This window comes from Rhipicephalus microplus, chromosome 6, assembly GCF_043290135.1.
Source record: "Rhipicephalus microplus isolate Deutch F79 chromosome 6, USDA_Rmic, whole genome shotgun sequence".
Classification (NCBI taxonomy): Eukaryota; Metazoa; Arthropoda; class Arachnida; order Ixodida; family Ixodidae; genus Rhipicephalus; species Rhipicephalus microplus.
Window position 1 is genome coordinate 141037860 of NC_134705.1, and position 71776 is coordinate 141109635.

A 71776-nucleotide genomic window follows, 5' to 3' on the forward strand; every position below is an offset into this window, starting at 1 on the left:
GACCCCTAATCCAGTTCTTATTCTTTTATACAAGTTTTTACATGTTTACTCCATCTCTGCTTCCAACAGTCTTCACCGAAACTAGTACGATTGGGCATATGGCACTATAAATCGCCACTGTGTATGCAAGAATTGACAACTAGGGCTGTCAGTTCTCTGTAAGGCCTATCGTGACATCGTATTAGTGCGTGTGTGCTGCCCCTACATATCACCAGTGTCTATGAAGATATATCTCTCAGTGGCTGGGAGACTTAGTCCTGTTTTGAAATTATTATTGGCCTGAGGAGTGTCGCCGAGTGGCACATTTTTTAATATTCTAGACCACCTTATCAAGTGCCAGGTGGAGTTGTCCAAAAGCCTTGATAAAAATAGAGCTATCTGTAAAATATTGAGAATTGGTTCAGCTATAGGTCGTATGTATATTCTAACGTGTACTTTAAAGTATGATATAAACTGAAGCTGGAGTTGTATAGATTGTTTGTAAAAATTTGTACAAAGAACAATTGTATTTTGAAGAACCATCAGGTCAGGCTTATTGTGCATGCCGGCTCACAAACTGAATTTCAACCACGTATTTCTATCTGTGTTGCCAAACGAAAACTGCCGTAAGGAATACACCAGGACACACGAATGCCAAAAATGCATGTTAGAGGAATGTAATAGGTTAAGCCTATGGTTCTATGTGATGGAGGGGACGTTATGGTATGCCGTTAACTAAGAATATGCTATAGGACCATGAACATCTGGCATGTAAAAGTTCCGTTTGCACCTGATGCTTAGCGAAAACGTCATGTTGACATAAGCAGTTCCTTGTTTGGTGGTTGTTGGCTTCGCACGCTTTTATAACATACATTTATTTATAACATAGTGTAACAACACTCTGTAATAACATTCTGTATTATAGCATACAGAGATGGTGGCCATCAAGATTTATTTGGATCTACTAAAGTTTGTCTAACGTTAACATATGTTGTACTTTGCCCAAATTCTTTTTCCAAACTTTATCAGCAGTGATTTTATGCCTGACATTTATTTTTATTGCCAAATTTAGCAAGTCATTACAGCTAAAGTTCGCACAATATAATGGCTTGTCATCACGTCACAATTGCAATAACGTTTTATTGCGATAGCAATTATATGTACGCGGGATTTTGCCGCCAGCGTCGGCCGTCATTCGCCGTATTTGTATACGTATCTGTATTTGTAGAAATGCAAAGAAGAAAAATAATCCAGAAAAAGACTCCGGCGCGCGGAATCGAACGCCCGGCTTCCTGCTTGCGAGTGCATCGCGTTCACCATTGAGCCGCGAAGGAGCACCTCCTTCAACGCTGAAACGGCAAGGTATTTATATCTACCGCTTACCGCTGGCAATGCTGATCTTAGTGGAGCTATCGTATTTTAAGCCTTCCCAACAAAATGGCGCAATGAGTGCGCGTCGCCATATTGTCAAGACGCGGCGACGCGCGTCTATGCGTTGATGTCCCACGCGTACTTTGCCCCACAGGGGGGGGGGGGGCAGGCCCTCACGCGTGCGTGCGCTTTTCTCGTCTCCTGGTAAGGATATTCGTATGCCCTGGGCTTTCATCGGAACGATTCTGTTGTAGCTACTGGGCGCCCAAAGGTCACTCCACTCGCTGCAGTCTCTTTTTGGGAAAAGGGAGCGCTTTTCAGACACAGCGAAGTAACAAATGAGGCCCTTAATCGCGTTCGTTTGTACGTGTGAGTACGTTTAGTGTGTCACTTGTGCGCGAACAACGCGGGGCACGTTTCGATCTGATTGCAATTCTTCGCGTAACATTTCAATTCGTTGCTATCGCATTCCTTGCCTCGCCTTTGCAGCAAAGCTGTGACTTTTTTTGTTTTTTTTAAACTGTTGATGTACGCTTTGCTCACTATCCTTCATTTATGAGGGAGGAGATCAAGAAGCTTGCTCTTCTCCGCTAATACATCACCTTCATATGCCACTCCCAGGTGAGGCGTGGGTTATCAAATTTTAATCCGGAATAGCAAGCGCGAAACGTCGCTCTGGGAAGTTAGATTAATCTGCAACAGCTGGGGTTTGTCGTGCCTCCGCGCAAATGTGCTACGTCATCGACCTTTGAGTGACGACTGATACTGAGGTCCTCCCGCCCTTCTTGGCGACTGAGGGCAACATTTCTGAGCGGGGTGGAAGGGAGAAACAATAGCGCGCCGCGTATCTCTCGGCTCGCTGACGCTGTGCAGAGGCCAAGTGTGTTGCCTAAAATCACTCTATTTTCCTTTTTTATCGAAGTACTGCCAACTGCCAGCTCTCCCGGCCCCCTCTCAAGTGCAGCCGGCGTCTACCGCTATTTTCTTCTCAACTTGGAAGGTTTACCAAGCAACATACGTTTAAATGGACGCTAAAATCAAAGAACAATTGATCTCCGAGTGAAAGTCAATCTATGACAGCATCTGAAATGGCAATATTATGAACAGCAATGGCATACTTACCGATAAATATTGTAAATGCACGAGATCACATGCGTCACGAGCAGGACATTCGCAAAATGACCCCGATGACGTCAGAGTTACCGCCTACCATTCATCACTAGTAATCTAACTAGGTGCATCAAATAAAAATCCTTCCGGGCATTGAGAGACTTAGTCAAATACTGCTTGTTCGTTTGTTTGATTCATAGAAAAAAGAACCGCCGGACGTTACCATGGGAAATGGCGTGAGTGCTTCAAAAGCTTGATTTTTCGCCTGGTTAAATTGGACACTAGCCAGAAGGTAGCTCGTATGTAAGTTTCAGCGCATGCAAGTGATCCGTATACAAACCTAGAAGTCTAGGGACAACTTCGAAATTGGCATTCGAAAAAATAAACAAATATTGTGAAATCATCCAGAAACCTAAGAACTTGGATAACGATAGAGAACTCAAGATCTTTTTGAAGTTGTCCCTAGTCTTCTAGGTATGTTTAAAAATTTCCCAGGACTTCGACAACAAAAGACAAGTGAAGATATTTTTGTAGTTGTCTTTAGTCTTCTAGGTTTGTTTAAATATTACTTGCATTGCGCGCCCTTGAACTCAGTTTCCTAGACCTAACACTTCTACCTTTTTACCTTTACACTCGGCTCATTCAAAACTGGTGAAAAAGGGTGTCATTAATGTTCGCCTTGTTAACGCTCTGAGGAGGTCATGTCCGCACTCGATGCAACGCAGCCAGTGCAGTGCCAAAGCACAAGTTCGCCCTGATTTTTGCTGTTGCGGAAAAGCTTTTGAAGGAAATAAAACATCAAATGAGGGCAATCTCAGCCTCTAAATGAGTCGGATCTCAAGAACTGTCTTGCAGTCCCTTATCTGCACAACGATAGCATAGCCCGAAAAAAAAAATCGGGAAACGCGCTGGCATCACTGTTGTCTTTCAAGCCGTGGAAAACCTATTAATGCGCTGTAATTTGAATCATCTAGCTGCAAATACAGTAAGATGCTCTGTGAAACACAGAACGCGCTCTGTTTTTTGTGCTACTGGTGTCATGTATCTTCTTCGCATATATCTTGCAGTATGAAGCAGATAAACCAAACCTAAAGGTGCTTGAATGACCGTGGCATTATGATAATGTGCACAATGTGGTTCAACGACACTTCGGATTTCACTGCCATGACTGTGGCTGCGTGCACCTCTTTGAGCGTAGCGAGGTAATGTAAGCATCACTCGCTGGCCACGCGTGAGATAATTGAGGCCTATCACAAAAGTAAGCTTGACTGTATACGTGTAAGTTCCCCATCAATTGCGCTATTGCGTGTGACGAGTTCTGGTGCCAATGTACCCCAATCCCTCATACGCAGAACCATTTTTCAGCTATATATTTACAACTCTGCGCTATTAAACCATTGTTGAAAGTCGGGTGTCCTTTCCTCATTGTTTTTTTGCTTCCTTAGTTACGCCGTAACTATACTACTTGGTTGCGCTGTTTGTATGTTCCTATATTCAGTCACTTTAATGATTTTGATCACAACAGCTGCTGAAAATTTCAGCCACACATTTTCTGATTCACGCAACAACTCAAGCGCGTAGACAAAATTTTTTTCCGGGTGGGGCAGGGGGGAAGCACCTTTTTCATTTTGGGTTGGGCACATCCTTGAAATGGTCTTTATTTTTTTTTTTGGGGGGGGGGGGGGGGCTGGTGTGTCATCTACTGGCTACGCCCTTGCAACAACTGCGCAAAATATTGCGCCGTTAGAAAATGGCACGCAACTGTATGCGCAACGTGCATGCAATAACATAGGCATGAGAATTGGCAGTCGGAAGAAAAAAAAATATGGAACGAATTAGCCATGCAATTCAGGAGCGTCACAGTCTTAAAAACCTGCGTAGCGTGAAATAGCACATTTTGTCCAAGAACGCTATGAATCGCGATACTGCGTGCTTGGCAGACTTGACGTTGGCCACGAAATCAATAAGAAGTGTCGCGAAATCGGTCGTAATACGAGCACTTCTTTTTCGGGTTCATCTTCGAACCCGCGGGACAACTGAAGGCCTCGGCAAACGGTGCAAAGTTCATGACGGCCTTGTTGCAGTCGCCGCCGAAAAGGTTGTCGGACGGCGTCCTGGCACAAGTAGAGAGGCAGGCCGTAATGAAGAACACTTTCTCTTCTGTCAAATCCTGCAATGCAAAACAAGAGCGTTTATCCTATAGCATTTTTTTTTCGTCCTCAACTTTTTTAACTGCCAGCAAATATTCGCAGCGACAAATGAACTGGCGAAGCGTTCAGAACTCACGTTTTAGGACCATTAAGACAATATTTTTTACATGCGAAATTCAAAGCGCAGAAGTTGGGCAAAGTTTCTGCCCTGAGGATGTGTCCGCCAGAGAAATGGCGCTATTAAAATCACAAATCAAACATTCAGTAAAGTGCTGTCCTAAGCAGACTGAATTATCACCATGCAAAAAGTTTACTAGTGCAGCTTTGTGTTCCAATCACCATCTTTGCGGCGTGACAAGCCATGCCGGGTAAAGCGAGAATAAAAAAAAAAAGAGCGCGTTATGTGTAGCTATGTGATGTCAGTAGACGTTGCCGCTATTCTATCGCACCAAAAGCTCTATCAACTGAGTTTAAGTGCTATGTAATGAGACAACACAAGTTCTGTTTTTACATCCCAAAAATAAAAAATACGCTCTGCCGAGTGCCAATCCTAAATAAACATTACTGAATTTTAACCCTTGTATTGCTCAAATATGTGGCGAACTAAGGCGCCATTCAATATTTGGTTAATTTGACAGCGGAGAATGAAATTAATCGCACTTTCATTTCTAAATTTATGAAAATACGCGAAACTCTAAAACTATACTAGATCAAATATTTCAATTAAAAATATTTTGCAGAATGTCAAAACGAATAAAATATACCCAATTCCTTTTTTCAGCTGTTCGAATGGGAAGGCTCTTGTTTCTTCAATCAAGAAAGAAATAGCGTGCCGTCATTCACATAAAAAAAATGTGTAGGTAACGTCTCTCCAGAAAAATTTTGCGCACGCTTTTGGAATACTTATTTTGTAATTCGTTTTACTTCTAATGCTGGATCTTCTAAATATGCCGGTTGCTGGAGCATGCACAGTCTAAAAAAAATCAAGTTCTGACGGCCCGGACCATTTCTTGCTGCATTTGTTATGCAGATTTTGAAGAAACACAGTAAAACCAGGACGCAGAACATCCAGTATATAGGCATAGATGGTACTTCTAAATTTGAGAAAACAGTCGGTCACATAGAACTTGGAGGATGACTGCGGTTGGCCTTTAGGAGCGCAACGTGACAGCGTAATCAAGCCCAGTGCACATCGCCTCCTCAGTGGCTAATCCATGGCTTCGGTTTTGTTCCCAGTGGATGCCTCAACCGTGCCGCAATGAAACTAACTTCTTTGAGCGTAGCGTTTCCACACGCCATAACTTCTTTCGCGAATTGGCGATAAGCCCGCTTGTCGTCCCTGAGGTGATTCAGGAATCTACGTAGCTGCTCTCTCTGTTGATGCGTTACTGGTGACGATGGTTTAACATGTCTTCACGGTTTGTGATGGGTGGGCATTGAAAACACACATTTTTCGCAAGTCGCATGGTCACGCCTCCGCGCAATTGCGTGTTTCTTCCGCGCAATATAGCCGCAAAGAATCTTTATGCCTTTTTTTTGCATGCTGGTCGGTAACCTTATTTCCGTATGCGATACCAGGAGGCATTGAGGATACGGTACATGTCGCTATTTATCTGCCATAGTCGCGGCCCCATGCGTGCAGCTGTTTCGGAGGGCGTATCTCGAATGGTCGACCCTGTCTTGCAATTGAGCGGGCATTCTGCTCCCCGACGGTCGCATGTTCACCACCACCGAAGCCGAGGTGTACAGTTTTCCTTAGTGGCGCAAGTTCGCCTAATAAATGGTCTCTCGTTCATTCTTGAGACCACCCCGGTCTTCCATTTTCTGGGCCACCATCACTACGTGACATCTGTTGGGGGTGTGGTGTTTCCACAAGAGCAATGCCCCAACAGCCACCGCAGTGAACAAGGGCATGCACTGAGGGCATGATTACTTGAAGCAGCTGCCGCCTCAGAAACTTGCCACCTGAGCTGGGACTGCTACAGGATCCCACGCAATCACGATTAGAGGCTCCCACGTCCGCCATCAGCGACGCACAGACGACCACTCCCGTCTTTTTGCAAACAGCACCGCGTGCCTTCAACTTCCCATGGTTACGCCACTGAAGACACGGAAGAATGGCTGGACCAATTCGAGCGGGTGGCTACCATCAACAGGTGGGATGAAGAAATGAAGTTGCAATACGTTTACATTTCCATGAATGGCCCCGCCTAAACATAGTACGGAAACCACGAAACCACATTGACCACCTGAGAATTTCCAAGGAATGAGGTGCTCGGGATTTTCATCATGATGCGAAAAGAAAGGGCTTAGCTTGTCCTTGAGTGAATGACTCAACAACCCAATGAAGCTGTCAACATGTACGTCGTAGAAACGCAACGTCCTTTTCGGCGCGCAGACATAAATGACACAAGACAAAGAGGTGCTGTGCATAATGCGAGGAGTGAAAGGGTCGCTTTCGCCGGCTCAGTAAGAAATTCCTCCCAAAACCGTTACTGAATTTGCCTAAAAATCACATACCACTGGAAGGGCCCTGGAGGCCAAAGCTCGGCAAACCAACTGTTCATTTCAACTTACTGTACTTGGAACTTATGCTAGGTGGGCCACCCACTTGCGCGCCAACCACTCGCGAGTTCCGGGTAGTTATTCGTGAAGTAGTTCGAGAGTAACTACGTCGACTACCTTCAGTCGGAGGATGTAGCTGCTCTACGGCAGAGAAGTGTTTTGCGATAGTCTGGGCCACGTCGAAATTCCGTCCGTACTTGTAGGGCATACCCTTAAAGGACTGACCATCACGCTTTATGGTGGCTGGCTAATCTGAAAGGGCCATCCGGCTGGCTAGCTCGTTGGAGCGTATGCGGCTTCAGGAGTTTGACGTCAGGGTGGTTGGTACGTTGAGCTGTAACCACTCCGGCGCAGATTGCCTGTCGCGAGCTGCGTCAACCAACTTCTAAAGCACGACGATGACGATGACTATCTAGGGCATATCAGCATCAGAGCTTTCACAGAACAGCAGCTTTCAAACCCAACCTGCAAGAACTCGTCGAGTACCTGGGCGGCAAATCCACCACTTCTTCGGCAACATTCAGACGTGACTTTTCAGTGTGCGAAACAAAGTGGTCGTGAAAATGAGATTTGCACCCAGTAAGACCACCTAACTTTCTACTCATCCCAAGTAGCCTTTGAGAAAAAAATAGTAGAAGCCCTGCACGATGAACCCACCACAGGCCATCTCGGTTTTTCTCGTACCCGCAGCAGAATACAACAGAAGTACTACTGGAGCCGTTTTTCCGCCGATGTTGCGCGCTACGTAAAGAGTTGCCGGGAATTTCAGTGCCAGAAAACACCGCCAACGATACCGCCTGGATTCCTACAGCCGATTCAACCGCCTTTGTGGCCAATTCAATAGATAGGCATATACCTGCTTGGTCCCTTTCCCAGGTAAACATCAGGCAACAAGTTGGTCATAGTGGCAACAGATTATCTCACATGATACGCCGAAGCGAAGCCCTTACCGAATGGTGTAGCGTTAGAAGTCGCGAAAGTTTTCGTCGAATCTATTGTCCTGTGACACGTTGCCTCAAAAGTACTCGTTACAGACAGGGGAACAGCTTCTGCAGTGGACCTGACTCAATCCATCCTACATTATAGTCGTACAAATCACTGGAGAAGAACGTATCATTATCAGACAAGTGGTCTCACAGAACATCTCAAGAAGACCATTGCTGATATGATGGTCATCTACGTGAGCCAACGCACAGGACCTAGGACTTGATTCTACCCTACGTGGTCTTCGCCTACAACATCGCAGTGCAGCAGGAGACCATCAAAATGACGCCTTTCAAACTTGTCCAAGGGAGGCACGCCACGACCACTTTGGACGCCATGCTACCTAATGTCACCGACGACAACAGCCTAGACGTCACCGCCTCATTCCGGCGCACAGAAGCCCGGCATTTTGCGCGGCTACTTATAGAAGGTCAGCAGCGCACTGACACCCAACGACACAAGAAGTGACATTCAAGCGATGCGACAGAGTGTGGATTTGGACACCCATTCGGTGCCACACTGTTAAGTCAAATACTCTTGTGCCGTTACTTTGGCTCATACAAGGTTATCCGTCATGTCGGTAAACTGTATACTACGAAGGTGTTCCTGATGGTATCAGCGCATCTCAAGGACGCCGCGCAGTGTGCGCGACCAGAAGTGGTGCCCGTCGTCCGTCTAAAGCCCTATCATGCTAAAAGACGTTCTATATTTGCACTTATAGTTACCTTTTTTTTCAAGCGTGTGCGATAAGTGTTTAGTTTCGTCTTTAGTTTTGCGCAAGCAGTCTTTTACGCATCTGGACGATGCTTTGTTTTCTTTTTTTTTGAGGGGAGAGTAATACCGCGCAGAATTTTCATGTCTTTTTGTACTTGCCGGCACCGACACGCAGCCTTTCATCTATTTGTGATACGGAATATGTCGCAATTTATCTGGAACGATCGTGACCCCGCGCGTGCAGCTGTTTCGGGGGGGAGGTGGGTTGGCGTATCTCGAATTGTCGACGCTGCTTCTCGATTCAGCGAGCATTCTCTTCCCCGACGTCCGCAGAGCTTAAGCCGATGTGTACATAATTAAGGGAGAAGCTGCTTACAAGCTTCACATGGTCGGTCGTCCTTCAATCCTGCGTAGTCAGCATTGTAACAAATAACCGGTGCGCAGACGTTAGATGGAGACGACCCGTTTATTCGTCATAGAACCCAAGCTGTCCATGTTGCGCGTGCCTGTCCCCCACTTCGTCCTTTTCGATTGTCTGGCCCACTCCAAGAGAATATTCTGCAACATCCTCCCAGGGGGGGGGGGGGCAAGATGACTTGCACGTTTCGATGAAGTCTGGACCCCTCCAGGCTGCTCCGATCCGGATTATTATTCAACATCATCCCAAGGGGCCAAGGAGAATCGTAATCACCGAGAACGCAGTTTGTGTTGAAATTAGAATGTACTACAACAGGGATGGTGCTTGTTTGACGTTCGTGAAGACACTTTGTCGCTCCTGATGGCACCAAAACGCCACATCGAAGATATGTCTGTGTGCGTCGCAGAAGGATTGGGGCTCAGCGCAAACAGTGTGCTAGACGGGCGCTGGGTGCTGTTAGAAGACAAGTGTCCCTGCACCATCCAGCCAAACATTGTCTCTATCGCTGTTCGTGTTTCAGTTACGCGGTAGATTTTGCCAGTGGTGACCTTCCAATAGGCGTCGGATCCTATGGTGACACTGATCTTGTCCGGTTGCCACGTACTCGGTTGAAAGTGGTCAGGTACGTTGTACTGCCGTTCGAGAAGTAGGTGCGAAATGTTGGAATCGAGTGGTGGGCTTGTGACAGAGCAAATTTCAGGAATCGTTAACGCCTCTAAGGTAATCGCTGAATCTTTGAATTGGCTTCGAAGTTGCACGTTGGCACGCTCAGTGCAGAGTCACCTTCGTGACTTGGATTCTCCAAAAGTGACAAGGGGGAGCTCTTCTCTTCCCACGATGGAGCACTGAAGCGTCCTTGCCAGGTCTGCACGAATGTAGGTGCGCTGACTGCCGCTGTCCAGCAGTACCCGCACGAGAAGTCGGTGGTCTCCGGACTCTTCGCAAATTCGACCTGTCTGTAACAATACGCGAGTGGACTCAACGTGACTTTGGGCGGTGGTGACCGTTCGCGTGGTTAATAGGGGTGATTGAGAGAATGCTTGAGATCCTGCGTTGGGGTGTGTATCTTCGGCTGGGCGTAATAACTCGCAGAGGATGGTCAGGTGGCGTCACTGGCAGGTATGACACCTAAGATTGAATGACTTCCTGCACATTCTAGCGATGTGGTTTCGTGTTCCACAGTGGAAGCAACAATTGGTGTCCTGTAGCTTTGCCCGCTTCTTTTCAGTCGATAGGTTGGCATTGCAAGCAGCGATCATTTGATCATTGCTGCGGAGGAGGGGTCACGCCAGTCTAATTGGAAAGGTAGAGCCCGTTATGGCGGACGCTCACGGTATGATTTCTGTGCCGTACGTTTCTTCGGATATGTGGGTTCTGGCTTCGTCTTGCGCCACACGACGAGTGTAACCGGCCCTTCTCACGGATTTCCATTTGAATGCGGAGAAACGTTAGTAAATCCTTGGCTAGCCGCGTTTGATCTTCAGGCGTTTAGGCGATGCTGGAGGTGCAGTTTGATCCTTTGGCGAGATCCTCCATAATGGCGAGATCCTCCGGCGAACATCGCATTGGGACATGGTGTAAGACCACAGTGCACTGGTCGGGCGCAACTCCTATAAACCTTCCAAGGCACTAACGCGGAACTGCACACTATCGTGCAGCAGACAAAGCCTTCGAACTTCTGACGACCTTTTCACAGGGCTTAGCGCAAGGAGATTATCAACGTGCTCGTTCAAAAGGAGATCCTGGCGTCCAACGCGATCTGTGAGGGTCTTGATTGCAAAGTCATAATTTTGCTCTGCTAAACGGTTGCCTTCGACAGCTCACTTTACGCTCCCAATTAAGTAAGTGAGGAGGTACCTGAACTTTTCGATGCGTCGTAGCTCGGTATTTTTGTGTATGGTAGCGTCAAAATGGTTCCAAAATGACTGCCATCCACAAAGACTACCATCAAAAGTTTGTATCTGGAGTTTGGGCAGTTGACCCGCAAGCGGACCCTGCCTTCTCACTTGCCATGCTGCTTTGCCTGATCACGGAGGTTCTAGGTGTCCTGGCGTGGGTCCAGTGGCTCGTTACTGCCCTGTGGCTCAGTCACATTCCTGTAGCCAGAACTTAGCTCGTGACACGGTGTAAAGAATCTTTGCGTTGCACTCGTCTGCTGTTTCCACTTTATAGTTCAGATTTTCTTCATCCGTGGCTGCCAGGATGACGTCGTCGAGTCTCGAAAGTTCTGCTTCTTTATCCTTCAAAAAATCCTTGTGGTCGGTAATCTGGGAGGCATCAGGATCCGGTTGCTGCAGCAGGTCCGATAACGTTGCTAGGGCTCGGGTGACACCAGCTCAGATCGAGCCGTGCTTCTTCCGAAAATGCTCAGTGGTCGCCATGGTCGTGGCGTTCAGGGAAGTCTCCCAAGGGGCAGATCGCGGGTTTTGTGCACCAAAAGTAACAAATAACCAGTCCGCAGACGTTAGATGGAGACGACCCGTTTATTCGTTATGAAGCCCAAGCTGTTCATGTCGCGCGCGCCTGTCCCCATTTCGTCCTCATCGATAGTCTGGCCCCCTCCAAGAAAATATTCTGCAACAAGAGTATCCACGGAGTGAACGATGATGAGTGGGGCAAAGTCTCTGTCCGTGCAATGCGTGCTACAGTGTGATAAGAGTGGATGGAAGGACATGCAGCGTCTTCTAGCGAGTTTGCGTTTACAAAAATTATCACAGATGGTGGACATCCATTACATTTCAACGGAACATTTTCTTGATAAAGATACGTTAACGAGGATTACAAAAAATACTTCGTTCTCATGGCTATAAATTACGAAATGACTCGGAAGCAATGTAGATATTTGTTTGAAAAAAAAAACCCACTGCTCGCACTGAACAACCGTCGCCGGCCAACCGTAATAAATGGCATGCAATGAATCTTGAGCTATTACCGGTGGCAGATTGTCTGCGCGTAGTCGGACAATAAAGATTCGCTTCGAGCGTGTTACTAAAAGCGGACTGCGGGTCTCTGTGTGTAATCGTAGCCCGCAGCATAACAGGCTAAGCCCCTTAGGGTGTCGCCTTGTTTCGTCTGCTGTACGGCTCGTGTCATCTGTAGTGACGGTCCATCTGCTTGATTCACACTGGCTCAACGGAAGAGAAAGTGTCATGGCTTCTGTGTTCTGGGGAACCTCATTAAGACCAGGAGCATGAAGACAAGAAAAACGATTGGATGGATGGTAAAACTTTATTTCCTGCCCGGAGAGATGTGACTGTAGAGTACAGTTGCTAGTGGGCTTCACAAAGAGGCTAAGCTTGACCGCTGCCTTGTGAGGTGTATGGATGGCCCAAAGCTGATGTGTCTTGGGGTTCCTCATGGCGGAGCCCTACTTGGCCGGGTTCGCTTGACCATTGCCCAATAACGAGGGACAGCATCTCTCATAATCTTATTGTGGTTTTGGGACGTTAAACCCCACATATCAATCAATCAATAACGAGGGACATCGACAGGGCATATGCTTTAAATTAGCTACTTCCCCAGAACGGGGGCATAAACTGCTAATTTAAGAATCTGGGAAACTTTTATGAAAAAAAGGACAGATTTGGATATGAATTCATTTGTAAGGGTATAAGCGTCATTGCCTTGCTGATTCTAAATAAAAATGTACAATTGCGTATAGCTGAAACAAACTCTGTCTTCTGTCTCTCATTCCCCTTATATAGCAGCGATTGACATGTTCCATTGGGAAACAACGGCCCATTACTGCGCGCTTTGACCCTCCACAGCTTTCACGTTAGTGACGCTGTCTTAAGTGAAGCATGACCCCAAGCAGCGATATAAACTTCACTCTGGGCCCCCGGAATTTTCTACAATTAAAAGAAACAGCAGTGTTCTTAAGTTTCATGAATGGGTAAATTTTATCGTTACGTGTAATTGCGGGCTTGGGCGCAGTGGAAGCGCCATTACTTCAGCACTTTTCGTGGTTTCAGGAAAACATTCTACACATTACAGCAAATACTGGCAAAAACTTTCTATTGCAATAGCAATTATATGAAAACTCTCGATGGTTTTTTTTTATTTGTGCATCTCTCTCAATTTTTCGCTCATAGACAGCGCTGCTTTCTTAGTCCACGTCAACGACGCCGACGCCGATATTTCTACCAAACGAACTCTTTAGCACTAATACGGTAATAAATGTGTTCTTCAGACAAACCAAGGAATTAAAGTACACGCTTTATGATGGTCGTGCAAATAACTCAATGTTAGCATCTTTGACAACAAATGCAAGTTTGCTAACGTACAATACAGCGTCTTTGTGATAGATGTATAGGGCAGCGAGTAGGCTATATGTGCTGATATATTACAACAGAGAAACAAAAATGCCTTATATAGGTTTCCAGCTTCAAATTTTTTTGGCGGAAAACTACGAAGTAATTTCACCATATATGTATGTTAAATTTTGAAAGCGTTGGAGCTGACATATTGATGGGTCTCTGCACATATCGCCCATGTATGGTTTCACGCAATATCACCATGACCTGCAGTGCGATTTTCTATATTACGTTGGAGTAAAACACGCCTAATATATGAAGATATCATAATAAACAACTAAATACTCAAAAAATGGTCGACACATTGGTTTCGCAAGGTACTAGGTGTAGTATGTTCACCTTGCACAGTTTGCATCTATATTGCATGCCACTCACCTCTGATAGCTGGGTATTGTTTTTGTCGATGCGTCGCTTGAAGGCCTCGTACGCCACTTCCATCGCCGGAACTTCGGGAAATACGCTGACGCCGCCAGGCAGACAATGAAGTGCACGTAGGCTGAATGCTTTCTGGACTTCCTTGCTCAACCAACTTGAGGTGACCTCGGCTTCTGCGTTGACCTGAGAAAAGGCAAACGGACTTACGCTTTATTCGAGAAGTACAGTATAATAGCTCTAACCATATATCATTAATCTATGGGTTATTGTAAAGGACTTGCGCTTGAGAGAGGAAAACAACTTTTATTGAAAACAGCCAGACTGAGAGGCCTCCTATATAGGTGGCAGCCAGAAGTGCTTATGCTATGGTGGCATCTTTGGCTCGCCAATAGACTTGGAGTTGAACTTGAGATTACGGGCTTGTTAGAGCGATCTGCCATTGTTCTGCGTTAATGAATTTTCTGTTTTGCACTGTGGCTCTGTCACAAGCCCACAAATATATGATATAGGTCCACCCTTTGCTGACAAAAGCTACACAGATCTTGGAATAGCTTCGGGTAGAAGTAGTGTTAGGCAACCGGGTTCGGGAACGTTTTAATACCTGTGAAAGGTTCCATGCCATCGCCTGCTGCTTGCTTAGCGAGATATGTACCGGGAGAAAGCTGGCCCTTCCAAGTCTGAACTGTTTTCTAATGTCCTCATAACTAACCATGCATGCTGTTTCTGCCCGTCCCCGGGTTTCGCGCTGTGCCTGTTTGGCCGGTCATTCCTCGAGCCAGGTCGCGCGCAATTTAGTTACCAGGTTGGGAAAACTGAGCTGGCGCCAAAATAATAGTAACAAACTTTCCTTGAAAGTTACCTAGATTTTTTAGTGCTTGCGGCAAGATTCCGCCCTTAGCGTAATTTTCAATAGCTGTTCTAGATTCACTGATTATGATTCCGGCTTGTGTGGAGGCTTACAATCGTTCTATAGTCACCTCAAATTTTTGCACTGCAGTCAAGAAATAAAACGTCGCACGCTGTGAATGCAAGGCGTTTCCATGCATCTTAAATATGTGAACGCCTGAATACATGGTTAAAGTGGATGCTTGAGTGTATTTCTTGTACCATAGTTTTACTGGTTGCGTTCATTTTACGCTATCGATCTCATGTTATATATGTGGGTTATGGAACAAAAAACGGTATGGTTCTCACTATTGCTTACTTTTTTGTTGTCAGCACATAAATGGAACGTAATTTTTAGTGTATCCATAGGTCGGAAAACTCATCAGTCGATTAATTCAGACTCCTTCAGGGGCAAATCGAGCTGTGGGTGAGACTGAACGAGTCTGGCTGGGAAAAATTTTCCTGAGCCTGAGTCCGAGTGAGTCCGGCTGGAAAAAAAGATTTTAGTGACTCTGAGTCCGGTTGAAGAACGTTTTGATGAATCTAAGTCCAGAGTGAGTCCCAACGGTAAAATACATTTCATGTGTGAGTCTGAGCTACCTCCACGTGTTTTGCCGACCTACAGACGCATCGCCTAAATTTGGTGAAAAATCGAAGCCATGCTCCAGCGCATTGCCTCAAAGCTTTTAGCGCACTGTGTTCAATATGAAGAGTTATGTACAGAAATTTTTCCCTAAGGTTTCTGTGACATCTCGTGAAATACGAGTGGTTATCGTCGTACTCAGTGCTACAGTTATCTAGGCAGTCATACGTATTGTATTTGGCCCGAAGCGTCTGGCCAGTATACCTAACACGCGTCCGAGCTCCGTGGTGGGCGCTTCATAAGTGCTTCTGAAGTTGAAGCTCCAAGTGGCATTGATAGAGGTGTGACTGAACACAAGTTGCTGAACCGTCTACAGTGAATACTTGGCTCTAAAGAGCACGTACCTTGCTGGACGTGCTAATTTGACCATTCCGCATAGCCGAACTCAAATGCTTAGGTTGAAAGCCACAACACCACCCGAGGACGACGGTGGAGTAAATATATCGCGCTCTCAAATAGTATAAATGCCTTTCACTGCTGAAATATCCTTCGTAGAAGCGTGCCAATTGTGAATCATTACATTTCATTGCAGGGCCATCTACAAGAAATCGCTTGGCCACGCAGCGCAAGCACTACCAACTACTTCACCTTGTGGACTCACTACCCATGTGTGAAGCAAATGGTTCTTTATAGTTTGTTGCACTTGAATGAAAGCATGCTGTTCTCTGCTAAGCACTTAGGTCAAATGAAAATGGGCTGAAGTGGTAAGTTTTGGTACAACACGCATTATAATCATTCTAAGCTAGAATCGCATTGTGTACACACGAGTGCTAAAAACGGCAGATAAGGGCACAATGCCACGAAACTGCGCGGGTAGCTAACCGTATTACTTTATGGGATAAATATTTTTAGAGCTTTCCAAGTACTTGAGAGAGACGCTGCTCTCGTCGGAGCGAGTGGACGCGCGTCGTGTCGGCTCCGGTTTCAACGAATGTTTTGCAGCGGAAGTCACCTAGAAGCCCACAAGACTTTGGTACCCGCGTATTCAGCTTGTCATCAGGAATCGCCCGGCACCAAGTTCCAGGTCGGGACTTAAGTTTTGACACCTTTACCGACGCATTTTTGTCAACCACGCTAGCGAGAGAGATAGGCCTAACGCCTGCCAAGCCACCGACAGCGCAGCTGCAAGAGACGCTGCTGCCTAGGCCGGCCTAGCTCTGCGGGCACCAAGAAACGCCGGTCGGCGCGTTTGACGCGTCCGACTTTTTGAGAAGACATGGAGGTCACTGTGGAGGGAGAACCCATTTCTCGTGAAGAATTCGAAGAAAGTACAGGATGGAGCACCGTAGGATCAAAGAAGTCGACCCGCGGGCAATCACTAGAACCCGGTGCGGATTCTCAACGAGGGAATAACAGCAGGAAACGGCGTGAGCAATGCCTGAGTCAAATAACAAGATTAAGCCGGATGCCTCCACTGCCCCGAGGTGACTACAAGATCATCATCCGACCTAAAGGCGGCCTTCGACTCACCGATTATGGAGCCGCCCGACTGGCGACTTGCATTTACCACGCCGCTGAAATTCCGAGAGACGCCCAAGATGAGGACACAATATGCCCAAATTTCCAGCAAAATATCATCGTTGTGAGCACACCCATCGAGGCGCATGCTGATAGATATCAGAAAATCTCTCGCATTGTGGTCGGCAACAAGACGTACGATACCAGCGCATATGAAGCAGCACCAGACGGTACGTCGAAAGGCGTGATACGTGATATCCCGTTGGAAGATACTGCCCGAGATATTACAGCTAATGTGATTACAACAAAGAACCCTACAGCCATCGCTGCAAAACGCCTCAGCAACACAACGACGGTGATCGTACTGTTCGCTGGTCTTCGCGTGCCAACATACGTTCGATACGGTGGGGCAATGTTGAAGTGCTCCCTTTACCGCAAACAGATAGAGACGTGTTACCAATGCGGTCGCCTGGGGCACCGCGCAGATGTATGCCCAAACCCGAAAGACCACGTGTGCCGTGGCTGTGGTACGACCAACCCCTCGCAAGATCACCAATGCCAGCCCACTTGTCAACTATGCGGCGGCGACCACCAGACGGCCGAGAAGGCGTGCAGGGCTCGTTACAAGACGCCGTACCTGGTGAAACGCCGGCGATGGGAGCGACAACAACGATATGAAGACTACCCGACGAAGCCAACGCCTGTCGACAACAGCCTCGAGCAGCGGGACACTACTCCTACCCGGAAGCCCGGAAAGAAAGCCTGGTCGGGATCTCGGTCGCGGTCTCGGTCGCGGTCTCGCCCCCGGCCCCGCTCCCGGCCCCGCTCCCGGCGCCGCTCCCGGTCGCAGTCAACATCTCGGAGCCGTACACCTGGACCTGGCGCAACCTTCAAGGTGGGCTGGGTAGACGTAGTCAAGGGGGCGCGCTCGGGGTCTGAGGAGGCCGCTTCTCAAGGCAAACTTGATAAATTAGTAGAGCGGTTGACTGGGCTAGTTGGTATGGCATACTTGGGTTTTAGCAGCGCGAAAAATACACAAAAGACAAGAAAGGGACGAGACAAGCCTTGTCTCGTCCCTTTCTTGTCTTTTGTGTATTTTTCGCGCTGCTAAAACCCAAGTTTGATAAATTAGAGGCTGAAATAGCACAGCTAAAGCAGATGTTAGCACAATGTAACCAGAAAATGACAGCTTTAGGAGAGGAAAACAGGACCCTCAAGGAGGAATTACACCACTATAAAACAACAAAACATGCTCCACCAGTAGTACCACCACACTCAGCTGTTACACCCAGTGAAAAATTGGAGGAAGGTACAACACCACCACCTCCCAAGCGCAGAGCCGAAACCCAGGCCAATGAATACAAACCCGCACGCGTAACGCCCGAGAATAAAGTCCTGAAGGAAGTTCAGCAATCAGTCAAAGAATTAAATGAGTGGATGAGCAACGCATCCCGACTGATCTCAGCCCTTACTGACCGCGTAGAGACTATAGCTAAAATTACCCAGCAACAAAACGAACACCTACAACAGCGACTCATCGCTGTGGAGGCTAGAATCACCCCTCTGCCACCTAGCGGACTGGACCCCACAGCGAATGTAAAGCAACCTTCCTCGTCGGCATTCAGTGTGATACAGCCGGCGACATTCCTACCCCCTGCATCTCATCATAGCTAGAAATCACGCCTACACAATTTGGCAATGGAATTGTAGAAGCTACGCAAATAAGCAAGCAAATCTTAACCAATACCTTAAGGGGAAAGTTAAGCCCGATATTATTTTATTGCAGGAGACACATTGTCTCGCTAAATTGGCAGGCTACCGCTCGATCGGACATGTCAACGGGGAGACGACTGTCCTTACCACCCTAGTTAGACGAAACCTTACGTTCACGCAACACGACACGGAAATTACCAATATAGACAATATATTTATTGAACTCGTTCCGCAACGCAAGACACAGGAAAGCCTTTTTATACTAAACATATACAGCAACCCCAAACAAAAAAAGCACAGATTTCTCACACTCTTTAAACGCGCCCTCAACATCGCTGGCCAAAATCCCATCTTAATAGCGGGGGACTTCAACGCACCACACACTGCCTGGGGATACTCTTATGTGTTTCCTAAAGGTAGGGCCCTCTGGTTTGACTCGCAGCAAGAGGGATTAACTCTCATCACCAACCCTAGCACACCCACACGTGCGGGCACTAGCTCCAGTAAAGACACAACGCCTGATCTGACGTTCACGAGAAACACATCAGCAGCCACCTGGAAAAATACCCTAGAGGACCTGGGTAGCGACCACTACATCATCGAGGTACATGTTCAAGGTGGCCCACGTAAATTCACGGGAAAAGAGCTAAAGTTGGTAGACTGGACCCAGTTCCGCAAATCACGTGAGAACCAGGTCCAACCCATCAGCGACATAGAGGACTGGATACACACGCTTAAACAGGATATTAATAATGCCACCCGAATCGTACCTCCTGAGGCACACCTCGAAGAGATCGATAGCCGGCTCCTCCACATGTGGGAGGCAAAGCAATCGCTCCAAAAGAGGTGGAAAACACAGAAACACAACAGAAACCTCAGGAAACGCATAGCACTCCTCAACACAGAGATAGAGATGTATGCAACACAGCTAAGCCGGCAACACTGGGATGAAACCTGCGATGCGATGGACAGGCAACTAAGTCTTAGTAAAACTTGACATTTTCTATGGTTCCTGCTCGACCCAGAAGACAGCAAAACCGCCCAACAACAAACCATCAACAAACTAATACATGCTCACAAGGGCACCGAGGAGGAGTTTCTTAGGGAGGTAGAGCTTAAATATATTTCTCAGGCTCCTACTCAGCAGCATCCAGATTATACGGGCCAGATCAACACTACTCTAGACGAAGAATTCACCGAAGCGGATATCCGTGCCGCCCTACAAAAACTTAACACCAAATCTGCACCAGGTCCGGATAACATCACGAATAAGATTATACGCAATTTGGACGATGAGTCGATCACGCATATCACAGACTATATTAATAACTGCTGGAAGACCGGAATCTTGCCCCCGCATTGGAAAACGGCCAAGGTGATCCTGATTCCGAAACCAGGCAAACCACTGAATACTGACAATCTTAGGCCCATCTCCTTAACATCTTGTATAGGCAAATTGATGGAACACGCTTTCCTGGCTAGACTGACAAATTACCTCGAAGACAATGATTTTTTCCCACACACCATGATTGGCTTCCGCAGGCATCTTTCAACGCAGGATGCCATGTTGCAGCTTAAGCATCACATCATAGACAGTACGGGACGCTCCACTAAGGGCATACTTGGTCTTGATCTGAAAAAGGCTTTTGACTCTGTCACGCATTGCACCATTCTAAATCAGGTAAATACCCTAAACTTGGGGCTTCGCACGTACAACTATATTAGGGCATTTCTTACGGGCAGAACGGCCACGATCACTGTGGGAGCACTCAGGTCGTCCGAAATAACCATAGGAAGTGCGGGCACCCCGCAGGGTTCCGTGATATCTCCCATGTTGTTTAACCTCACCCTCATTGGTCTTCCTTCAAAACTTCAAACCATCCAAGGACTTCATCACACCATTTACGCCGACGACATCACCCTCTGGGTGTGCGACGGCAGTGACGGTTTCATTGAACAGAGATTACAGGAGGGGATTGACACAGTCGAGCGGTATTTACAAGGAACTGGACTATCCTGCTCGGCGGAGAAATCTCAGCTACTGCTATATCGCCCTACACTTAGAGGTCGGCCACCCAAACAACATCCCCAAGCGCAGGCACACGCGGATATAAAACTCACTACAAGCGATGGTCACGCCATACCAACCGTGGACAAAATCAGAGTGCTAGGTTTGATCATAGAAAGTAAGGGTACCAACGGAGAGACAGTTCGCAACATTGAAGCCAGAGTGTCTAACACGATGCGCCTCATTAGGCGCATTACCAATAAACACAAAGGCATGAAAGAGGCCAGCATCATCCGTTTGATCCAAGCGTTTGTTCTAACTCACATCACCTATACAGCGGCGTACCACCGATGGTTCACCGCGGAAAAGTCAAAACTCAATTGCCTAATTAGGAAAATTTACAAACAAGCGCTAGGTTTGCCTCAAAACACCAGCACCGAACTACTCCTTCAACTTGGCTTACACAATACCCTTGAGGAACTTATTGAGGCGCAACAAATCTCCCAATTCGAGCGTTTAGCCAAGACTAAGCCAGGCCGCCAGATTCTATGTAATCTCGGTATTACTTACCACACTCAACACGGAGACAAACACGACATACCACGCACTATCCGTGCTAAGCTAACAGTACCACCCATACCAAGAAACATGCACCCTGAACACAACAAGGGCAGACGTGTCAGTAGAGCCAGGACCATGTCAAAGATGTTTGGGCGCAACCATGAGGCAGTCTTTGTCGACGCAGCACGCTACCAGGAGCGTCACCGCTTCGTGGCTGCTGTCGTAGACCACACACAACAATGCAAAAGCAGCGCGTCAATCATAACACGGAACGTAGAAACGGCAGAGGAAGTGGCTATCGCGATGGCCATAGCCCACACTAACGCCTCATGCGTAATAAGCGACTCGCAGACAGCCGTTAGAAACTACGCCAGCGGCAGAATCTCCCCCGAGGCATTGCGAATTCTTAATACAGGCAAAATTCACGAGGCGGACAAATACGTACACATCTTGTGGTTCCCGGCCCACACACCACTAGGTAACGCGGAGGCCAATCCGAATGAAGTGGCGCACAACGTGGCTCGAGTTCTTACGTTCCGAGTCACGTCAGACGAAGCGGCCACCCAAACGGACCTTTCTGCGCCGGTGTGGGAATGGAACGATCGGCTCACTAAATTTAATGACATAATTCAACACTATCGACTGCAAAGGCGGGAGTACCCTCCGCCTCACTCCAAGCTAAATCGGGCCCAGTCCGTTCAGTGGCGACAGCTACAAACACGCACATACACGAACCCTGTCATCATGCACCACATATATCCTGACGTCTATAGTTCTAATCTATGCCAGTACTGTACCACCAGAGCCACTCTCGACCATATACTATGGGAATGTCCTGCATTATTCAGAAATTCTGGGGTCACGGCCTCCAATGAAGACCTTCGGGCGCGTTGGCGGACTGCGCTGCTCAGTTCGGGCCTGGACAAACAACCTTGGGCGATCCAGCAGGCCAAGGAAGCTGCCGGGAGACACGGTCTCTCCGTTGGCCCCTAGGTGGGAGCCCATCCCAGCAATCTGCCGGAAATTAATAAAGTCTATTTCTCTCTCTTTCCAAGTACTTCAATAGCTTACACGCGAAAACTGTTCAATGAAGTGATCATGCAAACAGTGATAAGCTATGTGCGAACGGTATTTTCGTGCTTAACGCTGATGAATCGAATTATCAACTTCCACAAACCTGTACGTCGCTGTTATCTGCATGAGCTTCGCACTGCGTTAAGAGGGCTTCTAAGTTGGCATGCTTGCCACATTCGTATATGGTATTCATGATATATTATTCGCCAGCTTACCACTTGGGTCATCAGCGACACCGGATACCACTCCGTAGGGACGCATGTAAGCAAGTACCGAAACAATGGATGCAGTAGTTCTGTGAGCACAGCTCGGCATGCTTCACATGAACCACATGTTTTAAACCCACCTATACCATTTCATCATAGTTTTTCCACATTTTAGTATGTAAGTGACGTTCCTAAGTACTTTATATGGCTTGACTATTTGCAGCTTCACTCTTTGAGGCTCTTGCTCACCGTAAATCCCTCGTGGCCAACGGCAGTGATGAGTGCCCGGGCGTATAAATACAAGACACCTCCGTATAACATGGCATTGGTGCCGTCCGGATAGTACAGAGGCGGTGCAAGTGCTCCGAGCGAAAGGGACAGGTGGTTGAGCAATTGCACGTATTCTGCGTATGGCGGATGGGTGTTGTCGCCCAGCAGCTGTTCCGCGGTGGACGCCTCGGAGCCGAACAACAGGCGCTGGCGGCGACGCGTCTCGATCCAGTACTCGGCAAAGGAAGAAGCGTTGTCGGGGAAATCTTTGTATACGTCCTCGAGCACCTCCGGGTCGAGGAACTTCTCCGGGGGCCAAACCACGGTGGACATCTTTGTGAGTTTTCCCGCAGCGGCCTGCTTTGTGTCGTTGTCGAACCACGAACAAGCCCAAGTTTTGTCCACGGCCACCTGCGACGGAAGAACGAAGTTTGGCACGGACAATGATTCCGAGGCGTGGATTTCGCACGGAACAAATCTGTTCAAGGGGCATAGAAGCTTATGACGATTTTTAAGAGTTCGTACTGCTGCACGTAGAAAAAAAGACTACTCATGAACCAAATATCGACCAACTATAAAATAGTCACGTACAACGAAATGAGACATAGATTTTTTTACACTAAACATTCTCTGACATTATCCTCGCTCCACTTTCCCCTTGGATTCAGTGGTATACAGAATACCAAGGTACATACGGTTTTTTTTATTGCGACATCGATTAAAATGACACACTTGACTGGTTCTTGCCGTCAAAGTCGCCGTCGTGTACTTTACACGTATGTGTACATAAAATCTATAAAGAAAAATCACGCAGAGAACTATTTTCCGAAGTGTGCAGCTGGGGATTCCAACTTGCAACACCTTCGGAGAGCATGGCGTTAGACGACTCAGCTATGTCAGCATACAAATTTAACGGCGATCTATACATCATTTGCCACTGGCGGTACGCAAAGCTCGGAAGCACGCCAGCGTGTGTTCCAAGCCATCAGAGATACGGCGCGCATGCAAAGGTCATTGTCCCACTCGTTGCGTCTCGCGAACTTCTTCTACCTCTACCACCTGCTAGCAGCCACTGCAGCAATCGAAAGAAGCTTCGTGCTCTCTGTAACTTCAAGGCACGCTTATAGCGGTCGAAATACATGGTGCTATATGCGCGCGCACGTGTGAGCACGCCCTTTTGGGGTGAGTTATACGTATTTTATTTTAAACGCAAAGTTTGCCTTGAAGTTCCAGAGAGCACGAAGCTTGCTTCGCTTGCCGCAGCGGCCGCCTTTGCGAACTGGGCGCGCTACGCAACTGATGGTCGCAAGCGATGGTCGCAACGCAACTGAAGCAGCAACTGATGTTCGATGCGATTGCGTGCGAGTACCTTAGTACCACCGAGAAAGATAAAACAAGAAAACATTTTGGGGAATGTCAGAACCCCCTCAGCTACCGTATAGTAATCGTGTTTGTCGCTGACATTTTTATGCACCAGTACGAGCTTTGCGAAATTATTAACAAAACGTGTTGTCTGCTCTCGAACATGACGTGATCGCTGCTTTTTACTCGAAAAACTTTTAAGCACATAAAAAGTATTGCGAGCAAAGAGCTTTATAGTGAGAGAACCTTATTCGCCTTATTCTTGCAATGTTTCTTTGCAGTTGAGTAGTATACATTGACTTATATATAACCTGTTCAAGAATGACATGTTCGTGGCAGCTGCCCCGCCGTGGTGGTCTAGTGGCTAAGGTACTCGGCTGCAGACCCGCAGGTCGCGGGTTCGCATCCTGGCTGCGGCGGCTGCATTTCCGATAGAGGCGGAAATGTTGTAGGTCCGTGTGCTCAGATTTGGGTGCACGTTAAAGAACCCCAGGTGGTCGAAATTTCTGGAGCCCTCCACTACGGCGTCACTCATAATCATATGGTGGTTTTGGGACGTTAAACCTCACATATCTATTTTCGTGGCAGCCAAATTCACGAGTTAGGCCTACCTATGGCGTCCTTTACCATCGCACTGAAAAACTACCAACTACATGAAGATAAAAAACATCTCATGCTGGCGATGTTGATGCATGCATTCTAGTACAAGACGATATAGATAGTTAAACCAGGTGTCGAATACCTAGCTGGAAGCATTGCATGAGGAAGAAGTGATACAGACCCAAAGGGCCACCAGCAAAACGACTTTTCAGCGAAGAAACTAAACTCGGTGATTCGGAGAGCGAGTACACGTTCGAATGCACCTATACGACAGGACCTAACCCCGTGATGTGTAGGACTAAAAAGGCTTAGAGAACACTGGCACTGTAAAGGGGAATGACGGTATTTACGCCTTCACACAGGAGACAACTCTGTTAACTATGGTTAGGAGCACCTGTGAATTGCAGGTGCACAAAAACGCACATTGTCACTCGCTAAGGTAACCACAGTTCAATATAACACTCGTTTATTTTTTTTTCTGTGGCTCAGAGACTGTGGCAACTTCCTGGGTTGAGATTTAGACACATTGTCTTTATGGTTCTTCAAGCTCAATGTATTTCTATTCCCAGTTCCTACTTGAAACGAACATGACCCTTTCTGACATAAAACTGTGAACCAGACGTAACATCTTGTGACTAAGGTTACCTTGCTCTTCAATATATAGTAATTATGGAAATCGAATGCATTACGCGGAACTTGCCATGTTTATAACAGGTACGTCAAAACGAACATTTTTTTTATTTTTGTGAAGAGCCTTATGTGATTTTCAAATAGCGACATTTAGCGCAATTTGTGAAGGGCATGACGCGCAATGACGGTAAACAGGAATCGGAAAGAATGACGCAGTTGTTTGTACCCCTTTCTCTCCTCCGTGTTAGCACGCTGTGGCCGCATGTAGCGAAAAGGCCAAGTGGCCATGGAGTTGCAACACAGCGGCATTTATTTTCGCAGGCATATACATATATATGGTGATGAGCTTTGTGTTTTGAAACCTGTGCTACATTCTTCTGCTGCAACGTACACAGCACGTAAATTACATTCCATGTCATTTTCGCTATAGAGTTGCCGATGAATATTGCCGCTGTGACGAGGTCAGCCAATGCATTCGATGCATGTGATGGACCTCCTACTTGAAGAACGGTGATTTCTTAAGGCAAGATGGACCCTGGAAGACTCAAGAAAGAGATTGAATTGGCTGCGCCTGCTTACTGAATGTTCAAAAAAGAGAAGTGCAGATATTGAATGCTTCAACAGACTAGAAGTTTTCAAGCAGGGCTGTTACTTGAGCCAACGTCTTCACAAGAGGTCTTGTACTGCTGCTGTCTTAACTCCTTGAAGAAGACAAGATCACTTGCCGAAACGTCTCCTTCAGTGAGATCCCGTGTCGAAGAATTTTATTAACTGGACGTTTTCGGTGCATATGCATGCTCGAATCTACGCAGCAGGCCTCTTCAGGTCAAGCTTATTGGTATCCTATAGCGAAAAACTCCAACACTTCCCTGAATAAGACCGCGTCACATGGGCGTAAATACATGTTCGAGACAACAAACATTAATCGCAGGACATACTGTCCTGTCTACCTGCCTCTTATATGGGCCCATTTGAGGGGTTCTGCAGTTTGCAATATAATAGATTGGCCAATCCTATGTAACACCTCGACAAATAAATAATGTTCGCGTACCTGGAGGATATCACCCAGAAGGTGGTCGATGTTGCGCCGCTCGTTTTCAGAAAAATGAGCTACAGTGGCCATAGCAGCAATGAGAAGCTTGTAGCCTGGCTCAATCTGGCCAGCGCAGAATCGAGGCTTTTCCTCTTCTGCACGGTGTTTGCTGCCATAGAGCACGAGAAGGACAGCCGTGGGGTAGGCCACAGCAGCGTACCCTTGCAGAAACAACCATGACAGGTGGCGCAGCAGAGTCTTGTCGTCGACCTCGTCGATTATGTTTTTCATTCTCAGGAACTGAAAAATATCGCTGATAAGCACCGTTTCATCTATAGTGACAGGTGGATTGATTCTCGTCACAGCATTCAACAAGTCTATCGTATGCCGGCCAAAGAAGTAAGAAGTGATGTTTTCGAATTCCGTCAAGTTGAACGATGCCTGAATGCGGGGCTCGCAGGGACACGAAGGCAATAGTTTGTTGAAGATGTACGTGAGCACGTCATGCGTCCGCGACGCGTCTTTCGTGTCGGGCTCACTACTCTTGTTGCTAGAAAAAATTTCGTAAAGTTGAGCGTAGACGCTCTCGAAATATGTCTTTGGAATCTCGTTGAATATAGCCTTCCACAGCGCCATAAGGTAGTTCGGTGAAAAAAAGACGCGCCTCGACTTTTCTTCCGAAGTGGCGGGTATGATTCTCAAGATGAACCAGAGGTGGACGTTCCAGTTGAAAGAGAGGTCGAAGAGGGGTTTCGCCGGCGTAACTGGTTCCTCTGGATCATCGGGCCAAAGGATGTCACACTCGCGCATAAATTCTCGCATGACGTGAATGTGCGAGCCTGTCTCTGTCATGCAGCTGTCGAAAATAGCGGCCACTTTCTTGCCCACGGGGAAGTAGACCACGCCTTTGGCGAGCGTCTCCGGGAGTTTGTACAGCCAGGACAGGAACATGTCGGACAGCTGTGAGCGTGAGAGCTGAAACTCCTTGCGTGGCTTCCAGCGTGCACAGACGTACGCGCTGAAGTCGTCGCAAGGGTCGATGCTTTTGTCCAGTTGGTGAGATATCTGATACCTGTGGACAAGAAGGCCAGAAAGTATTGAATGTTAAGCTGCGCAAACGGCACCAGGAAAGAGCTATCTGAACGTTCTGTAATAAACATAAGTGTGTGCTTCTGATTTTATCGTTCATTTCGAGCACGATGCTACGGGATTATCGATGTCAATGCCACGAGGAAGGTATGCACACGTTTCATAGCAATGAATCAGAGTCTTAGATGCTCAAGAACGTAAACACACATCTTTTGGTTGTCAACTGTTGAAAGCAAATCTAGATAAATGGCAAAGTAATGAACATGGTGAATACGTGTCGATTGCCGTCCCTCGTGTGAACTATACAACGAATTCCAAATAAATACCCCTTTCGCGGTGATTCAAGCATGAAGTCCACTGTGTGTTCTTTGAGAAAAAGAACGAAAAGTGTTGGCTCCCTCGTGCCCTCGAAAAAACATTCGAATCTATCTAAGGGTCCTCAATGCCATTTTCTAAAATTAGACAGCGGACAGTAGGAAGAGAACGTTTAGACTTATAGAAATATTTGTAACGCGGTAAATTTGGTGTTATATCGATTTTTAAGTGCCACGTTTCGGTACTTGCCATTTTGCGATCTGCATGCTGGTTTCAGCGTGTGTGTGTATGATTTTTCACGTAGGCAAATGCTGTAGAGGTGTTGCTCTGTGAAGACGGGTACCGCTTACTTTTTTGTTTTCTAAGGCACTCATGCTTCCAACCTTCTATTCTACTCATGCTTCCAACAGTGCCTTTAGAGGTGAATTAGCATCCCTTGCTGGAGGTACAGCTTTTTGACAACCTTTTCAGGGTCGACCTTATAGGGTGCGGGTCGTTCCCTCCTCTGTAGTAGACGTCGTACGGACGAACGGACGGACGGACGGACACGAACGAACGGATGGTCTTCGCCCCACTCATCTTCGTTAACTTCGTGGGTATGCTGGGATTTTTTTTAGTACGCCAGTAGTCGCCACAACTATCGTTCACAACATAATGCTTATTATATTGAAGCAACATTTTTCCTTTATGTACAACTTCACGCATGTTTCTCATACGTTCCCATCAATTCATGCACTTTGCATCATTATGTGTGCAACCACAGCCAATGTTTGTATTAAAGGCAAACTTGTGTCTCACCGATGTGCCTCGCAGCCTTTCGTTTCGCAATACGATCGAAGACGCCGTTTCGGCTTGGGGTAGAGCAGGAAAACTGAGGCCGTGACGATCGTGAGAAGGGTGATCGCCAACAGCGACACCGCGAGCAGCCTCTTCAATCTCCTTCGAGCAGGGCTCGAAAAGTATCGATTCTGCGATTAGTGTACGTATGGTTAGCGACAATTGCATGTTCGGTCCATTGCGAGTTTTACCAGAAGATTAGCACCGTGTTATACACATTAGCATTATCGATGCCGTCTATTTTAGCAATCGGTTTGTACTTACCTGTTGAGATGAGGGTTTCCAGGTTAAAACGCGCAAAAAGTAGCCCGAGAGACAAAACATAAACAAAACCTAGACAACTTATACGCCAGGGGCACTAAACGTGCGTGACTAAAGGTAGCCTCGTGACCCTGATAGGCACTTGGACATTGAGAAAAATGTTAAGTACAGCATGTACACTCAGAAATCCTAATTACAGATAGCCAAGAATAAATTGTTTCATTTCAGCAACTATTTGGTGCAGGATAACGAAGTTTCTTGCGCTGTTCCTAAATTGGAACTCTCTTAAACGTGTATTGCATAACTTTTATAAATATGACTAGGAAAAACGGTCTTGCACCGACAATAAAAATGAGTACTGTATGAATGCGATTAAAATTACAGCTATTTTAATTGAAGCAAAGATTTTAGCCAGTTCCACAGTAATTTTCTGCGTGATGATAAAGTCCGAACGGTTACTATCCTTAAGTCGCGGCGCGAACTTAACGATTAAAGAAATTACGAGAGAGATCCCTGGAATATTCTGCTTTTAATGCTGACGAGTGCAGAATGCCGAGTGAAGAATGCCTTGTACGTGATTGGCTTTCGATTGTCCAGTTCATTGCCAATGGTGATTTAAAGTCGCATTCTGCAATGGGCGAACAGCTTTTATGCAGCGTGAAATGGCAGACGTACATCAGAAGGCACATGAGGACACCACACAGCGCTACTTGCGACAGCATGGTGGTTTTCCAAAGCTGACCTGCTATAAACCATGGTCGCCCTGCAGCTGACCACGTGGTTTTTTTAAAGTCATTTTAAGCGAAAATATGGCAAGCATAATATCTTACATCAACACTAACGCAAGAAACCCAGCTGTTTAGGTGACAATGATATGCACGACTTCCCAATAAACAAACCAGGTGCGTCTGGAAGTTCTGCTTTAAGGGTCATACGGATGGTCTCTTGATGGTCAACATACCAACACTGACTGTGTTGTGATACAAAGGTCGGCAGGCACGCACAATAGAGCGAGAAACTCTTCAGGTGGCACATCTATTGATTTGCAATTGTGTTCTCTAATCGAACATTCACGAGCCTGCTCGTTTGGCTGAGATTGTTTGGCAGTTGAGAACGGAACCCTATAAATCACAAACGTCTTTAAACCAACAAAATTGATCTGAATGATTTTTGTGAACTGATCTTTTGTAGCCCGATATTGAATTGTGGCAGTTTCTTGAGCCTATTAAGGACTGAGAACACTATCTTAATACAATATTATCGTCATGCCACCTTCTTGAGATTATGCGACGGCTGGGGAACATGTGGTATTACGGCCATGCGTCTCGTGTCTGCCATGATGTGGCCATGAGCGCTTGACTTATTTAAACTTCCTTGGAGCTTCCGGGAACTCTTTTCAATTGTCTTTTTTTTGCTACAGATGCTGTTTTAGCGTCTGTAGTCAGATGTCTATAAGCGTGGAATCTGCTTAAGGAAGTACTGCTTTGTTAAGTGAGCATAGGACGTATTCAATGCTTTGTTGTATCAAGTCGTCGCAATACCTGCTCAGTTAGTACTAATTGAAATAAAATAAAGTGAAACTGTTTGAACGCATGAGTCATAGCGCCAGCATAGGCAGTTATAAGCAAACAATAATTGCGAAAAAAGAGCTCACAGTCTCTAGCAGACTGATTGAATGAACAGAAAAAGGGGCCCCAGACATACTGGCCGATGTTTCAATGGATGGACGTATTTCGCCAAGGGTGTCTTACATGGTTGTTTAAGTTTATGCTAGGTAAATGGTAACTTCATTTTTCCCTTCACCGCTGGTGGTACTCGCTATGGACCTTTTTACGGAGAGGAGTCCTTCATCCTTTCTGGGCTGTTGTACGAGAGTAAAAAAACCTGACGTCACAACCTTGGCAGTGCATTTTTGGGGGGAGTCACGCGTACTAAAAACAGCCCAGAGAGAACTATGGTGGTGCCCGAGAGTCTTGGGTGAATTTATTCATATTCAATGAATAATCTGGAGAGGGAACGGTATTGTACAGAGCTCGTCAAAAGTTTCTAGGCCACTATCCTATGTATTTTTGTGGCAGCGTGGCCTGGGAACTTTTCACTCCCCCCCCCCCTCTTGTACTCTCCAGATTTTCTCTTACACAGAAATCACTGCCGAGGATAACTGGGAACGTGACGTCGGTACCATAGAACCCATGGATAATTCCATAAAACTAACCCACATAAAACTAATCCCCAATTGATGACAAAGATAGGTTCCGCTATCGAAAGGTCACCAAGCCTGTGTTAGGCTTGTTCTCTTCCTCATTCAATTTATATGCATCTTATTAACATTCATCGACACCCTCCTTACCTTCATACCACCGAGATCTATTTCTTTACACGAGGTAATAGCGCTAAGCGATAAGGGCAGTGAGTAGGCGCTAGCAAGGTGTCAAAACGGGTTTTACAGATAATCAGTGCCTACATCGGCACAGCGGCAGTACCTGTGCCGCATTCTCTGCAGTGATGCGAAAAGATGAGTGCATGAATTCACTCGACGTGGCAAACCATCTTCGCTTTACTCACAGTGATAGATGATAACTCCATGCGAATGTTGAAGGTCGTGTTGGAGGCTCTTGTCGAGTCCTGCCTCGTGCGCTCCTTCTCCCCAAAGGCCGTCAGCGTCTCAAGGGTCTTGTACATGTCGGCTACTTGCGACGGCCCGGACACCATTGAGCCTGGTTTCCCCGGAGAAATCGTGGATCCAGTGATTGCGGGGCTATCGGAACCTGTCGATGGGGCATCTCCGAGATGATTCGCCTTAGAAGGAAGATTGGTGGCTGGCGTTCTTTTCGAGAGCGCAGTGCGGGGTGATGCGTCCTGCTTGACAGCGGTATCCGCCACCTTTGCCTGCACAGTGAATGTTTCCATCATAAATGTGTGAAAGGTAAAAAAAAGCAATAACAGAATTGACTGAGATTCAGGCTGAAATCATGACCTGCGTAGCGTTGTGTGACAGCGAGGACTGTCATAATGCTCTGCATAACGACTGCTTAATTTGTGGGACAACACGCTTCTGTTAAGGAGCTATGTGCACGCCGACGTCTCGCTATGTTTTAATGAATCCCGTGTCATCGTTACTATATTTTTAAACAAGCCAGCAACCGTGGAAGACTTCGCGAGACTTGGGGAGATACACAGATATACGGGGAAAGTTTTGGGAACTCCGCCTGGTTTTGCTAGAACATTTGGGACGCTGCCATACCTGGAGAGACATTACGAGAGCAAGCAAGTGTTAGAAAGACCTAGTAATACCTTTTGTTAGCAATTCCCACAAAATCCTTTAAATCTACTTTTTTTACGAAGCCCTGCACATGCGTCCTTCACCTCGCGGAAAAATTGCGAATGTCTCTGTATCTCTCCAGTATTGCTTTTGGCAATACCGGTTGCCCTGGCCCCGTATCAAAGCCCTTCCAAAATTGAATAAGGCCGCACAGGAGAATGAAAGAGGTGGATTACGAAATGAATCATAACTATCTGCGCAAGCAGAGATATTTCATGCGCAACATCCTTTCAAGCAGTTCTTCATAGATGGTGACTTGTGGGTCATTTTAATGCGATATCGTTAAAGAGCTCGTCTCGTGGAAATTCGGGCGCCAGCGTCAGTGTCGGCGTCGTTGATTGTGAGCGAAATATTGAGAGAGATGCAAATGAGATAACAAAAAATTCTGGGTAGGGGTAGAAGATCTAACCCGGGTCGTTTTCGTGGCAAGTGACTTTTCTACCATAGCTGCACCTCTGCTTATAAACGCAGTAAAAATAACTTCCTCTCGTTGGGAATGCAGTGAAAGTAACTTTCATGCTTTACAAACACAGGTGTCCTGTATACATGCTTCACATTACAACATGAAATAATGCCGTAATAATGCGTGATACAAGCGTACGTTGCCATTTGGTGTCATCATAAGGGCTTCATAGTTTAAAGCCAGTCACTCACTACAAAAAACACACTATACTGCACCCTTAAGGCCACGCAGTGGGCGCACAGCAAGTTTGCAAAGATTTCATTCACAGAGTGTTTGAAGTACGCACTAGGAGCAAAATATCGCTATCGTGTTGAACTCTTAAAGGCAAAGCTCAAGGGCCTCCCAATATAGGACGACCTAGTGGTGTAAATATTTATGCGAAATCAACGAATGCTGTCCACGTAATCTAGGCAGCAGTAACCTGTATGCGAGGCTTACTCACCAGGACGTCTTGAGCCATCGTCTGGAACGTCCGAGCATCGGAGGCAGAGGCTGCCACTGGCGGTGAAGGCATCACGGAAGGAGGACAGGGCTGTGGGTTCACCACCGACGTGCTTCTGTGATTTTGAGGCTGTACGTCAGCGTTGCTCACTCTGGCAGCGACAGCCTTCTCCGAATCTGAATGTGTGGAGGCAGCTTCAGGTTTCTCTGCTGCAAATAAAGATGCGGCACTTGCGTCGACGGCGGCAGTCGGCTTGTTCGTCTCGGTGTTGCCCAATTCATTGTGTTCGCTAGCTTTCCTCGACGTAGATGACATTTTGCCGGTTGATTACTGGGGCATTTCCGAAGAATCATGAGCTGAAAAAAGAAACGATGGCGACCGAGCATTGGATCGTTCACTTCTTCTGCATGTGCCTCGCGCACACGTTGCGTCACGCTCAAGCAATGCTACTCAGTCGACTGTAGCAGTATAATTCTATACATTTTTTGATGAATAACAGGTGATCTTAGTTTTATGTTTGGCTAGGAATTTCACACGCACATTTTGGTCCTATTTTAGCTCTCGAAAATGTTAGCTACGTAAACGTTACCCTTCTCTGAAGCTATAGCTACCATCGCATATTTCTCGCTCTGATGCGGCTCTCTTATGCCGCCTTTGAATAGGTGTTGCATTCACAAAGGCGTACTTGTCTCGCGCTGGCACGGCGGACTCCTGTACATATGACTCCCACGGAAGTGAATAGACAATGAAACGCGTCGTGTGCAGCTACGCTCGATATATATATGACATCCGGCGAGGCCCTCTTCGGATGCTTTTTGGACCGGCTATACACGAAACTCTTTTCTGTAACCTAGTTTCTGAGGGCAATGAACATGTGCGTCGACGGTGTATACGTAGAATGCACCGAAATTTGTCACGTCAAGCGACTATGTCATTACGCCGTAGAATCGCTTGGTGAAAGTTGGTCTGATCACGGAGGCACCACATGAACTGTGGAACGCTTGGAATGAAGGAGGAGAGGGACACAAGCGCCGCTGCTTGCCTAACTCTGGCACCGCAATGAAGTTGCTCGAAATTCACTAGAGGGAACTCTGGTGCTGCGATCGTTCAGCCATCATAGGAATTATGGGTGGCGCACAAAGTTGTCTAGTATTTGTGCTTACGAGTAAAGATGGCCATGTGGATTCGTTTATGGCTGTGATTTCGTTTTGTTTGAAATAAAAAAGAGCGAACCACAGACTCCATTTGAATTGCTGATCCTAAAAGATGAGGGCGACGAAATGCAACTGCTGAGCATTCGCCTACGCTTCGTCAAAAAAGCAGCTCCAAGCCACGCCACACCAAAAGAAGCCGAAAGTATGGAGGATAGGCAAGTTTGTGTACTATCCCAATATTTCCATGCTCGCTGAAGCACACTGTTGCAGCTCGCATATACAGCGCTAAAGTTACCTCTGGTGTACTTATAGCAAACTCTGTGGGCATCACTGGGGAGTAGCGGCCAGAAGTGTCTCAGCGCGGGGTGATTCAGAGGCCCGAGCTGCCGTATGCTGTCGTGTAGCTTTCGAAGACGTCCGGGTCATCGACACGAAACGTAGCCGCACAAAAAGACAGTTCTTACAGTACTGGCATATCCAAACAACACTATAGAACAGTGTCTGTAGCTCAACCACTCAACTGGAACCTTACCGAGTGTATACGTGCATGGTCTACGGAACGAGTGGAAGAAACACCGCAGTGACAACAACGGCGGAAAGAAAGATAAGGAAGATGGACACAAACAAAGAAACACCACAAGAAAAATAGCTGAACAGGCAGCCCTGAAGAACATACTTAATTGGTACCGAAACGTCCAGTCAGTTTACGGGATTTATATTTAAATATAGAAACTTTGGACTATAAGCTGGCTGGAGGGTTTATATTAGTCGTAGAAGCTTGGCATAACGCTGGAAAAAACCTGGCGCGTGCTGCTGTGCCAACGCAGCAAGGTGTCACCACGTACAGCGAGGTGGTAGGAAAGAGAAGTGATGCTGAGGAAGCGAGCAATGGTGAGAGAAGAAGACGAAAAAGAGAACGTGGCACCATCGTAACAGCCATCGTAGGCTGTTATTCTACGACATTGTTTGACGCCACACACGCGGACAATCTGTAGCATAGCAAGAAGAGGTCGGGAAAGTGATACGCACTAGGGAAAGGACATCGCTGTCGCGTTCGACTCCTAAAGGCATAGCTTGAGGGTCCCCTATTTTCGTAAGCATGTGTTTTAAACTGATGCGAAATTGTTGTGAATAGTTTCCACTACCATAATTATACGATGCGTTAGAACATTTACGATTCATTTTATTCAATTCCAGACGCAAAACAACGAAGTACTGGAAGAAAGTTGCAAATAAAGGTTTCGCTGTGACGCGTCCTTTGGGCTAGCGGTAAATTGCATGTTGTATCAAGATTGAAATAGGCGTACGTGCCGAAAAAATAGAGTAAGTTCCACCAAATTTGACTGTACCACTAAAAATGAAGAAGGTGACAGTTGTACAAACAGTTATTTGTCACTTGTGCGGCTTATCACAAAACTATCACCATCATAAACGGCTATTTCCAAAAAAAATTATGCAAGTTTCACTACTCACAGCTCAACGAAAAAGAGACAAGGAACAATCGACTGTGAAGCACAGTGGCCAGCCGAGTATGTACAACGAGAGAGTAGTACTAAGTAGCAAGGAAACCAAAAGTGGCTGCGCGAAGACCCCGAAGCGATTGAAGGCATACACTAACGACGTGCCTCTGTCGTCTCTGCGACTGTCTATAGCTGAACTCGAACCTCTCTTGATTGAAAGTCAATGTAAACGCAAGCTTGCATGACCTAGCTAAAGCCCAGGAACGATCTGGACGTAAGCTAGAAACAAACTCTGTCAGCTAGCTAAGGCCTCGAAAGAACCTCGCAACAACCACACCATTCTTCACAATCATCTGGTGTCGCTGTTTCAAGCCTAGCGCGGCACAGAGCAGGAAGTGAAGTGGCGCAGTTCAATCCGGTGTTCGGCGTGACCACCTTTACTGCACCTGCGCAACAGTTGGCCCAAGCACTGCCCGAACACGTGCTATAGCGCGTTTCGGCCTGCGTGAAGGTCTGTGGCCTATCCCCCTTACTCTCAGAAATCGTGCGATGAGGGTCAGGGAACGAGATTCTGCAGACGCGCGATAACCTCATGTGCTCCTGCGTGGCGTGCTCCCGCAAAAATTTGGGATGACTAACAGCAACAGAAATTACAGTGGACGCGTCGACATCGGGCAAGGTGTCTGTGATGAACGGAACTTTACGTCGACCCACGCATCGCTGTTCGTGCTACTCATGGTTCCCTTTAGTTGGACATGGTGTAATTTTTTTCCCTCATCCTTCATCTGAATTCATAATTTCCCCCTTCTATTAACGCCAGCTTTATGGCCCGCCCCCACTGAGGGTGGGAGCGAAAACCAAGGCAGAAAAAGCAGAAACGTGGGTAGCGTGAGCGCGAGGCACGTGCAGGAGAAGTCTAGTCGCTTGAATCGAACGAATCCAGGCATCTAAGGGCAAACCAACTAACCAACCCTCGTCGAGTGCTCCTGTTTCTAATACGCTAAACAGCAATCACTCGCAATGTCATCCTCGGCGAAGTCTACAAGCCAGGAGAAAGCACCGAATGCTGACTCTACTGCAACCAGTGCTGCAAGCGTAGCACAGGGAGGTTCCTCGGCACTTTCCAAGCTTCCAGCACAGGACAAGCTGGTCCTCGATGAACGCAGGAGTCGCCAAAGCCACCGCAGGCAGAGCAAAGCGCAGCGCGGGCCACAATCTTCCATGCAGAGCAGTGATACAAAAACGCCGAAAAATCCGTATGTACAGGTGAGCTAGTGCTTCAATTCAAGCGTTTCCTATCATAGTGATCGCCGGTAACCGCAGAACGCTTGCCTTACGTTATGCATGACTTGGGAGGTCTTCTGTATGGACACTGTCGGAGGAGGTAAAACTTTATTAGACCAAGGGATTTGGGCACTTACGTCCCAGGGTCCCCGCACGGCCCCACTGCGCTATGCGTTCATGAGTTCATGCAGTTCCATGACGTGGGCGGCCCGGTCAGTGGCGATTTTCTGCTTGGCCGGGTCCGTCGAGCGCAGCAAGGTCTCCCATTCCTTCCATGTGGTCAGTGGCTCCGGGCCCCGCGGGGGAGGGTCCGCCGGGCATTCCATGAGAATGTGGGTAAGGGTAGCGTGGGGGTGAGTGCATTGAGCACAGGACGGGGCGTACGCGCCCGGGTAAATGCGGGAAAGAAAATAGGGGGAGGGAAGGGTGCGGGTCTGAAGGCGACGCCATAATATTTGGTGAAAATTTTCGAGGGATCGGTGGGGTGGTGGGTATAGCTGGCGTTCGGCGCGATATGACTGGGTCATCTCGTTGAACGAATGCATGCGCTCCCTGGAAGAGCCCGACTCCGATTCCGCCGCCGCCCGGTTGATGAGACCTCGGGCGTGGTCATTGGCGGCTTCGTTGCCGGGATTTCCAGAGTGCGCAGGCACCCAGATGGTCAGCTCCACATGGCGGGCCGGGTGTTTGGTGGGCGAGCTGAGAATTCTGAAAGCGCTCTCGTGGACTCGTCCTCGCGCGAAATTTAGGATCGCGGTTTTCGAGTCGGAAAGGACGTACCGGGCATCAGTGTGTGCGAGGGCAAGCGCGATCACCGCTTCTTCCGAGGATTCCGGGGTGGATGCAGGAGGAAGGTGGAGAGTTGCAATGGGTTCGAGTGTGCGATCAACGACTGCAACTGCCGCGTCATCACCCGTGCAAGCTGCATCCACCCATGCGGCGTCCTCTTCAGAACCGTAGTATTTGTGGAGAGCTTTTGCACGGGCCTTGCGGCGGGCCGAATGGTAGGTAACGTGGGTGTTTCTTGGGAGAGGTTTAACTATTATCTGTGTGTGTATGGGTCGGGGGATTGGTAGAAGTGTGGGGTCGGCTGCTGGTATGTGAATATTGAGGGTGTTAAGTATGTAGCGTCCGGTGAAAGTCTGAGCTAAACGAGTGTATTGCACTCGTCTGTGGGCCTCAGTGAGTTCGTGTGTGGTGTTATCGAGCCCAAGCTGAAGAAGTTTAGTGGTCTGTGTGTTAGGGGGGAAGTGTAAGGCCACCTTGTAGGCTTTACGAAGCATGGCATCCAGGGTGGCTATTTCTTCTTGTCGAAGTCAGAGATACGGGATTGTATAAAGGAAGCGGCTCAGTATGAAGGCATGAATGAGACGACACAAATCGTGTTCCTTCATGCCATAGTGTTTTCCAGAAACTCTGCGGACGAGGTGCGAGAGCGCATCCGTCACCCGCTTGAGTTTCCGGATAGTGAAAGTGTTACGGCCGTTATTTTGAATGTGAAGGCCCAAGATTCGGATTGTGTCGACCTCTGGGATAGGGCGCCCGTCCAGAGTAACGGTGATTGGGGCAGTGGGAAGAGTACGTGGTGAAGGGCGTATGAGAAGCAGCTCAGATTTTTCCGGGGAACAGGAGAGACCAATGCTTTGTGCGTGTTGTTGTGTAATGTTTGCGGCGGTTTGTAAGGTTTCCTCTATGTCGCCATCACTACCGTGGGTGGTCCACAGTGTGATGTCGTCTGCATAGAGGGTGTGGTGAAGGTGAGGGATATTGTGAAGAGCGCGGGCTAAGGGAATGAGTGTGGCATTGAAGAGAAAAGGGAAAGGACCAAACCTTGCGGAGTGCCTACACCACTGAGGGTATATGGAGGGGACGCATGGGGGCCCATATGAACCTCGGCCGTGCGTCCTGATAGGAAGGCTTGTATGTAGGCGTACATACGAACGCCCACATTGAGGGGGGAGAGAGCCGCATTGATCGCTCGGTGTTCTACTCGATCAAAGGCCTTGGTTAAGTCCAGGGCCAAGACGGCTTTAGTATGAGCGGGGATGAGAGGATCAAGAATGCCGTGCGTCAGTTGAAGCATGGCATCTTGGGCGGAGAGACACGGGCGGAAGCCCACCATGCTGTGCGGGTATAGGTTGTGGTCGTGCATCTGTTGAGTCAGTCTGTTTAAAGCAACGTGCTCGAGAAGCTTAACGAGACACGATGTGAGTGAAATGGGGCGGAGGTTTGATATGGTAAGGGGTTTGTTAGGTTTAGGGATGAATACAATCTTGGCATGGCGCTAGAATTGCGGCAAGGTGCCTTCCTTCCAGCATTTATTAAAGTAATCTGTAATCTGTGCAATTGATTGATCATCCAGATTACGGAGCATGGAGTTAGTTATCCCGTCTTTCCCCGGTGCAGAGCTTGTTCTGATGTTCTGGAGGGCCATACGGACCTCTTGCTTCGATATGTCGTTGTCCAGGGCTTCATTCGGGGCTCCCGTGTAGGGCGGGAGAGGGGAGGAGGTGCCGGGTGCCGTGTGTGTTGTGCGTAGTTGGTCCAGAAGGGTGTCAGGGGAAAGCGTGGAGTTGTGAAGTAGGCGTGTAATGTGATGTTGTGACGTTGTGCGTGAGTGTGTAGGGTCGATAAGGTGCCGTAGGAGGTGCCATGCGTACTTGGTAGAGAGGTTGCCAGCTATGCTGTTGCACACCTGACCCCAGTTGGAACGACACAACTCCTCGGCGTGCGCCGTTATTTGTGTCTGTAGCGTAGCCAGTCGGCGTCTTAACGTTCGGTTATGTTCCTGTCGTTTCCATCTCTCCAGTATGCTGTGGTGCGCCTCCCAGAGGTGGGCTAAGCGAGTGTCCGATGTAGGGATGTTGGGTGGTGTGGTAATCTTTTGTGTGTGTGCGGTTATATCATCTAGGAGAGATGAGACCCAATGATCAATGTCTTTTATCGGGGTATTGGGGAGTTCCCGACGAGCTGATCGGATAGCGTCCCAGTGAATCAGATTGTGGGTGAGGAGTCGAGGTCTGTGTGGTGTGTGAGGTATTTGTATGGCGATAATATAATGGTCGCTTCCAAGTGTGTGTTGTGTACGAGACCATGAGATATCTTTGAGAGAACGACTGAGTGTGAGGTCTGGACTAGTGTCCATTGTTACGCTATTGCCGATTCGGGTAGGTGTGAGAAAGTTATGTGTAGTGAGGCGCAAGTCTTGAATGGTAGTCCAAAGCCTGCAACCCCGTGCTGTGGTGTACCGATAACCCCAGTCTGTATGCTAAGAGTTAAAATCGCCGCCTATGAGTAGGGGGTTTCGGCCCGCGATGCGGTGAATTCTCTGCAATAGCGCATCGAGAGTGGCCATGGCCTGGCATGGGGTGTGGTAGATATTGGCTATAAAAATCGAAGGTGTGTTAAGTTTCGTGGGGATGAGTTCTATGAGGACGCACGGAGTGGAGGAGGTGATTGTGTGTTCTTGGTAGGTAAGGGTGCGATGAATAAGTGTGGACACTCGGGAAGTGTCAGTGGGGTCTGAGTGTACTGCATGGTAACTTGGAAGTTTGGCTTGGTGTTGCATGCCCTGTAACAAAAGAAGTTTGGGTATGGCAGGGAGGGCAGGTATTAAGAGCTGCAGTGGTGCGCGCTTGCCCCGAAAGCCGCGGCAGTTCCATTGGATTAGTGATGGGTAGAAGTATCACGACCCGCCATATTGGAACGTGGGCGGAGCTAGGATTGCTTGTTGTTGCTGTAGTGGAAGTGAAATAGAAGGAGCAGGTGTGTGTGAGATGTAGGTAGATGACCCCTCATGTGATGAGCTGGTAGTTTCGAGCCTCTGAAGGCGGGTCTCAAATTGCGTAAACCTAGTTTCTAGAGTTCGGGTTAGGCGTGTGAATAGTGCATCCATCTGTTGCTCAAAACGAGTAGACAGCTGCTCGACTATCGTTGAAAATTTAGCTTCGATGCGCGCCTCCAACGCTACCAATTTGGCGTCAAATTTGGCTTCCAAGTTTCTTAGGTCAGCCTGATAATCATCGACTGAGTATGAACTGCGTTTCTTTTTAGGGGGGGGGGGTGAGGAGTGTGTGGCGGGGCTGTTGGGTGACTGCGCAGTGGGTGGGGTGACTTGTTCTGGGGACGGCTGTTGCAAAGGAGGTGAGGGGGGAGTAGGGCTTTGTGTTAGAAGGGTCGTGAGACGGCTTACCTCCACACGCAGGGCCCGGAGCTCCTGGTCACGGGGGTCCGGGGCAGGCGGAGTGTTGGTTGCCGGTGGTCTGGTCCCATTGGGCGTCTTCAGCTTGTCCGCCCATGAAGGTTGGTCGGAACTCTTCGACTGCCCTTTTCGTTGGTCGGCATGTGGCTCAGAGCGTTTGGTGCTTGCACCGCGTAGTGAGTGGTCTACTCCTTCCTGTGATCGTGGTTCACGTGGTGACTTGGGCCTGGTTACTTTAAGTAGGTGCCGGTGCTTACACTCCCGGGTCCCCGACAGATGTGGGCCTTCGCAGATGATGCAGACTAGAGTACACGTTGGATTTGCCTCCTTCGGGTGTAATTGGCCACATCTGGGGCACCTGTGCGTCCTAGGTTGTATGCATACATCCGTGCGGTGGCCTATGGTCCGGCAGTTACTGCACGTCTCGACCCTTGGTGTATAGGGCGTGCACAGATGCAGTCCTCCACCATAAACAATCTTTCGTGGGACGGTGGCTTGTCCAAAGGCAATGAGAATCGATCGCGTGAGTCCCATTCGTCGAGCGTCTAGTATAGTTTCATGTGGGTTGCGGGAGATCAAGTCCGCGAATAGTTCTTGTGGTGATTCCTTCCAGTAGGCGTTTGTAATAACACCCCTGACTGAGCCATCGGGGGGTGCGATGTATGCCGTCATGGCATACTCATGCTTGTCGTAGGTGATGTGCTGTAGCTGCACAAGCTTGAGCGCGTCCTTTTCATTCACCGCAGACACTGTGCAAGTGTTATTGACCGGGTGAATCCGGAGGGTCAGCGTAGATGGGTCGGTCAGCGCAGCGGCCTGCATGAGAGCGGTGAGGAGGTAGCGTGGCTGGAGCGTCGTAAGGTCAAGGCCTCCCTGGGAGCGGAACACCACTTTAAATCCGTCGAGTGGAAGGGGCGGTAGTTGCTTGATCTTTTGGGCGGTTGTATGGAGAACGCGCAGCTGCTTCGAAGAGCTCTGTAGCCCGGGAGTTGTGGCGGTCTGCGGAGTCTCGCGCGACTGGCTCGGCGTCTCTCGCACAGAAGGATCGGCGTTCGTACCGTGGGTCGCGTTTCGTGTTTCCCGGAGGTTCGCCTGGGCTCTGAGGACTTGGGTCCAGTCCCGAGGGTCATACTGGCTTGGGTCCATGTCCGTGCCTTGTACTCGAACCTCCATGCTGGCCTAAGGTGAGGAGGTTGCGGCGCGACGCGTCGCAAGGCCTAGCACGGCGGTGGCGCGACGGGGCCTGGTTTTTGGGCTTGTGGCCCTCCTGGGGCTCGCCGAAACCTCAAGAGGGGTTAGTGGAGAGCGCTCACCTGTATGAAGGCGTTCGTGTTGTTGAGAGCACTCGAGATACCAGCGATTGGCAGTTTTCGCTGTCGCGGTGCTGCTGCACTCCAAGACCCCTAGCGGCCAATCCCGGCACTGTCGGTTCTTCAAAAACAAACCTCAAAAACAAGGAAATCTCTGTGTATTTTGAGGCCAGATTTCCGCGCCTGCTTCTGCTTGTAGTGCTGTCACAATTGGCGTTGGCGTTGCCGGCGTAACCAACAAATCAAACGAGTAGGGTACGATAGAGAGCGACCACATACTTAGTTTGTCGATATCGTGAGTCACCGACACCTACCCTCGCTTTCTTCTTCCGCCATGTGAACCGGCCACTCATCTGGAGCTCGCAAGCGTGCAGGGTTGGCACGTTGAGGACGGCTGAGTTCGCTTGTCTGAAGGGGCATTTCGCTTGGGTCATGACGCCTGAAATGCGCAGAGTGATGCGAGTAGCACTCGCGCACCGCAGTTCATGAGGCTATTTTAAGGAATATATGTTACATTGCTACAAATGCAGATAGCCAACATGTCAAACGCAGTTCTCGTTGCCCTGAGCTGAAGCTGCGCTCAGGAGATGTATTTATGAGTAGTGTATTCATCAGTTCATTTCTTCCACAAGCCGGCCCGAAAGGTCGCGGGGCCGAAACACGGGCGAAGCCGGCTGCATTTCGATGCTGGTGGCCGATGTACTTGCATTGCGGTTCACGTTTGCGAAAACTAATAGGTCAAAATTTCCAGAGCCCTTCACTATGGCGTTCTTCAGAATGATGTATTCGTTTATGTGCTACGTCAATATTCTTGAATGAAATGTGGTATTTTACTGCTGAGCTGGCTTTAAAGCTAACCATGGTGCTTGTTACCGCGTCTTTCCTGTGAAAGTTTGTTCAAATGAAATTAGACTGTGTTGGATGTTGTTTGACCGCCCTGCCACTCAGGGACGTCGCCTATTCTATCACGCGTATTTTTCTGAGCATACTTGTGCTTAGTTATACAACTTCTATTCTGCCAAGGGACTTCCCTTCGCTGATTCTTCGTTCCCACAAGTTTTTTCAGTTCTGGTCAGCAACGAAATTAATTCGTCGTGTCACTTTTGTGTAGCGGCAACTAAGGAATTCCTCTACAGTGAGTTAGCTCCAAAAATATCGTGAACGTGGTGCAAAATATAGTCTATTGCGAGTCGTGAGAGAATACACTCATGAAAACAGGGCACGTGACATGCATATGGCGTTAAATATATATAACGATGACTCTATACGCCAATTTTAAAAACGGTACGTGTGTTTGATATGTGAATCTTTCTTCGCGTTTACATTTGCTGTAGGTGCGGGTTATAGGATATTTACAAAAGCAGCACAGTTGTTTCAAATGTTTATTGCGGACGCTAAATAGGCCTATACTCGGCGACAGCTTTTCTTGACATTGGAGCGAAGGCTATGGAGGCGGGGCCTCCGCACATTTGTGTTACTACGCAAGTGGTCCGGCAGCTTGCAGCCAATTTCGGTTCCAGTTTCGGTTTTCGCTTGCTCGCTGCGCTAGTGTGTTTAGCAAAATGTATGCATGCAAAATGGGAATGTCAGAGTTAAACTTTGATGAGAGTGCATACATGCAGCTAGTTACTGGGCTGTTTATATACTGGTACATATAAAATTTTCCCTTGTTCAGAACGTTTTCCCAGCATTATTCAGCCTTTATAACAGTGAAGTTGAGGTTCCGTGTTCAGCCCAGTATATACGGGTACGCGCCACACGTGATCGAATGTTAACGTTTACGGTATTGAGCCCTGGTACAGGCGAAATGGAAGGCCGGTTGCGGCACGATCCGGCCACGAACCTGTCTTGTTTCAGTTTTGCTGTATTCGGTTTACGCCCTCAAAGGCTGTCAGCAATGATCGGCGCAGACTGCGCCTCAGTGTTCGAGAAGCCTCACAATTGTTGTAGATCGTTGTTAAGATTGCGCGCAAGACACGAACAGTGACGCTTATTTTAGAGCTTGCGCGGTGTTGGGACTCCGGGTCCTGCCGGTCTCGTTTTCGGTAGCTGGCCCCGTCGCAGGATTCATCGTCCAACAATTCAGCGAGAAGAAGCGCCCGAACGAACAACAGAGATTTATTTACATGGGGAGAAGTGGTCAACTGACCCAAAGAGAGAAGAGTGCGTGTGATACAAAACGTCTTCGGCATTTTATAGCGCCACGTTGTTGACACTGGGCGCCTTGTCCGCATCGTCAGCCAATACGGTGTCGCCGGCACCTCGGCCCCGAGGGAGGGGAAAACACCTCTCACAACACAAGGAGTGGCACAACCCAACACGAGGTCCATATATGGTCCCGGCGCCCCAAAATGTTACCAAATATGGTCACGAACGCACAGCAGACCCCGTAGCTCTCCCGGCGAGGAGGAACCCGAATGGGGAGGTGGGGGTGGACGACACCGTCAGGTAAAGAACCGGTTCTCCCCCAAACTCTCCCTGCTTGGCTCTCCAGGGCCGGTCGTAACAGTCTCTCGCGCGGGGGGGTGAAGATCTCGATGGGCTGAGGTTTGAAGCCACTGTCCGGAGAGATCAGCGCCGGCAGTCGGTTTGGTGACGACCGTCTTTGATGAAGTAGAGGGCAACACCTGCTTCATTGAGGGCTCAACAGACGTCACATACGCACATGAAAACACAACTACTCAGCCAGGGAGCGCCGGACAACTTCGCCAAACTCCACCAGGCAATTTTCCCCTTTAACTGATATTAAAGGAAATACACAATTTATTCAAAACGTTACTCACACTTTTAGGTGACACAAAACAACAACACTGGAAGCACACCGAACCCGAAACCCTGGATAGCCGTGTCTTCAACGTTTTCAAACAAGTACACCTAAAAGAGTAAAAAAAAAACAATCACTAGCTCTTGTTTAGGTCAGGAAAAAAAATGCCAGAGTTCTCGAGACATCCTCTCGCGTCAGGGGCATCGACTTAAGCCATCAGCGTTGCCATGGATTACACCCTTTTTGTAGCGTATTTCAAACGTATATTGTTGCAAAACGAGGCTCCAACGCAGCAGGCGGCCGTTCTTAGAGGACATGGTCTGTAGCCAGGTGAGAGGACAGTGGTCCACTTCCACAATGAACTTGCTTCCGGCAATATAACAAGCCAGTTTCTGGACTGCCCAAACCAAGCACGCACATTCCTTTTCGCTAGCGCTGTACACCTGCTCGCGAAGGGTGAGTTTCCGGCTAACATACAGGACGGGATGCTCTTGATCCCCCTCATCCCTTTGACTAAGAACTGCCCCCATGCCTCTATCACTAGCGTCGCATTGTACTATGAAAGGCCTCGAGTAGTCCGGTGAACTAAGCAAAGGTTGGCTCGACAAGGCCGCTTTCAAAACGCGGAAAGCCTTTTCTTTCTCCTCATCCCAGTCGACCATTTGGGGCTCGGTCTTGCGCAACGCGTCAGTAAGAGTGCTGGCAATGTCGGAATATCTAGGGATGTACTTACGATAGTAACCAGCTATTCCAAGAAAAGCCCGAATATCGGTTTTCGTTCGGGGCTGGGGAAAGTCTCGGATAGCTGCCACTTTCATTTCAGAGGGACGGCGATGCCCTCGACCGATAACATGCCCGAGATAGAGTACCTCTGCTTGTGCTAGCTGACACTTGGGTGCCTTTACCGTTAAACCTGCTTCGCGTAGGCGTGTCAGTACTGCTCTCAAATGCGTCAAGTGTTCTGGCCAGGACGAGGAAAACACGGCGACGTCGTCCAAGTAAGGCAATGCGAAGTCCTCTTGACCACGCAAAACCTTATCCATTAAGTTGGAAAAACAGTAAGGCGCGTTCTTTAGGCCGAAACTCAACACTTTAGGGCGGAAAGTCCCCAATGGTGAAATAAATGCAGCATACCGGCTCGCCCTCTCGGTGAGCGGCACCTGCCAGTAACCTCTCACTAGGTCGAGCGTTGAGATAAATTGCGCGCTGCTTACCCTCTCGACGCGTTCCTCAATGTGGGGAATTGGGTATGTCTGATCCTTGGTGATGAGGTTTAACTTACGATAGTCTACGCAAGGACGCGGATTTTTGCCGGGTACCTCCACGAGAATTAACGGGGAAGTGTAATCACTTTCACACGGCTCAATCACACCCAATTCCAGCATCCTGTTAACCTCTGCTTTTATTAGCTCAAGCCGGCGAGGTGACACCCGATACGTCTCAGATCTTACCGGTTCCGACGAGGTAAGCTCTATGTCATGAGTGAGGACGGATGTCCGGCCTGGCTCGCTTACAAATCTGTCCTGAAACTCGGTCAAAAGACCACGCAATTCCTGCTTCTGCTTCGTTGTTAGTTGTGACTTTGATACTAAATCCTCAACTCTTTTCTCTATCGGGACTTCGTCCGATTCGGGAGCTAATTCAGGGATTTATGCCGGAACCTCTTCCGGAACATTTCAAGTCATGTTCACGATGGCTTCCCTCTCTTTGCAGGGTTTGAGTAAGTTGCTATGATACACCTGGTGTGCCTTACGACTTCCTGGTAATTTTACCACATAGTTGGTGTCAGACAATTTTCGAGTAATCTTGGCCGGGCCGACTCATTGCACTTCAAGCTTATTCTTTTGGGAGGGCCTCAACAACATGACCCTGTCTCCTACAGCAAAGTGTCGCGCTTTAGCTGTCCGATCGTAGTAAAGCTTAGCCTTCTGCTGTGCTTTGGTCATCGCACTCTCGGTCAGTTCTTGGGCTTTTGTTAGACGATCCAATAAGGTGAGGACATATTCCACTACTACAGGATCATCACCCTGACCTTCCCACGACTCTCTCAGCATACGAAGAGGAGACCGCAGTCTGCGGCCGTAAACAAGTTCCGCTGGCGTAAACCCTGTTGTCTCATGTGGTGCAGTTCTTAGTGCAAACATCGTTGCAGGTAAGCACATTTCCCAGTCAGTTTTCCGTTCCAAACATAAGGCTCTTAACACTCGCTTCATCACGGAGTGAAGCTTTTCTATCGAGTTCGACTGCGGATGGTAGACTGAACTATGCAATAATTTCACGCCACACCGCTCTAGAAAGGTTGTCGTTAAGGCACTCGTGAAAATGGTGCCCTGGTCTGATTGTATCTCGGCAGGAAAGCCTACCCGGGCAAATACGGACAGAAGTGCGTTCACTACTTCGACGGAACTTAGCTCTTTTAGCGGGACCGCCTCTGGAAATTTAGTAGCTGGGCAGATTAAGGTCAGGATGTGACGGTAGCCTGAAGTTGTCTTGGGCAAAGGACCTACTGTGTCAATTACCAACCGACGAAAGGGTTTCGTGATTACGGGTACCAGCTTCATTGGAAATTTCGCCTTATCTCCCGGCTTACCCACTCGCTGACACACATCGAAAGATTTTACAAACCTCTCTACATCTTTAAAGCATCCAGGCCAGTAGTATTCCTGTAAGAGACGATTTTTCGTCTTCTTTACGCCTAAGTGGACTGACCATGATTTTTCATGCACCAAACTAAGCAAATCCTGACGATACGCCTGAGGTATGACTACCTGGTCAAATTCTACTCCTCGCCTATCTAGATATTTTCGATAGAGTATGCCGCTCCTCTCTTGGAATCTCACATTTCGTTTGGCGATTCCCTCTTTCGAACTGTCCTGGAATTGCTTAAGCGTTGGGTCACCCTTTTGTTCGGTTATTAATGAAGCGGGGCTCACCTGCAGCAGCCGACTGAAATTATCCGAAGTTGGCATGACACACAACTCTTTTGTAGTTCCTAGTACCTGGAATGTGTCACCCTCTGTGCTATCCTCTGTACTACCAGGAATCGGCTTGGGAGCAACGGCATTTTCTATTTGCTCGGTCAACGAGGCGTAATTGACCCCTTCCAATTCGGTAGGAGGTTCAACGTCGCCTTTAGGAATGGTTGCCTCCGCGACTACGGCTTCTGCAGCCTGTTCTCGCACAAGTCGATTTGTTTCCGTGGTGTCCAACTCGCAACCAGGCCCGTTGTCGATTTGAGGCTTGTTTGCCTCAGTGAAGGTTGCTCTCGCAGCCAGTGCACGTGCCTTTGATCTAGTCAGTGCCTGCACTATGCCTTCTCCCAACGTTAGACCTTTCTCCTTCAGCATTTGATCTGACTTATTTGAAAATAAGTAAGGATACTGAGGGGGTAGATATGGCGATACCGCGGCTTCTGTTTCCAATGTTCCAAATGCGCCTTTAAGGACAACTTTAGCTACGGGAAGGCACTGACTGTTTGCTTCTACGGCTTGTCTAATCCAGGCACAGTCTCCTGAATACTGTCCGGACTGAACAAAAGACGGATGAACTACGTCCATAGTGGCTGCGGAGTCTCTAAGAACCCGACACTGCTTGCCGTTCACGGTAAGGTCGTACATATAGGGCTCTAACAACTTCACGTTCTCGTCGGCTTCATTTATAGATAAAAAGGCCACCTTTTCTTTCGGGCAGTCTTTCGCGAAGTGCCCTGTTTCGTGGCAATTGAAACAAGCAGCCGGTTTTCTCGCCTCAAATTTCCTTTTGCTTGCCTCTGTCGACGCCCCATGGTTAGATGAATTGTTTTCCTCACCCTTTTGTGCGAGACTTGTCGGTTGTTTTCTAAACGGCGCCTTATTCGGCCGTAGGAATTTTTCCCTTTTAGGCTCGCTGTTTGCCCCGAGGGCGCGGCGCGTAACGAATTCTTCAGCGAGCTCTGCGGCTTTTGTTACGGTGTTCACGTCTGGTCTATCCTGAACCCAGAACCTCACCTTTTCTGGTAACCTTTGATAGAATTGTTCCAGACCGATACACTCGAGCACCTTGTCATGATTCCCATACGCCTTTGCCTCTTTGAGCCACTCCCCCATGTTGGCCATTAACTTGTAAGCAAACTCCGGGTATGAATCATTGTTCTCTTTTACGGCGTTGCGAAATTTTTGTCTGAAACCTTCCGCTGACAACCTGTATTTCTTGAGAAGGCTCGACTTTACCTCACTGTACTCGTCAGCCTCCTCTTTCGTGAGGCGCGCGATTACTTCTGAGGCCTCCCCCGGAAGTAGGGACAACAAGCGTTGAGGCTACGTATCCTGGCTGAAACCTTGCCTTTCACAAGTTCTCTCAAAGTTGACGAGAAACAGCCTAATGTCCTCCCCTAGCTTGTACGATCTCATTAGGTCCGTCATTTTGAACCTGACCCGCTCTGCGGTACCGGATGCCTCGCTGCTTCCTGTTCTACTATTATGGCTAATCTCTAGCTCGAGGCGCTTCATTTCAAGCTCGTGCTTTCGCCTCTTATCTGCCTCGGCTTCTGCCGCTTTCCTTTCGGCCTCGGCCGCGGCCGCCTTCCTTTCGGCCTCTGCCGCTTGCCTCTCCTGAATCTCCTCGACACATTCTGACAGCTCGTCATCCTCCGCCCCCAATGCGAGAATCGCCTCTATCAGCTCTGGCTTTCTTTGAGAGTCCGACACCTCCAGATTCAACTCCCTTGCAAGAAGCAACAACATGGACTTTCGCAGGGATTTCAGATTCATGGCTGCCTCCAGTACCGCTGTCTCTGTTCCACAAATATTCCTGTCCTGCAACTAATTAACCTTGATGGCAACGACAGCTCTAGATACCTGCCTTGCCTCAAGTTTTCCGTTAACTTAGTCTACAAATAAAGCTTGAAAAGCTCTTACACGGAATCCTGCCCTGTCACTGTTAACCTTGACGCCACTGACAGAAAGAGCTTAACCAAGCTATCACACAATTTCTGCCTGACGCAAGTTACCTGTTAACCCAATGACCAAGACAGCCCCTCTCTACCAGCTTTTACTTAACACATAGAGTAAATGCCTGATAAAATTTAACAGAGAAAGCCGGCACTCACCCAGTTCGCAGTCATGTCTCCGGCGTCGTGCCTCTCAGAAGTGCCGTTCGATTCCCTCTGGAAGTCGATGAGCTCGTGTCCTCCTTCTCCTGTCGTCCCGTTGTTGAACTTCGGGCTCACTCCGTCCAGTGGTCGCTTTCGGGGTTATCGGCATCCCGTCGCTGCCATCCAGTTGTTGGGACTCCGGGTCCTGCCGGTCTCGTTTTCGGTAGCTGGCCCCGTCGCAGGATCCATCGTCCAACAATTCAGCGAGAAGAAGCGCCCGAACGAACAACAGAGATTTATTTACATGGGGAGAAGTGGTCAACTGACCCAAAAAGAGAAGAGTGCGTGTGATACAAAACGTCTTCGGCATTTTATAGCGCCACGTTGTTGACACTGGGCGCCTTGTCCGCATCGTCAGCCAATACGGTGTCGCCGGCACCTCGGCCCCGAGGGAGGGGAAAACACCTCTCACAACACAAGGAGTGGCACAACCCAACACGAGGTCCATATATGGTCCCGGCGCCCCAAAATGTTACCAAATATGGTCACGAACGCACAGCAGACCCCGTAGCTCTCCCGGCGAGGAGGAACCCGAATGGGTAGGTGGGGGTGGACGACACCGTCAGGTCAAGAACCGGTTCTCCCCAAAACTCTCCCTGCTTGGCTCTCCAGGGCCGGTCGTAACAGCGGCCACCAGTGATAAGGCTGGAAAGTTCGATGCGTGATGTATAAAAGACGGCGCGTCCCAACGATGAGCAGCTTTTCCACGACCGATGCTGTACTCACCGCTGCAAGGGCAAGCAGTAGACGCAGCCGGCGTGCGGAAAACGTGGTGCCGTCCAAAAAATAAAAAGAAAAAAATAGGGTGCACGATAACTTCTTTTCCATGAACAGCGTCCCATACTTGTTCTATCCTTATAATGAAGAAAGATTTATTTATTCGGGCCAAGTAGCTATTAGAATCAGAAAATAAAATAGGTACTATTTCCTTGCGCGTGCGCGTGCAGGCAGTTCGGCTCAATAGCTTCCACAGTGTTGTCAAGAAAAGCTGTCGCCGAGTATAGTGTCGCAACGCAAAAGTTTTTAGCCTTAACTTTTTTTTCAAACAGTGTAATTCAGATAACCAGGAAGCATAGAGTATTCTTACTGAAGCCTGCTGGTCAGTGGGGAAACAAAACTTACGACGGAGTGGATATGTGAATACAACATCTTCCTAACAGTCATTTTAGATCTTCCCTAACTGACAGAGCGGCCATACGAACTATAGCTTACTCCACGCGAGTCTCCTAAAAATACTGTGTCGGTTACGTATGCAAACTGCTTGGTGCAAAATCCGCCAGAACCAAAGTACCACTGGTCAATCGCATAGTTAAACGTTTCTTCGCCCTCCTTAATTACGACGGAACTGCAATGCCTGCACTGCACCAGAACATAATGGTGCTTGCAAAACGAGAAGTTTTCTTGTTCGGAGTTTCTTTGGGTGCTGCATGTGTCTCGGTGACAATTCCGTCACTTCTATCGTCGCAAGACTGTCGAGATGTGTCAGAATTCAACGCTTAGGCCGCATTCCGATAGAGGTTAGGTGACCAGGTTTGCCGGAAAGTGATGATCAGATACCGTACACCACTTCGCACTCTTCACGTGGTTTCAAGCAATCAAAGCACACTTCAGAAGAATTAGCAAAATGATATGTGCGGCGATTTCGCTTCCGCTTAGCCTTTTTGTCAACACAACACTGTTAAAGAACTAAGGGTGTCATGAGATTTCAAAAGTCCTGTGGCCTACACATTAGTAAGCGGTTGTTTCGCTTAATTGAGGGAAGTTGATTAGTGACTCATCCTTAAGCTTGCGGGCGGATTCTGTCAGTCGGGGGTGTGAAATGTGAACCACCACTGTCAACGTATTGACGTTGAGCAGTAATTTCAGTGTTTGTCCTCAATATCTCATGGCCCGTATTAGCGAGAGGTTCTGCCACTGCAGTTGCTCTTTCGGGAAATCTTCAGCCAATCCTGGCATGAGGCATATGCATGAGGCCAAAAACGCCATTAAAAATTGTGACGCAAAAGTGGTTCTCTTAATATTCTACCGGTTTCACACCTTCGTCACACGAAAGCCCATAACTGTTTCAAGCTTACAAAGGGTTAAAGCGCAACTGCAACGAAATTTCACTTTAGGGGAAACGTCCCTATAGATACGTAATATTCATACGGTAAGTTAGGATAACGACTGTGAAAAATCTTGCAGTCGCGAATTCATTTATAATTGCTGCTGTAACTGCCAGCAAGCAGGCGACGTGGACCTCTGGCGGTGTGCCCAGGCAAATCGGACAAAACCAGATATGACGATTACTTCAGAACGTCGCCGCGTCGCTCCATGTGAGCAATTCTCCCTGCCACTGAATCCCTCTTCCCTGCGTTGAAAGCACTTTTCAATGTAGCTCGTTTAAAACGCGCCTGTACGTTTGTTTGTTTTTTCCTTCCTCCGTGGTTTGGACTACCTTGGCGCCACCTAAAGTGAGCGCGTACGAAACGCGTTCGCGCTGCATTGAAATCGTTGGTACGTCAAGTTCATGCTAAGCAGCATTTCTGAATACGGGGATCAGACACTGCAAACCCACCAGGGGAAAGCTCAGACCAGCGTACGATAACACGCATGTTCATGCAGTTTTATTAAGTTGACATAAAAAAACATATACTAAGGGGCGCGTCCTCAATATGCGTGCTCTAAGATGGCGGAGCAGACGATGTCTATCTATCTATCTATCTATCTATCTATCTATCTATCTATCTATCTATCTATCTATCTATCTATCTATCTATCTATCTATCTATCTATCTATCTATCTATCTATCTATCTAGCCCCACAAGACTTCTAGCTCTCCTGGCCGGTTCGATAATGGTATCGATACCAAACTTGGTATGGCATAACATGACTGTATGAAGAACCTATTTGAGTAGTCATAACGTGAAAATTACGAGACGTGTGTCATGAATGTCTTGAATGTCTTGATTTACATTTCATGCTCCTGCAGCTCTTGCGGTGGGTTCTTTCACCTGGCTTGTTGCGAAATTGGTATGGTATATTATGATTGTATGGCGAACACAAGCGACAGACCCTGACATGAAAATCATAACATACGTGTCATGTAATAACATGACTACATGCCACGCTCATGATGCGTTTGCGACCGTTTCGCTAGCGTCAAACATACCAAATTCGGTAATAAAGTACGTGAATGGATGACGAAGGTATGTGACTAGTGCAAACATGATAATCATGATATGCGTGTCATGTAACAACATGACTACATGCGACGCTCATGATGCGCTGGTGGCCATTTCGCTCGCTTCCCTTATACCAAATTTGGTATTACAGGACGAGAATGAATGGCGAAGGTATGATACTGGTGTGAACAGGATGAACATAACATGCGTGTCATGTAATAACATGTATACATGTCACGCTCATGATGCGTTCGCGGACATTTTATTAGCGTCACATATGCGAAATTTGGTAATACAGTACATAAATGGACGACACGAGTAAATGACACATCCAAACATGATAATCACGACATGCGTGTCATGTAACAATATGACTACATGCCACCACTCATGATGCAATCCCGGCCGTTTTGCTATCTTCATATATGCCAAATTTGGTATTACGTGACGTCAGTGAATGACAAAGGTATGTGACTCGTGCAAACATGATAATCATGAGATGCGTGTCATGTGACAACATCACTACATGCCACAGTCAAGGCGCCAGTGCACTTCGACGTAACACGGTGCGCGAGCGCGCTGGCGTTCATTTTGTCGCGTAACGCCGGCGTTGCCACGCCAGCCGCCGGTCCTGCCATAAATTTGCAAGCGCGCGCAGCGTTGCGTTGCTTTGACAGCGCGTCCGGCGTCCCTCCGTCACGAAAAGAGGCAGACGCTGTGCTGTCTGGGTAACGCAGTGGGTGTGAAATGCAGCAGGTCGTGGTTCGCGCCGGTTGGCGTCGGGCCGCGCCGACGGACGCTAGTCGCACCGGTCGCGCCTGGCGTCAGACTATAGAGCCCTCACGTTTGCTTAACGTATAGAGTCGCTGTGCCCAGCGTGCGCGCGCGTCAACTTGACGTTGGAGTATATTGGGCCCTTCATGATGCACTCGTGTCCATTTCGGTAGCTTCACATATACCAAATTCGGTGTTACGTGATGTCAATGGATGACGAAGAAATATGACCGGTGTAAACATGATAATCATGACACGCGTGTCATGTATGAACATGACGACATACCACGTTCATATAGTGGTCGCGGCCGTTTCGCTAGGCTCACATACGAAATTCGATACCACGTGACGTGAATCAATGATGAAGGTAAACAACACATCCAGACATGATAATCCTCACACGGAATTCATGTACGGCATAATTTACTTCCACCTTGTAACATTGTTGTGATTTGAAAGTGACATATCCACCTTCCTCATTCGTGCTTCGCATATAATCTATTACCACTGTACGTGGGATCTGCCAGTTTTTTTTTTCTAGTTTCAGTCTCAAAAACACCGTTCATTGCAAGCTTTTCTCTATAAGGTAAGCGCTTGTATTTCGAAGGCGACATTTGGCAGGCAGCACTAGCACTAGTTAAACTACCTATATATTGACATTTTGCGGAGTGCCAAATTTCGTTGCCGTTTGCCTCTAACGTCCCACTGCAGGTGGGAGAGGAGCGGAAAGGGGTCCGAGGGGACGAAGTCATTCGTACTACCGGCCTTAAGAGACTTGCCGCGACCGACGTTCTCCACGAACCACGTGGCTCGCAAACGGCTCTTTCTCTATCCACTGAACGAGCAAAGGCTGTGGCATCGGGTATTTCTCCTGCGTCGTCGGAAAGTCCTGCGTTCTCTTCAAGCAACCCCGCTGCTCTCATGCCGTTTCGCGACAAATGCAGCCAGGGACGGAAATCGCTGAAAGCCTTGGACAAGTTGCTGAAGAATCCCGTGGTGCCTCGCGTGGTGAGTTCTTTGCATGAGGTGTCCGTATAGTTACTGAGGCGATTGCCGTGCATGTCTCTCGTGGAAAACATGCGCCGCCCGCGTCAATAAGAAAGACGCCTAAACACGCACGTCTAAGCGATAATCCAGATTGAATGGTGACGTCTTGTTCAACGTCAGCAGGATGACACTATAGTGACTTATGGTGTCATCGATTGGCAGATTAGGTGTGGTTGACGAACTCTGCGCCGGAGCACTGGCACCGGACAATAGGAGTGAAAATACCGCTGAAACACACGCGCTCACTTTAGAGCAAATGGCAGGGTCAACATGAAACGCGATACGCGCGTCTCTCTTCTTGCTTCAGTGGGCACGCTAGGCACAGCGACGTTACGCTAGCAAAATGTGGGCTTCGACGCGAGGCGCAACTGACACGACCGGAGTTCTTTGGCGCGCCTTAAGTTGGCACCGTTTCAAGGCACGGGTCATATACGACCGCCGGTCGAAACCACCGATTTTCGCGGAGCATAAAAAGTTGCTCCTTGGAGTGGATCTCGCGATGGAGCTGCTCCAGGTCTGCCAATGGAAGACACAAGGAATACACTCAATCCGCCGATGGAATATACTTGCGGCACATGAAGCAGAAGAAAGTATTACCGGAAGCACTCCGAATCTGCAAATGGTGGGCACCCTTCAAATAGTGGCGGTTCGGGCTAGTTGGTGTGACATTACCATAGTTATAGCGCGAGAATTGAACGACGACAAAGTTCTTGTCCCTTTGTCGTCGTTCGGTTCTCGCGCTATAACTGTAGTGACATTATGTTATTACGTCGTTAGAACACCTTGCTTCTTGGTCGTTGATGAATTTCGGTCAGGGGTAGTGGTCCATCGGGTAAAGTGTGCAGATAGCATGAGAGAGTGAGGGGGAACCTACGCAGTCGAAGGATGAAGTAAAATCAATTGAGTTACTCGTAAGCATATGATCACTCTTATTATGTCATTTGCGCTAAATAAAGAGACCCTTAGCTATAAACATTAAATAACATTGAAGAAAGAAGGATATTCCGTTTATTTTGAGTGCTCATACTGATGGGGATCTACGTGTAACTCTAGTACTACCAATACTGCATTGGCTAATTAGGTTCTTCAACGGCAGTTCAACTAGTTGTGTCCACAAGCCACAAATGTGGCAGCATACTTTGAAAATAATTGTATCAATGCCCGAAAGGCGCTGGAACTTTAATGAAGCTCATGCACTTTTTGTGATCCTCGAATTACATTCACTTCTCATTCAATATTTTCCATGTAACCACCCAATTATGATTTATTCTGTTTTCTTTTCTGAAACATTATTGTTGGTATTAGGACATTTGGAACGTCATTTTATGTTGCCACTTTCCCTTGCATTGCGCGGATATTTGCCCTGGTAAACCGCACCCTAAAGCTTTTTATTCGTTGAAGGAGTCCTGACACTATGACCTGACTAACGCATTTCTTGTTCTCCATCCTGTGCGTCATCTGCTGAACGTCTGAAATTTCAATGCATCTGCCATTTCAAATACATTGTTTCGTGCGCTAAAGTTTATTATCGATCCATGTGACTCCTTCTACGATGCTATTGATGTTGACAGAAAAACCAGCTAGACGCGAGTAACTGCTAATGTTTAGATTAGTAAACTGCGCTTTTCGTGCTGCAAGTTCCGCTAAATAAACAACTTGACGCCGCAGGGACTGCAAAAAGTAGATAAACTTTGCGAACAGTGCATCTGAAGTTTCCCACGTGTTTCAGCACAAAAGACATTCTACGTTGAAAAGAACAACCAAACCACAAAACTGTTTGAACTTCTTCTCGTTTGAAGCCAATGCATCTGTGAAGCATGTTTCTCTAACATTTGTGCTGATCATGCGGCTGGTAATTCGCAATAGCGAAAAAAGCGACTCTTAACGCGTCAGGAAAATTATTTGATCAAAAAGTGGCCTCTTGATCTTGGTGTGTTTTTATGATGATGCTTTCAGGTTTCCTCCGTCGCATAAAGCTGAGGTCCTCAATTATGAAAAATATATTGTTTCTACAACACCAATAACCAGTTTCTAAGCAGAGTATTCAGAGAATTCTGAATACTTGGGAACGCTTAAATTATGCTTTTATGGTTCCGTAAATGTTCTGTCAGCCACTTCAAGTGGCACAATTCCTTTTCTAGAAAAATGGCGTTGTTCAGTGAATGTTTGTGCTGTTTTCATTTAGAGCGCCATACAGGAAGCCTTAGAGTCAGTTGAAATCATGTGGCCGTGCGTGCTTTATTTAGAGGATAAGCAGTTAAAAGAGCTGTGCACATGCTACCCACCGCGTGCGGTGCGGCTGTGTGAGTACCCCGTGTATAGGCCCTAAGGGCGAGGTTCGTCCGGTGTCCTTTGTCACGGCTACATTAAGTGAGGCAACGCCCGGGAATAACGTACGATGTAGTCAAAATACGCGTGAGACACCCCAAAAGAGGGTCTACAATAGACCAATATTATTCACAATTCCTATACAACGATATAAAACTCCTAAAAGCACAAATATTTTTTACTAGTCGGCAACTTTGACATAAATATTATAGAACCTCGCCCACTCGACAGTTTTGTGTAGATATATTTTCATAATTCTTGTTTTGAACATTTCAGGTAATGAAATATTTGAACATTCCTCAGGAATGCTTTTTTTTTGATACCATACCATACTTCGTTTCTAATATTCTTGCACAATTAAAAACACTGTGGCACTTTTCGCATTTAAATGTGGGCGTTTCTTGCGTTGCCCTGAATTACGTTTCTTCGTATAAAGCATGCGTAAAAAAACATTTTACTGATTCCTTGCACTTACATTAACGATCCGCTGCTTTTTTACCACTTCCCTTTGTATTGTAGGTTAACCAGACTGGCTTCACCAATCCGGATACAATAATAATTAATAATTTATAATTTAATATTACTGCTCAATGGCTTCAGTGAAGACCAGCCGAAGAGAAAGTCGTTACCGTACTGCTTTTTTTGGTGACGGGTGACGCATTGCTTAGGATCTCATTGGTAGCTTTCACTAAGTAATTACCGCAGTAATTGAAGGTGAATTTACGCTTTTGTGTCTGCTAAGACTGAAAATGCGCATGGGAATTAGATAACAAAATTGACTTGTTATCACATTTCTCTTGCCCTAATGCTTGCCAGCCATGAGGACTTTCCACCATGCAGCGTGCTACACTGGTGTCACACGGAGTCGTGCTCCTTGCGTGGGAGAACGAATCAGGTTCATGTTATTTTCGAACCTTTGGATCAAATTAACCATTACTCATCCAAGCGATTTGTCACTCGACAGTGAAATCGAACCGAAATAGCTCTCTACCTTTCCAACCCTACAGAACATAAGCCGGATGGCACTTGCCCTTGGGAGTTGTACTTTCAAGTTCCGATAAATTGGTGCGTTGCAGTAGGGTGTCATTGCTAAAGTAAATAAAAGCCTAGCTTTCCGATTGCAAGCCATGATCGTGTTTTGGTAAATGGCACATCTGGGTGACACGTCTATTACCGATCTTCTCATTTGCAATGCAGGAACCATCTCCGGCTACTGCTGCTGCCAAGAAATACCGACTTCCGTACAAAGTGAAGGTGTTGCTGGCAGTGTTTGTCATCGCAGTCATTGTGGGATTCACTCTCCTGCTGCTGAATCTGAAGCCGAAGAGACATCGTGTTGAATTTTGTGTCACGAAAGGTTGCCAAGAACATAGGTGAGACAGAGGCAAGGCTTACCTTAACAGAATCGAGTAATTAAGACTGGTCACACCACAGAATCTTTGACTACGGCAGGTCACACCGACGCACTTAATATAAACAAAGTATCGAGGATTGGTTTGGCAAGTTTGGTGGCCTTTGAACTGCTTTTTATTTCATTTTCGAATGGTGCTATTTGCTACGTGGTGTCGAACAGGAATCGTTAGCGTGACTACTTTACGCTTAGAAAACTCAGCTTTGCAAGGACCACGACAAATAAAGCGCCTAGTGGGCTGCATTTTTATATGCGTAATGAAAACGAGCAGATTGTGCCCAACAAGGACACGAACCATCAAAACTCGATTTGTTCATATTTAAATTCAAGGAATCCATTGGCGACTGAAATGACACTTTGACCAAATGAGTATCTATCTATCTATCTATCTATCTATCTATCTATCTATCTATCTATCTATCTATCTATCTATCTATCTATCTATCTATCTATCTATCTATCTATCTATCTATCTATCTATCTATCTGTCTATCTATCTTTTTTCTTTTGCAGGGACCGTATAGCAAGTCAAATTGATAAGAACATTGATCCTTGCCACGACTTTGGTGCTCACGTGTGTGGACGCTGGAAGGGTATTGGAGAGTCCTACATGTCATGCTCTCAGATGAACGATATGCTCCTGGCGTGGCTCCTCAACTTTCCGAAGACGCTGAGAACCGGCGTGGTTCACTTTCCAGCCGGCAGAAAAATTGATTCGATATTTAAAAGCTGCATGGCACAAGAGGAGTCCGAAATTCACATGCTGAAAGAATTCATGGAAGCACGAAGTATCCTCTGGCCAGAGAAATCATCAGAAGATGTACTTCCGGCTATGGCCCTGTTCGACCTTTCCTTCAACTGAAACGCCGACCTGTGGTTTGCTCTCAGGGTACTGCCCGCGGTCTCAGAGAAAGTTGAAAGGCGTATATTATTCGGAATTAACGGCGAGATTGCCATTTGGAAAGCTTTGATGAAGACGATTCCAAAGAAACACTTAGAAAGCGTGTACACCGGACTCTTCAGGATATTCACCAACGACTCGCGCAGCGCGCCTGACCACGATGAGATGTCAGAAACAATTCGCATTCTTGAATACGTGTTTAATACCATAGTGCCGGCAGGGTTTTCCAAAGCTCGCGCAGGGGCTTTGTTTCGCCTAGGCGAGATCGACAAGATCACTTCTCTGCCCCTTGCAGTGCATATGCGAGACATGTTCAACGCCGTGCTGAGGATCACTCCTCCCGTCACATTAGACGAACTGGTGCTTGTGAGCGACCTGTCTGTGTTCAACAGCATCATGAAGGTACTAAACAGGGTTAATGACACGAGACTGTTGCGCCATGTGGCATACTTGTTTGCTCAAACATACGGGGCAGTAGCCTACTTCAGAGGCTTTCTGCTCGTCGTTCATGGCAGTGAGGCCCAGGCCAAGGAGGCACTGCCTCGTTTTTGCGCTCGTCGAGTCGAGCCAAGCTTCAAGCTCCTTGTAGCCGCCTTGACTTCTGTCGCTCAATTTTCAGGAGAGGAACGGCGAAGTGTCGTCGAACACTTGGAAGAAGTTGTCCAGGTGAGCGCCTGGCAACATTCGATGCTAGGCTAGTTTTTCTTCGTGAGTGTTATCCAGCGCCATATTTTGCCACAAGCACGCAAAGTCGTGTTAGGAGAGTTGATGTCATGCTTTTCTATGTATTCGCTCTAAGAATCAGCGCTATATAACTTTCACAAACAAATATACGCATGAAGAGCTAGCCCCCCCTATTTCACCTATTGAACGCCACGATGAACGACTGCTTGTTATGTTCTTTGTTGTGCTTGTTTGAGCTGTGCCCGCAAGTGTATTCCAGAACTTCCAGCTGCACTCCTTCAGAAGCGTAACCATACAGAGAACCAAGCTAAGCATTCAATTAACAATACATATCTCGGTGCTCACCCAGTCATAACTGAGTTAAGCCACAGCCAACTCTTTTTGGGGCAGCACTTCCGGAAATTCTTATCATTTTCTTGTGCCTTAGTCACCTCCCGCATTCGTGAATCAATTTTTTGCGTTATCACGTACGTGTCCATTGCTTTGGCGGCAGGTATGCGTTGAGAATGTGGTCGAAATATGTCATAATATGGTTGCATTGTCATTTGTGTAGCCACCGTACGTGTCGCACATCAATGCACGTGACATTTCTATCTCGCTCACCAGTAGTCGCAATGGTTTCTGATTTCAACATATTCTATTTAAGCTATTTACCCGGCTAGTGAAACTGGTGTGCTCAGCCACAGCATTTCCCTCAACTCGGAGCATAATTGGGGCTGCACGCAATATGATCTTATTTCTCTTTACGACACACTCTTGCAGTCAAGGCGAATTGCAGTTTCTACCACGTCCCTCAAAAGTGATCTCCAAGAAAGAACTGTGTGATACGTGAATTATTACCAGCCCGAATTCTGTGTGACTTCATGGACACTGCGATGTTCCTTCACCGCAGGTGGCTATGAACAAAACAGGTGCCTCCTCATGGCTAGATTCGAGGATCAAGAAAGCAGCCTTGGAGAAGCTCAGCAACGTCCAAACTGTCGTGTGGCCTTCGCAGAAGTTCCTGTCTCCGAGTCGGCTCGAGGAAGTGTACAAACATTTCCCTGAAGACGCCACGTCCTTTACCGAGTTCTGGATCGAGGCGCGTCACAGTCAGCGTCTTCTGTTTGGCACTGATGCAGCCACTGAGGAGCTGCTACTCGGGAACAACTACAATTTACCGTGCGTGGAGTACGTACAGGTGCTCAGCCACCTCTCCCTCTCCATCGGCGCACTGCAGCCACCACATTACTACTCGGACGGCACCAAAGCTATGTTGTACGGCTGTGCCTTGTACCTCTATGCTCGGGCACTCATCGGTGCCATTGACAGCGAGGGAGTTGAGGTGAGGAGAGAAGAGTGTAATAGGTAACGAAACCAGACGAGTCAAAGCGAAAGTTAATTGTAACGCTAATTAAAGTAACGTTATGTCCGAACATCCCTTCGCAATCACTGCAAGGCAGCATTGAAGTGTTCAGTATAGAAAGACTTTGTTCATTCGCACAACCAACTACGATATCAGTGACTCGTACATGTGGTCGAGTTTATCTCTTTCAATGGGCCTTTTTCTTGAACCATTAACCGGTTTAAATTCAGCCCATTCCTTGCACGGTGGAGGAGAAGGAGGAAGAAAGGAAATACAGGGTGATTAGCCAGTCGGGAATCAGTGTAATGCGAAGCAGCCAGCAAAGATCTCCATACAGGGCCTTGTTTTTATGAGGTTGCGTCATTCATATATCATAGGGTGTAGTTCAATTAATTTGGCGTGTTTGTCATGCATGCAAGCACATACAATCACCACGCTATTGTGATGTGAATACATTGTACTATAGATGTATACAATAGTTGGCCTGTCAGTTATGTTTTCCAGCACTTGTGCCATGCCGTGACGATTTTTGTATCGATCCACTTAACAAATCGGCCGGAAGCGCAGCACTACCGTGTCATGTAATTCCCACCGTACATGTGATGCATGTCCTAAGTTGCGTGCTACCTGTAATTTTCGTCACTCACGCGATACGAAATTTGAAGTTTGTAAAACAATCTAAACGGCCTTGAGTGCACCATGATCGTGGCATCTAAATGACGTCGTACATAACATGAATGTCACGATTTTCATATTGCCACCTGTCGGTTATTTTTGTCTTACAAAAAGGTCTTGTCATATCAATTTTGGTACATATCCGTTTCATTGGACAGCCACGTGTCGCTCGCCTCCATGCAACGTAAATTATAGTGTACATGCCATGTGTGTCATACTTTGATGTCACCACCCGTAATTCATGTTTGTCATACAATTACATCATTCAATATCAAATTTAGTGAATATAAAGCTAGAAAACTAACCGTGATGAAGCCAAACAGTTAAAATCGCATGCCATGCGCACTGCACATGTGCGTGGTCTGTCGATTTATTTTGAGACACTGACAAATTTATATAGTTTTTGGTGAAGACAACTGTGTTGTGCTGTAACAACGTTCGTCCTCCGGCATGATATTGTCAAGTGACACAGCATTCACACAGCACTATTTGTTGACGGTGGCATGCTTGTGTGAGACTTCGGATAACTTACCCAAATGACCACAATGAAGATGCGCTTTGGAGATACTGATTGAGCCGAGACGGGACACACACATGACGTTGTTTTCGTCCAGTTTATTCACTATCCGCTTTTTAAAAGCGCATTCACGTCACTGCACCCGCATCGAACCAACTAGCCCAACTAAGTGTGCTGACTAGCTCAAATGGTCAAATAAGATCCATCTGCCATAAAGGCCGCTGAAAGGCGACGTGAAGCACTAATGTGCAAAAGTATGGCTTTAGCTGCACCGCGGATCTAGCTTTTGTCACCAAATTGAGTTGTGAAAGTGTACAACTGCAAGCTGCCCTCCTTGGTTCTGGCAACGCGAGACCACATTCAAAAAGGGAAAGCATCAGGAGCGAAAAAAAAACTCCAAGACGGGTGAATATTTATTTACACCGCGGTTAGTACGTTCGCATTTATTGTGGCACAGCTGCTATCGTCTGCGCCACTTCTACATGCTCTTGATCAGCAACTGAATTGAATGTGTGCCACTTTGCTTTTTATGAGCTTTTTATTTTCTACAAACGTTCGTATACACATGCGGATCACGCCGAAAAATGTTTGGCAATTTAAGGCCCTTGTTTTCAGGAGAAGCACCAGCAAAACCTGCATTATGCAGAAAGGCTTTGAGCGTGTAGCTGTGGTGTAAAGGATTCGTTTGGCTGTGCTTAAAATCAAGATGTTTTGCCACTCTTTAGCACACCGCTGGTGCACTTTCCACTACTTCAAGTTTGTTTTGCAGTCTTCGTCCCCCGCTATCCTGGGTGCAGTGGACAGACAGTGGTCGCTCTAGCATTGATGAACGTATGGTGACGGGCAAGGCAATCTTTCTTGGTGATCGGTCGATTAAAAGCTCTTCACGAATGCGTCTTTGCTGAGGCTGCGCGCTTTCATCTCAGTGCGGGTACTTCGCAATTCCGAAATACAGATGAACTCATAATGCTACGGAGCATACGGAATGAACTATAAATTATATCGTAGCACAAAACCTAGACTTAAATGAAATAACTTGTTAAAAAATATCAGTGTCCAGGCACTCCTTACTGAAAGTTAACCAGTGAAAGCTGAAACGTGTGGCCCCGGTGTTTAGCAGTGGGTTCAAGCCGTCGCTGCCCTGAAGCTTTTATCAATTATTAGCCACATGTTCGTGCTTCCTAATGAAGTTGGACACACGTTTGGCTTGGGTTTGCCGCAGTACAGTGCTTATTTCACATGGCCGCACTCTACCTTCCATAATCATGGTCACGGAGGAGTGTTACGAGCTGTTAAATGCGCTTTGCAATGCGTTAATCGCAGTGGTTGTTCTCGAACCACATGCGGTCTCAGGCGTCGCAGCCGAAGCCGACGTGCCACTGAAGAAACTCCCGCCGAAAGCGGGCGTTGGCGCCGGCTACCGCGCCCCCGCTATCATCACGTTGACGCTGTTGCGCCCGCAACGCGGCTTGTTCCGCGGGACGTTGTTGCAAGCGCTTGACATCGCGAGATAACCCGGCGGCGTGGTTTGCGGGATCCGCCCGCCGCCGGTGCTTTTCTTGTCGTTCGGGCCGTTCCACGCGCTCGCCGCTCAGCCGCAACACACGGGCCGGGACCCCGGCTGCACGCAAGCGGGGGGGCAAATAAGCCAATTGGCAACGCTTTTTCACCCTCCACTTGGGTGCGGGAAGTGTGCCGGCCTGTGCGTTGCGGCTGTGCGGCGAGCGCGTGGAACGATCCTTCGCGATCCAGCGCCGCTTGGAAGGCTGCAGGATCATCGGTACTCAGTTGCTGCTGGCACTCGACCTTGCGGGTCTTTTTTCGCGCCCGGACTACAACATCGGCCCGGTGAATGTTGTGAGCTCCCTCACGTTTTGTGAGCTCTCTCGCGCTCTTCTAAAGTTGTCTGTGGCTTACCCACGTGGAAGCTAACTGCAGTAAGAGATACGCGCGTGCTCGCCGCCATGGTTGCAACGGGATCAACAACGTCACTCACAATGCAGCCAATGGCACGGATGCTTGGGTACGACGCTGAAAACGATGTAACTGATAACACAGCCAACAGAGACCGCTCGAGACACCAAACCAGTGGGAGACCGATCGTGTCAACGATGCCTAATGGTTTTTAGTTTCTCCTAGCGATATACAGATTTCGCTGTAAAAAAAGCATGTGAGAGGGTGGGAAAGATATGTGGCGGTAATTTTTAGGGGTGAAGTATTTTAGGCCTGATGCTTTTCTCTGGTTCTGGTTTTTTGGTTGCGACGGCAATATTGCTTTCCATATAGACATGTGAACTCTACATAATTGAAAGTTTCAAAGCATCGTTGAAGGACCGCAATTTGTAGCGTGTATATAAATAACAATGTAAGCCGTGCTCACAGGTCAGCTCCCAAGGTGAGACAATGGCGTCATGGCCGAGTGACAAGGTGTTCGACACTTTCAAGCAGCGCATTTTGGGCTGCTTGCCACGAAATACAAGCATCTTTCCCGAGGTTCCAGCAATTGAAGTAACCTACGAAGCTTTCAAGCAGCACCAAGAAGAGCATGACCCGCAACTATCAGAGGTGGGTATAGAGATTCGCAAGCCACCTTCTTCGTCCTACATGTGCGTCCATTTCTTAAATACGGAACTGGAACGCAAGGGCTGCAGAGTAACATTCTGAAATGAATCAAATACCTATATGAAGGTATTTGCTTTCCTTAAGATTTGTCACACTTTTAAAATGTCTCGAACAATAGAGAAATAAAGTTCATCTTGCGTGATTAGGATAGCACGATGTAGTATATCGTGGAATACTGTAAAATACAAAAGATGCTGACCGCCTAGAGACGGCGAATAAAGCTATGACCGAAGGTGTGGGGAAAATTATTCTCTTTCTCATGAAGATGGTCTCGCGCTACAATGCAGATGTATGATTATATTTTTCTATAATTACGGACTGTTTAGGCCAATCGCTGTAGTGCTAACTCCAAGAACGTCGTGCCTCTGTGGTTAACTGACAACTGAGAGGTAAGAAATACTGTGGGCACGTCAGCTTCGAAAGCGATTCTTATGATGAGACAATTAAAAAGCAGATAACTGATTCAGTCTTAACGTTGGAAATATATATTTTCTTGGGCAGCGTGCAGCAATTTAGATAAAAACGAGTACTTTTTGACATGAACTTACGCCACCGCTTCATGTCTGTTTTAGGAGAAGGCTTTGGTTAGCTGAATAAAATTTACTGGTACACTTTTCCCTGATAAGTGGAAGATGATCGCAAAAGGGTAATATAGTTTATATAGCTCCGCTGCTTTGTCTCACCAAAAAGGTGTCAATGTACGGTTATCTTAAACAGTAAAAAGAGATTATTCGTGAACTCTGAGCATTATTAAGTAAACTATTAAAGTCAATATAGGGGCCTAGGTTAGGTCCTCTATAACCATGCGTGTGGCGGCGAGAGAAAAAAGTTGGCCCCGTATCTGCATGTTAATCTGCAAATCTTGTCGAAAGACGATAGTCTTGCGTGTGGAGAGATTGAACAAAACAATTATTTGATGTTCTGCGCAAGAAATTCAGTGAATGGTATTTTGGAGGCGCTGCGTTAGAGTGCCTCGAACGTGCAGCGGAGGCGAACGAGTGCATCAAGTCACGTCACACGTTAGACATGAGCGCCATCTGGCACTTTTCTTGGAAAAGGAAGCGCGCGCCTCTGACACTGGTGTGCACACCCGTCTCAGAGGTGATAAAGTGTAGAAAGCAAGGTGACGGGTAGGTGCCACTACCGTCTCGTCTTAGCAAAGCATTGGAAACACTCGCCTTTTCGTGCAAGCGTTGCATGGTCAGCACAGCGTGATAAGCGCTACAGTCCTTAAAATTACTCATGTGTGCCTTTTCTAGTAAAAGCCGCGCATGCAGAATACATACGTGTTGCTATGATGCCCCAGACATGCGCAATAATTGTTTTTAATCGACAATTGCACAGGTATAAACGCTAAATCTTGAGCAACATTGATGGGCACTGCGGATGGGGTCGGTCGTTTCAAGTACCCGGTGCCGTTAAGACGAGACAAACAGACAAGTGTACAGAAAGACAGACCACAAGTTTAGTCTCGCAGGTCCCCAAGAAAGACTATCGTCTTTAAAAACAAGAGAACTATTTCGGCTGATGCCAGGACGAGAAGGAATCAGGTTTATTCTCAGCCCACAGCACGAGAAAAAAATGGCCCCGGATCTGCATGTTACACTGCAAATGTCGTCTAAAGACGATAGTCGCGTCCGGAGAGAGTGAACAAAACATTTATTTGATGTTCTGCGCAAGAAAATCGGTGAATGGTATTCTGGAGGCGCTGCGTTGGATTGCCTCGAGCCTGCAGCGGAGGCGAATGAGCGCATTGAGGCCCGTTAGACATGAGCGCCATCTTGCATTTATCTTCGAAAGCGAAGGAAGGCATGCGCGCCTGCGGAAAAAGATGCGTGCCATTTTCGGAGGCGATAAGGTGTAGAACGCAAAGCGATGAACAGGTGTCACGACCCTGTCGTTTTAGCAAAGCGTTGGTAACACTTGCCTTTTTGAGCATCGCTTTGCACTGTCAGCGCAGCGTGTTTAACGCTAAGGTCCTTAGAATTACTTGTGTGTGCGCCTTCTCTACTGTAAAGGCACACATACAAAACATCGACGTGTTGTTATGGTAGCTCAGATATGCGCAATGAATGCTTTTTAATTAATAATTGCACAAGTATTAACGCTAAACCTTGAGCAATACTGGTGGGCGCTGCAGATGGAGTCGGCAATTTGAGGTATCATAAGAGCAGACAGACAAATGTGCAGACAGACAGACCAAAATTTTTCCGCCGAAGGTCCCCAAGAAAGACTATCGTCTTTAAAGAACGCATGGGCGTGCACCTGAGCGCCCCATAATTAATAAGCGGCCGATCAAGATGATGATGGGTGCTAGAGGGCTCCACCCATCCCCCCCTTTTATAGGTCTACAAATTAAGCATCCTTTGCAATCGGGGATGTAAAAAAATGAAGATGCCATGATGTCTGAAGAAGAGGTGCTCTGCTCGATTTTCCACACGGCTCAATGTTTAGTGCAAGTGAACCTGTCACCCGTTGAGGACGAGAGAGGACAGAAAGATGAGTTTTATGCTCGTGTTGCTAGAATGCCCGGAAACAGCTCCTGCAAAGCTTTGCTTGAGATTTCAACAACTGGCTCAGCAATATGTTTCGACAACTTCAGCTTTAGACGCGGCACGTGTGCGTATTCGGAAGCTTCAGAGCGGACAACTAGAAAGTATCTCTTATTTTACTCGTGAAGTAAGAGAGCCAAACATCCCTGCTTACGAGCGATTGCAAAATATTCACGCAATATGGCGCGTTTTTTTTTTCGGAAATGCAGCCTGTCTACGAATTAAGACTTGCGGCCGAGTAGCAAAGGTTCATTTCTTCTTTTGAGACGTTCTGAGAATTTCTTGCAGTAGCTATTCGTGATGCCTAATGAAAGTTTGTGCACCATCTAGCAGCGTCATACAGCACATTCGGATGTTTTGAGAAAGAAGTGTCATGCGTATTTTTTTCCGAGGGTATTGTGAGCTTGCTCACTACTTTCCCATGGTATGCAGGCTGAAGGCACGTTAGAGCATCCACAGCGCTTGCGCAAATGTTTCACTTCGGAATGACATAAACATGAAAATTATTAGTGGAAGAGTTCCTATTAACTGTCTTGTAAAGATAGCGGGCTTCTTTGAAAAGAGTGAAGTAGATTTGCCAATTTTCGCACATTAATGACGGCTCGACGGTGAAGCTGTGATTTGTGTCTGCACTCTGACGCAGCTGAAGAAGTTAACATTGATCCTATTGCAATTATTAAGCAAGCCACTAAAGGGCTTTACTGGCTTTGTCACGCTCTTTCGCAGGAGCTAACGGAAGAGAAGGTATTCTTCATTACTGCCTGCCTTTCAAGTTGTGCCAAGACACCTAATGAAAACCTCTACGGCGGGGACTGTAACCAGGCGATGATGAACTTCGCACCGTTTGCCGAAGCCTTCGGTTGTCCTGTGGGCTCCAAGATGAATCCGGCTGAAAATTGCCCGTTTTACGATTGACATTGCTAACCAAGCGTATGATGTGTTAGATACATTGTTGTTGTTTTTACTGTCTTGTGTATAAGTCGCAAGTACCGCTTGTTTATGGTTCGGTAATGATTAAACGTTATGATTTTGTTCTTGACGATGTTGAAGTGTGTGTTCTAAGGAGTTGTGGTGCCATTTTCTTGGTATGTGTTAGTTTATAGCAAGGTTCGCATGTTTCGTTTTCGGTAATGGGCTTCTGCAAATTCGATTGATTTAGGCCATATAATGAGCATGACGAAACAAACGATTTCAGGCATTACAAGACACATGACACAAGCGCAAGATGGTTCCGCGTTTGTTGAACGTTTGTATGGGGAAACGTACCAAAGTGGTTAATGCACTGAAAAATAAAGCAGGCTGCACAGCTTCGAACTTTTTCAAATTGAGTTAGGTAAGAAAAATCAATGACTTGATCTAGTAAAGGTGAAAATTGGTCAGTGCCTTATGTATGTGTATTTGGATACTGTTGCAGCAGAATATGATCTGGTAGAAGTGAAAATTGGTCCGCGCTTCATGTATGTGCAAGTGCATTCTGATGCAGCAGAATCTGATAGGTGAAATAGAAAATCAGTCCGTGCCTTATGAATGTGCATGTCGATACTAGTGCAGCAGAGTCTGTTGTGGCAAAAGTGAAAACGGGTCGGCGCCTTATGAACGTGCATTTGGATACTGGTGCAGCAGAATCTATTATTACCAACGAGATACAGGCTCGACAGTTGGAAAGAGAATTCTAGTAGAGCGCTATCTTTTAGAGAAAAATTCTGGTGGCACGCCGCGTAAGGCGAAAGCGAGACATTCTTGTATGCAGACATACTTGTGTCGCTTATGAAGTCTAAATTACTGCCTTTATGCGGTTTTTTTCTCCAGGAAATATGCTATTCCCAATAGTCGGTGTATTTCTTGGGCATCACAAACTTTGCTAATATAAAGTGCCGCTGCAGAAGTGTTCTCAACATGGCCAGCACCCCATTTGGTTAGATACAAACGAAGAAAAAAAAAACTCCGTAGCGATGTCAAACGGTATCGAACACATTACCTTGAAAGTATACGTTCGAGCAAGTGAACGAAAATTAGCATGTGAGTTCCTGAAGTACGGTCTGTCGAGAGGAAACTAGTCTTGCAGGTACGCTAAGGGGATAGAGTCGTACGGCACGTAGCTTCGATTATGCAGTATACAGATGCGTGCATGGCTGTCACAGCAGCTGCAGAGACACCGTTGAAAAAAAAAACACCTGTAAAATACAGGTAGTTGTCACGGAAATCACACTGTAACGAAAGACGACAACTTTCCACTAAAATGTGTGTCGTGTAATCGAGCCGTCAAACTTTGTCCATAATTGAGCTCACTCGCACAATCCATTTATTTATTTTATATACCCTCAGAGACACACCAAGACAAAAACAAGCCCGGAAGGTGCAGGTCAACGACTGACTCCTAAAAGGGTGCAATGCTTGCCTGCGTATTTCCCGCTGGCACGCGGTTTAGCACAGACGCGGGAAGAGTACACGGAAGCGAACTTTCCATAAGAAATGCCGGGCCCACCATCACTTTGTATATATTCGAGAGGTGGCGCCTACTGTACGGCCAGCTTTATTGATTCCAAAAAAGTCGATCTGAAACTGGCCCGAAATTATTTCTCATGAATCATTTATTGACACAATGGCACACGTCGCCGTCAGCAAAGTTGGTCCGTAGAGGTTTTAGCGCTAGCATTTTACTCGATGAGGCCAGCGAAAAAAAATTGCCCGCAGCTTCCCTCGGGGGAACACTGAGGAGGATGCGGAGCATATAATTGGTTAACGGCGTGGTAAAGTGCGACTTACTTGGGTCGATGGCTAAATTGGTTAACGTAGTTGTGAAATGGGGTGTTAAATTGCGACTTACTTGGGTCGATGGCTAAATTGGTTAACGTGGTTGTAGGAGGGGGTGTTAAATGAGTGAACACGTACACACGTATGCGAAAGGGCGGCGCTGGTCGAAGGGACGTCGATCATTGTGTTTGTGGATTCGTGTGCATTCATTTCACCGCGACCTTGGACGTCGACGCGCCGTACAAACCAACCGACGAGCGGCAACTGAGCGAGCGAGCACCGACCTTGAGTATATATAGAGCGCGATGGCGCATGCATGTCAGCTGTTGAATGTTCTCGAAGCGCGACGGTGCATGCGCGTCCACTGGAGAATCAGGAGAATTGTAGAATGTTCTCGAAGGGGAGAAGCGCGCGTGGCACAGATGGTGGGTGACGGTGCATGCGCGCGTCAGCTGTCGAATGTTCGAGAAGGGGGAGAAGCGCAACGGCGCATGCGCGCGCGTCAGCTGCCGATGTTCTCGAAGCGCGACGGCGCATGCGCGCGCG

General features: G+C 47.5%; 3 protein-coding genes across 3 annotated transcripts; 2 read left to right on the forward strand and 1 right to left on the reverse strand.

The window, feature by feature from the left end:
• Nucleotides 1–4169: 4169 nt before the first annotated feature.
• On the reverse strand, nt 4170–33712 carry LOC142765569 (endothelin-converting enzyme 1-like). The gene is made up of 7 exons (XM_075866746.1): nt 33152–33712; nt 31490–31813; nt 28625–28794; nt 26441–27494; nt 22777–23208; nt 13980–14162; nt 4170–4630 (listed from the first exon to the last, which is right to left on the reverse strand). The coding sequence occupies exons 1-7, from the start codon at nt 33464–33466 to the stop codon at nt 4421–4423; spliced, it is 2688 nt and encodes an 895-aa protein (XP_075722861.1). The 5' UTR covers nt 33467–33712; the 3' UTR covers nt 4170–4420.
• On the forward strand, nt 16631–22763 carry LOC142765138 (uncharacterized). The gene is made up of 2 exons (XM_075865709.1): nt 16631–17574; nt 22751–22763. Exons 1-2 carry the CDS (start codon nt 16724–16726, stop codon nt 22761–22763), a joined length of 864 nt encoding a protein of 287 aa, XP_075721824.1. The 5' UTR covers nt 16631–16723.
• Nucleotides 33713–55315: 21603 nt separating the features above from the next.
• On the forward strand, nt 55316–69452 carry LOC142766039 (endothelin-converting enzyme homolog). The gene is made up of 6 exons (XM_075867854.1): nt 55316–55402; nt 58967–59142; nt 60069–60747; nt 61658–62089; nt 65685–65867; nt 69203–69452. Exons 1-6 carry the CDS (start codon nt 55316–55318, stop codon nt 69389–69391), a joined length of 1746 nt encoding a protein of 581 aa, XP_075723969.1. The 3' UTR covers nt 69392–69452.
• Nucleotides 69453–71776: the final 2324 nt, after the last annotated feature.

Coding starts and splice junctions, on each gene's coding strand:
- LOC142765569 (XM_075866746.1), bottom strand. CDS start 33,466: ATGTCATCTACGTCGAGGAAAGCTAGCGAACACAATGAATTGGGCAAC. Junction 31,814..33,151: donor CGATGGCTCAAGACGTCCTG/GTGAGTAAGCCT, acceptor TTCACTGTGCAG/GCAAAGGTGGCGGATACCGC. Junction 28,795..31,489: donor TGGAGTTATCATCTATCACT/GTGAGTAAAGCG, acceptor CACTAATCGCAG/AATCGATACTTTTCGAGCCC.
- LOC142766039 (XM_075867854.1), top strand. CDS start 55,316: ATGCCGTTTCGCGACAAATGCAGCCAGGGACGGAAATCGCTGAAAGCC. Junction 55,403..58,966: donor ATCCCGTGGTGCCTCGCGTG/GTGAGTTCTTTG, acceptor TTTGCAATGCAG/GAACCATCTCCGGCTACTGC. Junction 59,143..60,068: donor AAAGGTTGCCAAGAACATAG/GTGAGACAGAGG, acceptor GTTTGCTCTCAG/GGTACTGCCCGCGGTCTCAG.
- LOC142765138 (XM_075865709.1), top strand. CDS start 16,724: ATGGAGGTCACTGTGGAGGGAGAACCCATTTCTCGTGAAGAATTCGAA.